The sequence below is a fragment of the Ixodes scapularis genome, unplaced genomic scaffold (genome assembly GCF_016920785.2).
Source record: "Ixodes scapularis isolate PalLabHiFi unplaced genomic scaffold, ASM1692078v2 ptg001361l_1___fragment_2___debris__unscaffolded, whole genome shotgun sequence".
Lineage (NCBI taxonomy): Eukaryota > Metazoa > Arthropoda > Arachnida > Ixodida > Ixodidae > Ixodes > Ixodes scapularis.
This window is the reverse complement of record NW_024610146.1, coordinates 14352-86440: the sequence shown is the minus strand read 5'-3', so window position 1 is coordinate 86440 and position 72089 is coordinate 14352. Positions and strand designations below refer to the sequence as shown.

At 46.9% G+C, this 72089-nt stretch overlaps 1 protein-coding gene across 1 annotated transcript; it reads left to right on the top strand.

The window, feature by feature from the left end:
- Positions 1-40292: 40292 nt before the first annotated feature.
- Positions 40293-67123, top strand: LOC120847520. Its single transcript, XM_040219322.3, has 3 exons — positions 40293-40729; positions 51469-51617; positions 65941-67123. Exons 1-3 carry the CDS (start codon positions 40319-40321, stop codon positions 66605-66607), a joined length of 1227 nt encoding a protein of 408 aa, XP_040075256.1. The 5' UTR covers positions 40293-40318; the 3' UTR covers positions 66608-67123.
- Positions 67124-72089: the final 4966 nt, after the last annotated feature.

Below are 72089 nucleotides of genomic sequence, written 5' to 3'. Positions count from 1 at the left end.
CAACGGTATTTGCATTCGACCTTGTGAAGTCGTTCCCACGCTTCCTTCGCTGGGACGTACCTGCTGATAGAGGTCAGATAAACTTTCCAAGACTTCCTCTTTGCCTGTTTTCTGGTTGAACGAGCTTAAGCTCTATTTCTCTGAAACTCCAACAAATTCACAGATGTTGGATATCTCCGAAATATACCCCAAGCCTTATCCTGTTTTCTCTTAGTGGCGGAACATTCTTTACTCCCCCATGGCTTACATTTTTTTGCAATGTTACATGAAGTCTGAGGGATGGAGCGAAATGCAGCATTTGTGATCTGATCTGTAATGTGTGTGGTGGCTTCATCATGTGTTAATGGCAACAACATGCAAGGTTTGAGCTCCGAGTTTAGGCTAAAAAGACCCCAGTCTGCCTTTTCCAGTTTCCAACGTGGACTGCGTTTCATGAGGCTTGGAATAGATACCTGTCTCTCCAAAACGACTGGAAAGTGGTCGCTCCCAAAGGGGTTATTTAAGACTTTCCAAGTAAATGTAGAAAAAAGTGAGGGAGATAAGATTGAAAGGTCAATAGATGTAAATCAGTTATGAGCAACGCTAAAAAAGGTTGGATCTCTCGTATTCATAAGGCACAGCCCAGAAGATAATAAAAATCGCTCAATTACCCCACCACACGAGTCCTGACGGGCGCTACCCCAGAGGGGGTGCCAAGGGGGGGTAGGAGGGTACGCAGGATTTAACCCCGCAAGCTCCACGCGCCTCCCCAGTATCCACGACACGGGTGCTTTGTCAGTCGTATCTGATCCTTAAAATCTCAAAGCAACCCGCTTTGCTGAGCCGTAAAACACGGCCCATAATTCAGACCAAACCGGACAAGATTACAAATAAATAAAAATAATATTTTTTAGCAAAAAATAAAACCTTAAACCAAATATCCAGCGATTGGTTAAGCAATTACACCTCTTCACGAATAAAAAATCGCGTTGAATTAAAATCTCGAACACCCTATGTCTGAGGTAGGAGGTGACATAAGTTGATGCGCATTTCAATTTGCAAACAAAGGTTATCACGCAACATATAACAGAAGAAGCTGAGGCAATATATGTCTGCTTGCCCAAAAATGACTTCAAAGTGAGTACAAAATACGACGACTGCAGTAATGACCACGGTAGTGACAACGCCCGCAAAAATATAAACTGTAACAAAGTCAGTGCGTTACCAACGTTGGCATTCGATTGGTTTAAGCTGGCCACCATTTGCCTGCCTTAGCCAGTGGCCTACCAACGTTGGGAATTGATTGGCTTCGTCTGACCAGCAGTGGCAGTCTTAGCCAATGGCTCACCATCATTGGTAATCGATTGGCTTAGGCTGACCAAAGTTGGCCTGTATTAGCCAATGGCTTACCAACATTGAAAATATGTTGGCGCAAGATATCAGGGTGCCTCGTTTTCTGGAACCGAGCTTTAAAACGAATGAAGTACTCTAGGCAATGAAACTCACTGTTGTTAGAAGGCGTCTTGATAAAAAGGATGCTAAGAAAACGCTCTAATTTAATAAGTATTTCATTAATTAAATCTAATTGTCAATCTTTATTAAATACTCATTTGAGGGCAAAGGTGTCAATTGGAAAGTCGTATTTTGAGTATGCTTTTGATGAAGAAGTTTACAACGTGGTATACACTAGGCAGCACACTTGCTTAGACTAGCTATGGGGCCAAGATTGGGCCTTGGCCGTAGAAGATCTGGCCTGGACTGCCCAGTGAATTCAAAGAACTACCAGCATGGCGTCTCACTGTATATTCCGGGCACCGGAATTACATGGAACTGCCAGGGAAGGCATTTTCTTGGCGCCTTTTAAACCAACATTTAAGACTTTTGAGGAGCTTCACTGTATTCACTGACCCCAGAGCTCCACGGAACTACAACGGAGTGGTCTTGGGTGTAGTTTATTGGCTTTGCAAGATTCCGTGCGCCAAGGAACGACTGGCGTTGTCACGAAGCTCTCTAGAAAAGCTCAAGTATCGAAAATTAAAAGATCAGTTTAATAGTGTATAGCCGAATGAACGCAATAATAGTGTCAACAAATTGATCCCTCGAGGACATTTACAGCATTCATGTCTCAAATCGCCACATCTGAAACCGGAAAAACATGCGAGATAATTTTTCTATGCTTATTTTTGAACATCACGCATCGTGGCGACGGTTCACGTACTTCGCGGCATCTCTGCTTCAACTTAGAATGAACCGCAGCACATGCTACGGGTTCTGTTGGCCTATCAGGCGCCAAAAGGTTGCGATGCTGCAGGGGAGATGCTCCAAGCACTTGAACGGCCCCTGTCCGCAGGCGTTTGCAAGGTCTCAACGACAAAGCAGCCTCTTGCAACACCAGTGAGCTAACGGTGCTCGGAATTTCCACGCCCACATTGCACAAGAGCGAGCGCGGTCGGCCAAATCGAGGCACAGTCGGTTCTCATGTCGCGATTACTACGGCGTTGCTCTGTCTTGCACCGAAATTTGAAACAGCTCGCTCGAGTCTGCATACGGGCCAAATAGACGAGTCTATAGCACGATATAGTGTCGTTACAACGTGTCAAAAGTAGTGCTCACCTCGACAGGGGCGCCCCGCAGGGGGCACCTGTGAAAGCAGGTGTTTGGAGAGTGGCGTCTCCACGGACCCCGAGCCCCGCAGGGGGCGCCTGCACCTTACGTGCTAGGTGCTTGGTGAGTAGCGTCACCACGGACCCCAGCCACATTAGCGACACACAGACCCTGAGTAAAAAGTGGCTAAAACCCACCCACGTCTGGCTGTGCGTGGCGAGCCCGTGTCCGGGGAAGAGGGCATCCTGGTGGTTGAGCCGAGTCCGGGGTAGGTTTGGACCCTTCGGGGCCCCCCGGGTGAGGCAATACACCACTTCGGCCCCCGCTTCTCGTAGACGGGAGTCCTGGTAAGGCCCGGCCAGGATGATAGTCGCCTTTTCTTCTACTATCCCCTCTTTCTCTTTTCTCCGCTTCCCTCTCCCTTTGTTTCACCTTCTTTGGCGGCAAGGGCCAACCTTGTGTGGTGGCAGATACCCTTATCCTAACCACACTTGGGTATAGCACCTGGGCAAGTGCTAGTAGATCAGCGGTTCCAGCAAAGCCCATTTTGTTATGGGCTGCTGACTACTCCCTAAGTTGGGCTCGATGGTGGGCGGCACACCGCAGGTGCCGAAGTCCTTTTCCCATTCATATGGGTACTAAAGCTAAATCTTTCCTTGATCGGGCCCCGAAAAGGGTCCGGACCGAAGAGACAACATCAACAAGCCTTACCTTGCCAGTCATGAATTTTCCCAAAATTATAGTAATGCACTCGGAGAACGAAGATCAACCACTTGCAAAGCTTTCCCCCTTCTTGGTCGCAAAGACCCTAGAAACTGTGATAGGAAAATCCTTTAAAGCCAAAAAACTTCCATCTGGCGACCTGCTTGTGGAGGTCACAAATGCTGAGCAAAGCAAAGCACTTCTTGCACTCAACCAAGTAAGAGATTACAAAGTGTCAGTGACTCCACATCGCTCACTGAACAGCACGCAGGGTGTCATCTCTGAAGATGATCTCCTTGGAATATCTACCGACGAGATACTCGAGGGACTTCAAGATCAAGAGGTAGTCGCTGTGCGACGTATCACTATCCGTCGCGACGGTGAAGAACGGGACACAAAGCACATTGTGCTAACGTTCAACTCAACAACGCTACCCTCCACTGTTAAAGCCGGGTATCTCAACTGCAAAGTCCGCCCCTACGTCCCCAATCCAAGGCGTTGCTTCCGCTGCCAGCGCTTTGGACATGGGTCACTAACCTGCAGAGGAAAAGCCACCTGTACAAAATGTGCAAGCACTGACCACCCTTCCGACAACTGTGGCAACAATACCCATCTTTGCGTCAACTGCTGAGGAACACACCCAGCGTATTCTCGCAGCTGTCCCCTGTAGAAGAGAGAGAAGGAAATTCTCTCACTAAAGGCCAAAGAAAATATTTCTTACTCAGAAGCACGGAAAAGACATTCTTTTATTTCTCAAGGCTCTTATGCCGAGGCCGCGCGCAGGGGACCGGCGCGGTCGACGGCGTCAACGGGAACGCAGACGTCAACGGACGACCTGCGTCCCCCCCCTGAGTCCCCCTCAACCTCATCTGGAGTGGCGCAAACCACTTCAACCCCAAAGCGAAAGGTAGATCCTATCGCTTCGGGGTCCATTCAAGCGCAGGGATCTTCAATCCCTGCGCCATCCAAAACACAGATGCCTCGAGGTCGGGGACTTCCTTCTCGTCCCTCTGATGGCGCCCGAAAACCTGGTGAGCCGTCGGGGTCGCAGGCCCTTAGGAATCAGCCAGAGGCGGCCCTTGATGAGCCGATGGACGAGAGCGGGCCCAAGTCCAAGGACGACAGGGCATTCTCAAGCTCGGAGTACTTACCTTCGACTTCCTGTGGTAACACAGATAGGCCGAAGAACACATCTAAAAAGAAAAATGCACCCCGCATCAAAATTGATTTTTAGGCCTTGATGAATGGTCTTTCTTCTAATTCATGCATAATGGCAGCATTCCTGCAGTGGAACTGTCGAGGGTTGCTTCGAAACTACGATGACGTGCACTCTCTGTTAGACCAGCATCACCCTATAGCATTTTGTCTTCAGGAAACACACTTAAACAATAGTCACTCTGATATCCTAAGGCGCTTTCAGGTTTTTCGCAAGGACAGACCTCTTTTGTCGCACAGTTCTGGTGGAGTAGCTATAGTTGTCCAGCCGCCTACCCCATGTATTGAGGTTCCTTTGAATACCACTCTGGAAGCCGTGGCAGTTCATGTTCTGCTGGACCGTTTAATAACCGTCTGTTCACTTTACATTCGCCCAAGCTATCCTGTATCCCGCGAAGAGCTTGAATCACTTCACGACCAATTACCCCAACCTGCCCTAATTCTCGGTGACTTTAATGCTCATAATCCTCTTTGGGGTAGTAGAAGTCGAGATACACGTGGCTCGATGATAGAGTGTTTTCTTTCCTCAACACCTATATGCTTATTGAACAAAGCAGAATCTACGTATTTCAGTGCCCCAACTCATTCTTTTACATCTATTGATCTGTCTCTTTGCGATCCGACATTATTTCCTTTGTTTTCCTGGGCTGTCGATCCTAACACCTATGGGAGCGATCACTTTCCTATCATTCTGAACCGACTACATCCACCTGTTACAGTGCCCACACGAACTCCCCGTTGGAAGTTTGAGGAGGCAAACTGGTCTGTCTTCAGCCAAGCAACCCAGCTCGCTTGTACATCGCTTAACAAACTGTCTATCGATGAACTCACCAATTTGCTTAGCGCCCACATCCTCAATGCTGCAATTTTAGCTATCCCTATGACTTCATCTCGCTTACCCCGCCGCCCTAAACCATGGTGGAATGCCGACTGTGAAAAATCAAGAAAAAAGCAGAACAGAGCATGGGGCATATTTAGACGTTACCCAACAGTGACTAATCTCATCAGTTTCAAGCGGATCAAGGCTCATGCGAGACACATCCGCCGCGTCTCACAGCGTCAAAGTTTCCAAGGTTATGCTTCCTCTATTAACAGCACTGCCACCACCAAGGAAGTTTGGGATAGAGTGCATAAAGTCAATGGGCATTACCGGGCTTACTCAGTACCGCTTCTTTCCGAAGACGGACTGTGCCCTGAGAGCCTAGAAGAACTGGCAGATCTCCTTGGGAAACACTTTGAACGTGTTTCTAGCTCTCAGAATTGTTCATCTGCATTTCTGAAACACAAGAGACAAGCAGAACTCCAATCCGTGCGGACATCCGGCGGAGCTCGAGAAGCATACAACTTACCTCTCACACTGAATGAACTAGAACAGGTACTTCATGAAACTAAACCTACATCTGCTGGACCAGATGGAATTCACTACCATATGCTTACTCACCTTCACCCTTCCACACTCGACATAATTTTGTTTTTGCTTAATCGCATTTGGCAGGAGAGTACATTTCCATCGTCTTGGAGAGTAGCAACCGTCATTCCTTTTCTTAAGCCTGGAAAGGATGCATCGTGTGCATCCAGTTACCGCCCAATAGCGCTAACAAGCTGTCTTAGCAAAACTCTGGAGAGAATGCTTAACAAGCGACTCGTGTACTTTTTAGAAAAATAAAATATTCTTGATAAATATCAGTGTGGCTTCCGTTCGTCACGATCTACATTGGATCATCTTGTCCGCTTGGAGTCTACCATCCATGAGGCCTTCGTAAATAAACAGTACTGCCTCTCTGTCTTTTTCGATTTAGAAAAGGCTTACGACACTGCCTGGCGGCATGGCATCCTACAAGATATGTATAGCTATGGCATTCGAGGCAGGATGCTAGCATTCGTAAAGAGCTATTTGGCAATACGTACCTTTCGTGTCAAATTAGGCACTACCTACTCTCGAGAATTCTGCCAGGAAAACGGTGTTCCCCAAGGAGGCGTATTGAGTGTCACCCTTTTTATAATAAAAATAAACTCGATAGCCCGGGCCATCCCATCATCCGTACAGTATTCACTTTATGTTGATGATCTTCAGATATCCGTCTCATCCTGTAACATTGCTCTCTGTGAACGTAGGGTCCAATTAGCAGTAAACAATCTGCTCAAGTGGGCTGATCAAAATGGCTTTAGGTTTTCACCAGAAAAAACAGTTTCTGTTTGCTTTTCTCGCTTTCGAGGAGCTACAGTAGATCCATCGGTGACCATGCACTCCACTCCAATTCCAACAAAACCGGAGCAGAGGTTCCTAGGGCTTATTTTTGATAGTAAACTGTCCTTTCTTTCTCATATTAGGTATCTTAAGGTAAAATGCCAGAAAGCACTAAACATTCTTAAAGTCCTTTCTCATACCTCATGGGGCTCTGATCGTCTCTGTCTTCTCCGAATTTACAGTTCGGTGGTTCGCTCACGCCTCGACTATGGTAGTTGTGTATACGGATCGGCAAGGCCCTCAGCTCTTCGAATGCTTGACCCCATTCATCACCAGGGATTGCGACTGTCTACAGGTGCATTTCGCACGTCGCCTATCCCCAGTCTTTATGCGGAGACAAATGAATGGTCTCTGGAAAAGCGAAGGTTTGCTTTGGGATTTATGTATTCCCTTCGAATACGTTCACTCACCCTGCATCCTACATGCGAGGCTGTAGAAGAAACAAGATATAAGCGCACCTTTGACAACAAGCCCTCTGTAATCCCGCCTCTTAGTATGAGAACTGCAGCTGCAGCTGATTCGGTTGGACTGAGCACTACAATGCCCGTGACCCCCGTACCTCAAGCAATAGCTCCGTGGGAATACAGCCTCATTTTGTGTGACTTTTCACTGACTAACTTCAGAAAGAGAGACACCCCACCAGAATGTATCAAACAGGAATTTTATGAAATCCAAAGTAGATACGCTGGTCACAGCTCGTATTACACAGATGGCACCAAGACAGAAACGTTCATTGGATGTGCTATGGTTGGCCCCTCTGTTCGCTATGTTCAACGAATTGCATATACAGCTACTATTTTAACAGCTGAACTATGTGGTATCCACCTGGCAGTTAATCATATTATAGAAACGAAGAGCATGAAGTCAGTTGTGTATACTGATTCACTCAGTTCATTGAGAGCGCTCTCATCACTAAATACCTCTAAACACCCAATAATCATAGAGTTGCAGAATAATATCATTGATGCTTCCAAAAGGAACATTAAAATAGTCTTTTGCTGGGTCCCTAGCCATGTTGGTATACCGGGTAATGAGGAAGCAGACCTTGCAGCCAGTTCTGCTGGTGACAAAGAAGTCGAACTGCATGACATTCCATATAAAGACTATCACAGACTTTTAAGGCATCGTATAAGAGAGAAGTGGCAGCAAGAATGGGATGAAGAAGTAAATAACAAGCTGCATACTGTAAAGCCACTGCTTAGTGAGTGGGAGAGTGCAAGACACCGTGAACGCTTTTATGAGGTTGTCCTGTGTCGGCTAAGGATAGGGCATACGCACCTCACCCATGGCCACCTTCTGCGCAGGGAGGAAGCCCCAGAGTGCGAGCACTGCAATAATCCTTTAACTGTCGCACACATATTATTAGAATGCCCTGCTTATGAGCTAGACCGACGGAAACATTTTTCTCAGCTATATAAAGAACATACGCCTTTAAACCTTCCTATTTTGCTTGGCAACGAACCATTAGTTACTCATCACAGCGTTTTTAGCTTCTTGAAAGCAATCGGCCTTTTACACCGACTATGATTTTACACCCAACTTCATGTCCATAACTACTTACAAGCCATACACATAATTTTAACCTATCATCAACTACTAAAGTTCTATCCTCTTCGAAACCCTATCTGCAATAGTGTCTGTACATGGCGCATCATAGCCTAGGATGCTTTTGCGCCATAAAACCCCAACCAACCAACCATCGCCAGGGGCGCAAGCAGCGACGCTAGTCCGTCGACGCCGACCTCGAGAACGACGAAATATGCATTAAAAACACTTTTTAATACCCGAAACTAATATTTAATTACTTAATCGTGAATATTTTGCCACCTTAGGGACGTCCTATTACCTCACTGTACAGCAAATTTCTCAAATATGCAGATACTATTCCTGATATTTTTTTTTTTTTACTATTCTGCGAAATGATAAGTCGTTTGCACTTTCGAACCCAGAACCCCTCCATGTGTTGTCATCGTTTTGTTAGATTCTCGTTGTTTTTTTTTGTTTTTTTTTTAACTTCAGCTTTTGGGATCTTTGCATCTGTGTTGGATTAATGATTAAATGGTTTAAAAAATGGTACAGTTTTTGATACATTTACACAACCCTCGCGAAACAAAAATCTGTTATTAGCGTTCTGCGAAATACAAGGCACAGCGTATTTCTAAATAATACTTTTTCTTTGTGATTTCAGTTTATTTGGGGACATCGTCCGCAGAAAGACGACGCAGTTATTTTTACATTTTAGTTTAGAGTGTGGGTTTTAGGGCGTAAAACATGGCATCTTCATACCTCCCGTTCTTGGTTAACATTTGGGAAGGGCAGTTCCTTTGGGACTCCAAAAACCATCTCGGCGAGAACTTTTCTTGGCAATGGAGATGAAAGGAGGAGAGCCCGCGCACAGCTATATTGAGCGCTCAAAATGGGAGAGGGAGCGCTGGCCTGCATCTTCACTGCACTGCCAAGAAAAGTTGTCGTCGAGTAGCCGTCGTGCTGCTGTCCTGTTCACTCGGTATTGACAGCAGAGTAGACGCTATGCGTATTTTAGGCCAAGCGTGTCTCCGCTTACGGTCACGTGACTATAGTCTCCAAGCGGGTCGCAAGGCAGAGCACGGCACCTGCCTGAAGGACACTGCTTGGTAGACCACTCACGTAGCACCCATTGCACTATCAAATTTGAGACGAACTCACAAAAGTATCCACTGACAAATCCTATAGCTGTGTTGATTGTTCGGATGACCCTCGAAGATAAGTATTTTATGGGCGCACCCGCCTGGGGACCGTGAAGAAGCAGGATGCAGGCGAAATGCTGGAGGGAGGGGAATGTTTAAATCCTCACCTCTCCAGCAGCCCATCTGCTTCCCCCTACCAGCATTCCTTTCCATGGCCCTGACTGAACTTTCAGCTGCGGCTTCTGTGGCTCAGTGTTTGAAAAGAACTACGCGTATATCGGCAAGGAGCAATTTCTTCGAAGAAGTCAGAAATTCTCGTGATGTGGTTTGGTTCGGCAAATGACAGCTTGTACCGCGTCGTGTTGAATCTTCACGGAGCCCTACCATCTCGTTCGTGTGTCTACGTGGTTGTTCTCCAGTGACCATATTAATAAATATCTCGGAATACATCTTTCAAGTCCGCTCATTTTTCGGTAAGTGCACGGCAACCTGGTTGTTGTAAACGAGTGATCGCTGTTCTACTGGCACTCTTCCAGATTATATATAGAATTCGGCAGTGTCTATTCCCCGGCAGCCGGGACAATGATTTTTCCGAAATTCTACACAGAGTCCCCTTCCACCAGCTGCATGCATAAAATCATGCAACTCCAGGTAGGATACTGACTTTCTTGTTCTCCCGGCTGTTCGTGGAAACGTTTCATAGACAAATTTTCATGAACACACGTTTCATGGACACGTTTCGTCGACACTAACATATCACCGACACTCGATACGCGAATCGCACGCTGCGGGGAAGTTTTCTCACGGAAGTGGATAATCTTCCGGCAGCCCGAGAAAAGAAAGTCGGCAGTCGTCCCCTTTTGGGTCTGGTATAAAACGAATTGTGACAACGGCTATTTGAAGCTATAGAGTAGCTCACTGGTAAGGTGTCGGTCACATACACAGCGGGACCCTGAGTCAATCCGCCAGTGTGGTCTTATTTTTTTTTCTCGAACATTTTATAAGCATTTGACGATAATTACAACATCTTTTTTTTATGATTACCACTGAAAAAAAAAGAATGTTGTGTACGAAACTTCGCTGAAGTAAATGGTATGGGACTGCGCCCTTCCCGGTGGTGAACGGAGGACATCGCCCGGGTAAAACAAATTCCGCCAGTTTCGGACGGCGCGTGTATCACTCGGACGGCGCGTGTATCACAGTCTGCGGCTGCTCTTTAGAAAAATATTAACCAAGTTGTCCCACCTGTACACGCCGCTTCCCAGCGGCCCGCCGGCGGTCCAAGCTTCGCTGTCCTCCATTCACCCCCCAAAAGGGAGCCTCATACCATTTAACTCAGCGAAGTTTCGTTGACAACATTAATATTTTTACAGTGTTAATTGTAAAAAAGATATGTCGTAGGTATCGCCAAATGCCTAGAAAAAAAAAGTAATTCCACACTGACGATTAAACCTGGGTCCCGCCGCATAAGAGACGGACACCTTACCAGGGAGTTACCCTACAGCCTCAATTAGTTGTTTTCAGAATTCGTTTTATACGAGACCCAATAGAGGGCAACGGCCGGCATTTTTTTCCCCGGGCTATTGTGCCGGCGGCAGAATGTCCACTTGCTTTTTCCGCGGGTATGTCACGGGCCGGCGGACCCGTCCACGCAGCTTTGCGGCGACGTTCTGCGGCGGTTCATGACAAGAATGATAACCCACATGTCCCACCCTACATGCCGTTTGCGGCGACAGTTTGGGGTAACTTGTTACCAGAAAATAAAAAGCTAATCATAATATTTTGTAAAACAATCTGCTGATGATACAGCGTGTCAATAAAAACGATCTGTCAATGAAACGTCATTCGATGAACTGTTGCCACCGCCATTGATAGGCGTCTGTCAAGAGGATTTCGGGGAAAATATCTTTCCAGCTGCCGGGAGAACAGACAATATGGCCTAGAATTACCCCGGTTCTGTTTGCTTTCTAATCTTTTCAGCTGTATAAAAGCTTAGCAGTACCTCTTTACATTTCGCAGATCGCTTGCACGTTTGTACTTCTCTACGGATCATGCTGTGTATAATAAACTTCTAGGGGATTTGAAGAGAATATTTTGTGTCTGTTTTGCTGCCTGTTTACAAACTCATACGCGAGTACTTTTTCTACGCGTTTCCTCCGTGTATTAAAAAGGTTAATTCAGTTCGGGACATTTTAAATGAATTTGACGTATCCAACGTTCCAGACGATACCCATTCAGGGCTAACAAATGATTCGCATGGGTGCCAGATGCTAGCTCGAGAGCGATTCATTTCGGCACGCATTTGTCAGCGGAAGGATGCCGCGGCTAGGCTTCTGCTAGACCAAGTGAGCCAGCACTGCCTTTCGTGGCTTGATCGCGTCTGTTAATTTGCTTGTGCATGGATATATTCAGTTACATAGTTCAGAAAGAGCTAACGGTGGCCAGTCATGCTTGACTGCACGGCGACTTGGTTGAGGTTGCGGAAGAATTTTTTAGTACATTGTGAGCCAAGCTCTTCAGAACATCGCGATGCTACAGAAACAAGTGAACTTATATAGAGCCTTGGCCCATTCACAACGCGCTGGTTGGGAGTGAGCTTCACTAAGACCAATGTGCGTTTGAAAGCGTTGATCTTTACCTTTGGATCTTTTCGTACATGCCATCAGTGCGAAGCTAAAAATTGAAGAATCGGCAGCTTAAAAAATGGCGGTGAACTGGCTGCCAGGGTCTTGCGGCAAGAGAGGCGGCAGGAAGAGGCGTTCGGAAGCCGTAATGGCTCCCCAGCCCCAGGACTTGCCCCAGGATCCTCTCCACGACCACGCATAGGCTCCCCGCTGAGCTTCCTCCCTAGCCCCTTTCAATAAAAGTTCTGAAAAAAGTATTAATTGATCTTGAATTAGTCATTTGAACGCCAGATAAAATAGTGCATAGACAATGCATAGGAGGACCTTGCCACTTGTGCCCAGAATGCTTTTTTGCAGTGGGCTACTAATACAAAACAGGCCAGGGGTTACTAACCCCCAATGTTGTAATAACCAGTATTTAAACGCATTGCCATCATTGCATAGCCATCATTAAAGATGTGGCATTAACATTGGGATATGCCAATGAATTAGTTCGACTGCCAATAACGGCCTATTCAATGAATGAGCTTGTATGCCAATGATGGCATGGCCATTGAATTAGTGTGAAAGCCAAAATTGGCATAGCCAATGACATAGTGTGGATGCCAATGATGGCTGAAATATTGGTTTAACGACGGCCCAACAATGGTGCCAATGATGGCTGGAACATAGGTTGAACGATGGCCAAACGTTGGTGCCAATAATGGCTGAGCCAATATTGGAAGAAGTTGCGCTTGGCCAGAATGCCTTTGTTGGACCAACCTCTGGAGCCAATGTCTGCGATTGTTGGCCCAATGTAGGTACAACATTGGTCTGCTGCCTGGGATTATGATACCCATAACCAAGGTAATGTTTGCAAAAAGAACAAAAAAAAAAGAACACATTTACGTGAAGTTTTGGTTTGTTGACAAAACTTTATTATTTACGGTAGATTTCAATGCTCTTTGCAGCTTGCTTCAAAGGCATGAACACTGCAACTATCATCCGCGAACACCAGTTTTTTTAATGTAAGAATAGGAATTAAAAAACTCAGTGTTTTGAAGCACCCACATTAGAAATGTCCACTACACGAACTGAAGAAAACATGCATAACAATGACTATTTTGCGACTAGGCTGAAATGGAAGGAAATTCGCCTGCTCAAGGAAAACGTTTTCAAAAAATCTATGTCACTGTAATAGGGTGTTCATTTTATTTCTCCCTAATTTATTTTTAAACGTAGCCGTCTGCCGGAACAATAAGGTCTATTACAGGTGACTTGTGGTCACTATAACTTAAATATTTAACTTGTACCTGTATTTAATTTGTTCATTACCTAAAATAAGCAAACGATATCAATTATGAACTTGCTGAGCGTCATCCGAATCCTTTATATAGGTATGTTGTAGAAAGACGGCTTGTGGAAAGTGCGGCATTCCACTCAATTGACCATTAATGCAAGCGGAACAAGGCAGGTGATGTCAAAACAGGTATGGGTCATTCCATGTCAAACCTCCCAGACGTTTCGCTCGATCCCTCCCTATTTCTAATACAAAAAAAAAAAAAAATTCATGACCTTTTGGCGCAATGTTTGTAGCCATGCCCTGAAATAGTTTTGGCGAAAAAAAAGTTTTCATCATGTGAGCGCGGTTTAACTTTTAAAAACAGCGTGAAACTAGGCATCACTCAATAACTCATGAAAAATCAGTTTTTTAGTAAAACATCCAACAATATTTTTTTCCTAATTTAACACGGCTTTTGACTTACAATGTGGTTGGGTTTGTAAAGTTTTGTTTAATTTAATTATATTAAAAAAACTGAAAAACTTTGAAAATTTTAGTATTTTCGTTATTTTAATAAAAATTATGTAATTGCTCCCGGAACTTAATATAACCCCAGGCAGCACACCATTGTTGGACCCCCGTTGGCTCAATGTTGGAAAAAAATGGCTCCAATATTGGTCTGACGTTGGCATTTTCCAAAAAGGCTACCGGATCCATGGGTGGTCCAACATTGGTGCCAATATTGGACCACTGGTTCGCCAACTTTCTAGCCCACGTTGGACCAACGTGGTTTGCGCTTTTTTTCCAATATTGACATAGAGGTTTCACCATTGGCTGAACCAACATTGGCACCCAGCGCCCTATACACTGGCTTTTCCAACATTGGCTTAAATATTGGCATCCAGTTTTATTCACTGGCTATTTTTTGCATCCATTGTCTATGCTATCATAGAATGCCATTTTTCAGCCAGTGGTCTAACCAGCGTCACAAAACAGTGCAGAGAACCAAGCAAGTATCTTGCCCTTTTTCCTCAAGCACTGTTTTTTTTCTGATACTAAAATCTATTAAATGCAGTCATTTTACCGTATTTGGATACTTTAGAAATCATTAAAGCTTGCAAATAAATCGTTCATAACGTTTGACAGTTCATAATTTATTTAAACCGAATAAAAATATTGAAAACATTGTGCAACCAGGGGAACCTAGGCAGACTCGGCTGCAGGCTCGGTAGTGGACAGGGCAGAGGGCTGGGCAAAGGGCTGGGCAAAGGGGTTCCCCGCAGGGGCCTGGCCACAGGATTCTGAAAGAGACAGAAGCGGGGGTTTGCATTCAGGTGAAGGGTTTCAGAGGCTCTCAGTTCTTTCTTACGCTTGTCAATAATGAATATCAAAATAAAACATAGCTTCATTATTAATCGCCATTTAATTAACTATTCGATTAATCGGTTCAGTTGCTCCTCAAGTATAAAATCTCGAAAGGCCTACCGACTTTTTTATGTTTACTTTTCCATATTATAAACTTTGTTTTCGAGCGAATTATTTTTCGTTATTTTGTATGTAAAAAACTGAGTACTGCCTTCTAAAATAAACAGATGCGCAGGAAAGACACCGGGGCCGGCTTGCTGGAATCATTGTCTGAGCTGAGATTGGGTGAAAGAAAGCACTGTAAAGGCTGGGACGTGCGAGCGTCTTGAGTCGAGGTTTGAGTCCCGTTCAACTCGTACGCTGGTTTTGACAGTGCTTTCTTTTCCCCCGTCTCAGCTGAGACGCTGTTTCTAGCAAGACGGCCCAGGCGTTTACTATTGTTTTGTTCGTCCGACTTGTCCTTACTCAGAGCTCGATCGATCTAGAATAAGATATTTATAGTGATTTAAAAAATTAATCAAATAGTACGAAGGTTATTTCATAAATTGCTCAGCTCTACTCTTGTAATGTCATGGAGTCCCTTAACCTTTCATTTAGCTTTAAGAGGCCTTAGGAATTACAGTCTCGCTATTTAAGTTCACACCGATATTTCTACGTTGATTTGAAACAAAAAATATTTTTAAGATTTACGGTTTTCGCGGCACGGAAATATGTAGTTATAAATGTAGACATATTGCCTCCATAATATTTACAATTTATAAATCCAACCGCTGGCACCCTCTTTAGCTCACCAGTGTCAAACGCACTACTAAATTAAGAGTTCAATAATTACCCCGTTATACGTAAGAACTTGAAAGTTGAACAGAACTGGATGCTTGAATCAATCAAGAATTTAAAATAAATCACACACATAAAATAGCTTATCGTGTAAAGACAATTACTGGCAATTACACTCGCAGAGCGCGGTGACATAACCGACACTCCACTCGCACCCAACAAGCCGAACCTTGGCAAATGAGGACTACTCAACGCTCTGTGGTATTCGGCCTTGAACCAACCGGGAGGACTTTTTACTAAAGTACACATCTACCGCCAAGACGACAGCCACATTTTAACAAGAAAAATAAAATAAAAATGACTTCGAACACAGAAATAATCAATCAGAACGTCTCTCGCGGTCTATTAGGATAAAAAGCACTTACAAATAGTGCTGTACAGGGCCTTTCGGGCCGATCGCTGTGAATTACACGCTGAACTCGTCGGAGATTCCTTGCACAGAGGTCGACACGATTCAAACTCATCGGATAGTGACAAAACGTACATTGCGTAGCAAGAATACCTATCCCCATGGTCAGGAGGACCTCTCCTTTTCACTCACATGGAAGAGAGAGCGGTCCGTCGTGTCTTCGGTCCGTCGAAGCTAGTGGTCACACGTATGCCCACAACGAAGGAAGATCACCGATGTGCAGGCGCTGTCGAAAGAATGTCCATGGTCCTGGCAATCCGCATGTTGAAGATCGCACTTGGCACTAAGACGAAATGCGCTGCTGGTGATCGGAACTCTAGAACCATGGCGGAGATGCCGAGCCGCCTCGCTCAAAAAAAACAGTCTGCTAAGCAATCAAATGCCCTCAGACAACTTAGAAACGGACACCACGGTGTCCTGATATCCGCATGATTATCTTGCCGTTCTTGTGCCTTGGAAAAAAAAGCTATTTCTGCCACAAAAAAACACACAAAAAAGCATGCATAAATTGCGAAGCGCGTCTGCCAACTTACAGTTCGCGGATGCGCGTGTTGGAAATTGAGGAGACCGTCCCCACCGTCTTCCAGTCGCTATCTTATCGTGTGGCCTTGATGCACGCGATCCCACATTCTGTGTGCGTGGGTGTGCGTGTGTGCGTGTGTTTCGCGTTCTGGACTCCATCACCCCTAAGCTGAGAGTGCAGAGGAAGCTAAAAAGCTCGGTGAACTATTCGCAGGTCTATTTTAGAGCGCAGCTCTTAGGGGCCCGTTTCCGGCTTGAGCGGCGTCGCCGTCGGCGTCGCCGTCGGCGTAACCGCGCGGTGCATCATGGGAAATGTCCCATAATGCACCGCGCGAGCCCCCCCACCGGGGTCACGTGACCTCGTGGGGGGTCACGTGACCCCCCCCCGAGGTCACGTGACTCCCCTGAGGTCACGTGACCCCCTCCTCAAGGTCACGTGACCCCCTCCTCGAGGTCACGTGACCCCCCGAGGTCACGTGACCCCCGCCGATGTCGCGTGACCCCCCGATGACGTCACCGGCATCCACATCGTCATCGTCATCATCACTGATGACGTCACCAGCATCCACATCGTCATCGTCATCATCACTGATGACGTCACCGGCATCCACATCGTCATCGTCATCATCACTGATGACGTCACCGGCATCCACATCGTCATCGTCATCATCACTGATGACGTCACCGGCATCCGCATCGTCATCGTCATCATCACTGATGACGTCACCGGCATCCCCATCGTCATCGTCATCATCACTGATGTCACCGGCATCCACATCGTCATCGTCATCATCACTGATGACGTCACCGGCATCCACATTGTCATCGTCATCATCACTGATGACGTCACTGGCATCCACATCGTCATCGTCATCATCACTGACGACGTCACCGGCACCCGCATCGTCATCGTCATCATCACTGATGACGTCATTAGTGACGTCACTGATGTCGTCACCGGCATCCGCATCGTCATCGTCATCATCACTGATGACGTCATCAGCGACGTCACTGATGACGTCACCGACATTCGCATCGTCATCGTCATCATCACTGGTGAAGCCATCAGTGACGTCACTAATGATGTCATCGGTACCCGCATCGTCATCGTCACGGATGACGTCATCAGTGACGTCAGTGATGACATCATCGGCATTGGGGGTCACGTGACCCGCAAGGTCACGTGACCCCCCCCTGGTTAGTTTACCCTCCCCCCGTGCCCTTCCCTCCTCCTCCTCAAGAGCTGCGCTCTAATTCGGCGTTACAGGGAGTTGTAAGCGGCTTTCATTTTTTTTAATCACGTGATCACGCTCTTTCCCGTAACCACGCGCAGAGAGCGGTGCAGGTGATGACTGGTCCGGCCGGCGCGTAGCTTCCCGGGCACTGTCAGCTTAGGAATGCGCAGTGTCCTCCTCCCTCAAGGTCGCCGAGTCCTCTTCACTCACAAAGAAGAGATTAGTGACGGCGTGGGGAAAATGGGAGGGGAAGCCGTTCCGAGGCCGTCGACGCGACCCCTTCCGCGCATACTTCTCTCTCTCGAATTCTTTCGTTTGTTTCTGCTGTTATTTGCTATTCGGGTTTCCAAAAACCAAGGTAGTAGAGATTGCTTAGACACGATAACCCTACAGCAAGAGGACGAAACGGGACGGATAGACACGAAACTCCGAAATCAGCTCGGAGCTTAATGTCAAAATTAAGAAGAGACAATGATAAATCAAATGCGGAAAAAAAGGCTCTAAATCAAGACCAACATCCGGCTAGACAATCCGGCTAGACTCTAAATCAAGACAAACATTGTCGTCTGCTATCAGTGCCTTGGCGCCGTGTAGGAGGCATTCGGGCTCTTATTGTGGCTGTCAAGATCATAGAGTCAACATGATAATCTATTACGGTGACTATAACCCGGACATCGTTTTTCTTTCTTTTTTTCCAGTTGGCGGTCCTGATGAGCCCACATCGCTGGCGACTGCTTAATATGCACAGTGAAGGAGCAAATCTTCGCTATTAGGTTCTGTACCTTGTTATTGTCTTGTTTACTTTCCAGAAAAGCACCTGAATCGCGTTTTGAAGAAATAACATAAAATTGACAAGCGCTAGAGCAATTTCAACTTGTTGAGGTGAAACGAACGCGCCTAAACCAGCGTATTCAAACATGCTTCCACTATTAAGCCAATGGTATTGTCAGAGTAACACACACCGACCATTCTATGCCGCTGTGTTCTTGAAATGACAATGAGCCAATGGTACAAACAGGACAACAGTAACCATTATAAGCTTGTGTTTATCCAACATTGCCAAGCCAACAGTGTCCATTTTATGCCAGTCCCCATCAAATATTGGAATGCCAACGGCACGGACAGACCAACGTTGACCATTTTATTCCAGTATTCATCCAATGTTAGCAAGCCAACGGTACTCAAAGGCCGACATTGTCCGGTTTACGCAACTATTTGTCCAATATTCGCAAGCCAATGGAACGGACAGGCCAAGATTGCCCATTTTATACCAGTGTTCATACAATACTTGCAAGCCAATGGAACTGACAGGCCAACATTGTCCGGTTTACGCCAGTATCATCCAATATTCGCAAGCCAATGGAACTTGCAGGCCAAGATGGCCCATTTTATACCAGTGTTCATTCAATATTCGCAAGCCAATGGAACTGACAGGCCAATATTGACCATTTTATGTCAGTGTTCATCCAATATTCGCAACCCAATGGAACTTACAGGCCAAGATGGCCCATTTTATACCAGTGTTCTTTCAATATTCGCAAGCCAATGGAAATGACAGTCCAAGATTGCCCATTTTATGCCATTGTGCTTCCAATATTGGTTGGTCATTTGAGAAGCTGGGCAATCACTGAAGATTCCATATAAAAATACAGCCAATATTGGAAGCAGATTGGCTAAAGTGGACCATCATTGGACCTTTTTTTGCCAATGCTCTTCCAATATTCGCCCAACCCCTGTGCTGCCTGGGAAGCTATTTGCAAAAAGGAAGGCAAACAGACACAAGGGATTGTTTTGAAATCTCCTAGAAATTTATTACACACAGTTTATTCTGTAGACAAGTACAAACTAGGGAATTTGAAATATGTGAAGAGGTACAACTCAGCTGTTATACAACTGAGAAGATGGCAAAGCAGACAATAACCGATGTAACTCTTGGGTAGTGTCCAGTCTCCCGGCAGTTGGCAGAATTTTTTTCCCGAAGCTCTAACGGTGTAGTCGCCCCTCATTGGCGGCACCATTGGTTCGTCGAACGACGTTTCATCGACAAATCGTTTCATCAACACGCGAGGTTTCATAAAAAAAGTCAAAATAGCTTCTTTTATTTTTTTGCAGAGTCAGCAACTTACGTAGCACGAGAACGTTCTTAGAACATTCCGGAAATGTTCAAAAGAACAAAGGCAACAATCTTGGAATGTTGAAAATTTACACTAGGATATTCTATCAACGTTGTCAGAATGTGGCACAGGCACTTATCGCTACATTTGGGGAATGTTTTTTAGGGGACATTCTTAGAACGTTCTGAGAACGACATCCCTACTGAAGAAAAAAAAAACATTTGGCGCCTATATGAAAATAAACGGGTTCATACCGGTAACAGTTTAACCATACCGGTCACCAGTTTGTCAAAGGGGTCGCCCGTATGGCTCAAAGGGGTCCCCCGTATGAGCCATAACGGTCACCTATTTGGACAAACAGGTCACTCCTTCGGCAAACGAGTCGCTCGTCTGGGCAAATGGGTCGCTCGCTCGGGCAAATGGGTGACTCGTTTGGGCAAAGTTGTCGCAGGTTTGCTCAAACCGGTGACCATGTTGCAAACTGCACCGGTTTAATCAAAGGGCTCTCCGGAGCCCGTTTGATACTGAACGTACAGATCGGCGGCGTGGGCACGCGTAGCGTTTCAGCCGTGGCAGCCAATGTTTCCGGAAGGCTGGGAGCGCCGGTTCATCGATTTCAGATCGTCCGCGTAATGCAAGTAATTATATTTGTATTTCAATTGCGCTGATGTTCGCTTATACTGCAACTAAAGCTAACATCTTTTTTTTTGTTGTTGTTTTGCGTAAACGTGCGACGCTGGTAAGCCGTTATTTTTGACAGAACTTTAAAACCTTGTCCATCCTCGTTGCCTCAATTTACTTATTCAGCTCGAATCTCTCTCGCAGAACACGCGACCGCGTGAAAAAATGTACGTCTAGACTCCGTTTCACTTTAATTCAAGATGCAGCGAAGGTAGCACGCGTACACGCGGCTGCAAGAACATCGAGCATTGCGAGAGCACGCACGCCGTTGCAGCAGTCAAACTACGAGCTCGCGCTGAGTACTTTCTTCGCTCGGGCGGAAGCCGAGCTTCTGGCCGCCCCGCCGCCATTTCCAAGGTTCAAACGTGCTAAAATGCGCGCGCGCCTTTTTTTTTCGAGATTACAAAAACACATCTTTCTGGAATGCCTGGGGAGAGGGAGAGGGGCTGTCCCTGTGGTCCTCGCCCCCTCCCTCCTCTCTTGTCACCCGTCACGTGACCCGCACCCGCGCGCGAGCTACACGCTGATAAGCATCGAGATCCGGAAGGGTGCGCCTAGCAGCCGCTTTTTTCTTTGTCTGCTTGTTGTCAGTTCCAGCTCGAACTTAGCGCGTCCACCTGCTTCGATCTGTCCCCTAAAGCGCGATCCAAACCAACGCTTCTTTTTGCGGCTGTAGGTCGTGCGGCTGCGGATGTGACGTATTTTCGTGACGTCGCGCCGCTTCTTCGCTCCTTCCGGGCGCGCACAAGAAAGTTGGTTGATTTCAACTTCTTTCTCAACGCGCACAAAAACGCGCGGTGACGTAGTAGGGCGCTCCTGTGTCCCGGCCAATCGGTGGAGGGCATGCTAGTTCCGGCTCCGCGTTTCCTCCTCTCCCCCCCCCCCCTTTTTATTCTCTTCCAACATAACGCGACCTCTCTCTCTCTCTTTCTCTCGCCGTCTGGCCGGCCAGTCTGTCGCAGTTGCACTTTGCTTGTGCGCTCGTGCCGAAGTTTCGCCCGTCCAAACCAAAGCGCACGGTTCTGACTCAGAAAGCGCGCCCGGAAACAGCAAAAACGCCACGAAATACGTCACATCCGCAGCCGCACGACCTACAGGCGCAAAAAGAAGCGTTGGTTTGGATCGCGCTTAAAGCGCTATCCAAACCAACGCTTCTTTTTGCGCCTGTAGGTCGTGCGGCTGCGGATGTGACGTATTTTCGTGACGTCGCGCCGCCTTTTCGCTCCTTCCGGGCGCGCACAAGAAAGTTGGATAATTTCAACTTCTCAACGCGCACAAAAACGCGCGGTGACGTAGTAGGGCGCTCCTGTGTCCCGGCCAATCGGGGGAGGGCAAGCTAGTTCCGGCTCCGCGTTTCTCGCCGTCTGGCTGCCCTCTCCTCCCCCCCCTTTTATTCTCTTCCAACATGACAACGCGATCTCTCTCTCTCTCTCTTTCTCTCGCCGTCTGGCCGGCCAGTCTGTCGCAGTTGCACTTTGCTTGTGCGCTCGTGCCGAAGTTTCGCCCCTCCAAACCAAAGCGCACGGTTCTGACTCAGAAAGCGCGCCCGGAAACAGCAAAAACGCCACGAAATGCGTCACATCCGCAGCCGCACGACCTACAGACGCAAAAAAGAAGCGTTGGTTTGGATCGCGCTTAACCCTGCGGTCTTATTAGGATGTCTCTCCACAACGTATTGGATGTGCACCAAAGCTATCAGTGTTCGAAAAGTCCTACGTCTATATCGGCAACAAGCGATTCTTCGAAGTCAGGGATTCTTGCGGTTTGGTTGGGTTCGGCAACTGACAGCTTGTGCGCCACATCGTGTTGAAACTTCCAAGAAGCCGTTCCCTCTCATTTGTGTTTGTGTGGTTGTCCTGCTTTGACCGTGTCGACAACTATCACGGATTACATCTTTCAAGTCCGCTATTTTTATGGTAAGTGCACTGCAACCTACTTCTTGGCAACGATTGACCGTACTTCTACTCGTACTCTTCCAGATAATCTATATAATTATGTAGCCACTATTCTTGCGGCAGCCGGGCGAATAATTTCCCGAAAGTCTACCTTCATAGTCTAGATTTACCTCGGTTCTTGTTTGGTTTGCTATCTTCTCAGTTGTATAAAAGCTTAGAGTGCCTCTCACATTTCACAGATCGCTTGCACGTTTGTACTTGTCTACAGAAGACGTAATAAACTTTGAGGAGAATTAAAAACAATCTTTTGTGTCAGTTTTCCTCTTTATTTGCAAGCACCTACGTGAGCACATTTGTTCTACGTGTTTCCTCCATGTTATAAATAGGTTTATGAGTTTCGGAATGTCTTAAATAAGTTTAAGATAACCAACCTACCAGACGATCCCCGTTTAGGGCTAGCGCATAATTTCCCGATTCTAATGGCACGTTCAAACGTGTGGTCACGTGCAAGGTCGAACGGGCACCTGTATCAAATGGGTACCGTTTCGAGCGGGTACCGTTTCAAACGGCTACCCGTATCCCATAATCACGTTTGATCCAAACGGGTCGACAAGTTTGCACCCGTTTGATTTACCAGTTTGCCACCCGTTTGAATTTCAAATGGTTTTTTTCAGTAGGGATAGAACATAACCAGGGCATTCAATCAACATTAATATATCCTAAGAAGGTTCTAAGAATGTTCTCAGAACAACCTAAAAACTTCTGCAGCTTCCTTGGTGATGAATCCAAGAATGACCAACAACAAATGCAAAAAGGAGCACAGCACGCGCTACACGGAATGCGCATCCGGTGTTATCTATGAAATTCCGCTTTCTTGCGGGCGAGTATACATGGGTGAGACTGGACATTGTTTCAACCTGAGGGCACGTGAACACTTTCTGTCGATAAAAAACAACACAGGCGGAAATCTGCCAGTTCATTGTTTGAAATGCAGTTGTCATCCTGATTTGCAAAGGACACGTGTTCTCGCAAGACCAAATGAGGCAACGGAGAGAAAACTCCTAGAAGCCTACTTCATTAAAAAGAAAGGTCACGACTGCATAAGCATGCAATCTCTTTCGCTATCACACAAGGAATTTTCTTTTTTGGATGGTCATGTTTAAGCCCTATTTCGCTGCAAACTGATTGCTGCTGTTATATATACTGGTGTGTCTGCGCCAAATAAGCAGCTGGAAGTCTGCGTTCCGTGTGTCGTACTCGTTTCTACCTCTGTCCTCGTCCTTTGCGCAGTTCATTTACTTCTACAAATGCTATTATTGCTAGTTGGACTATTTCTCCCGAAGAAAATTGTGATTTCGCGATTCAATAACAGTCTTTCCCGCTCTCTTTGCTGGTACGCAATATCTCTGTCGCCTGTCGAGTTTTCAGTTACATTTGTTGACCACGAAGATATTTATTTCAAAGGCTGAATACACATGACATATACCATAAACGAATTCACATTTCATGGAAGTTAACTTTTTACTCTTCTTAGTCTGCGAGGAGGCGGCCGTTACTCTAGAAAAAACCTGTAGTACGAACATATATATTACGCGAAAGAAATGGCAAGGCCGTGGTCATTTCGATATGTGATTATATTGTCGAAATTCAACTAATTTTATGTAGTTCGCCCTCTTACTGCAATATTTTCGAGTTGTATTTACTAATGATTATTACTCCGAACAAGAAAACAAAATATCGATACAATCACTCTTCAGTGTGCCGTTGTTAGAACGACCAATTTTTAGCTCTCTGAGTAGAGCTCAAAGTTCAGAAAAATACCCACCTATTTTTTTGCCCACTGCTGTGATGTTCAAGTTCCGTTCACTCGAGATAAATATGCGGTGTTGTAACGTTGTGTTCACATGCGGAAGTATTTGAGTGTATTTTAGAGCTGCAGAAAAAACGTACAAAAAAGAAGAAAAAGAAAAGCGAGCCAGTCTATAGACCGACACACTGTTTACAAACACGTCCGCGTTTGCCCAGACCAGGTGTGGGCACTGCACGTGCGCAGAAACCGAATTCGCGTGAAGTGAAGCGTCTGCGCATGCGCAGTGCCGTCTACAGCGCCACCGCAGCTGCGTGACGTCAGGGCCGCGTGTTGGTCTATAGCCCGCCCCCTTCCGAGCTCATATCCAGCGTGCCAGACTAATCCCTGTTGTTTGGGAATGAAGCAGAGAACCTTGAAAAGTTCCAAAGATTGTGTCCGGGTGCCGGTAAGCGCATTAGCACTCGTGCGAGAAGGACGCGAAAAGCAAGGTGGAAAAAAGGAGCAGGAAAGGGGAGGAAAAAATGAGAGGAGGCAGAATCTTCTGCCACGCTGAGAAACTTTTCGATCGCCCTTCTTTAAACATTAGCGGAAGTTAATCGGCTCCAGATCACGTGGCCGCTGGTGGCTGCGAGTTGAGAGGGTGAGCGCTGTTGTGTTGATGTTCTAGTCGTTAATGTTCTAGTTGGCGTTGTAAAGGCCCTGTCACACTGAAGCAACACGACGGAAACAGCAACACAACACGTTGTCCAACAGACGGGCAACTTGTTGCTGGCTCCCCATGTTGTCCGACAAACCTGTCATATTGCGGCAACAGCACGACAACATGGACGACGACTAAAATGTTGCCTCGGTATGACAGCTTTCGGCAACAAAAACAGCAGCAACTTCTGTCGGACAACGTGTGTTGCCCTCATCGCTGGCTGAGGGAATTTTAGGCCGGCAACACGACAAGATAGATAGCTTCGATGGCAGAGATAGTCCCCTATCAATAACGTCTTAGTTAAATAAAGGCTTGGAAAATGTTATTTAACAATAATTACGGCTGGCGTGCAGCTAAAATATTTTCGAGTAATGTTTTTGCTGCGTAGTTACGGAAAGCGATTTTCGAAATGGTCACAGCTAAACGTTCAGACTAGTTTTGAAATTAGTATTGCCGAGAGACCAGCTCACATTAGTGATAGTAAAATAAACTGACATGCTTACTCACCCGCTGATGAAGTATGATAAAAAGAATCAAGAAAACCAAAGATTAAAAAACCTAAGCATTAAAACGACCATTCTGATCATGATTGTTGATGCTTGGAACTCTGAAACAGCCGCTACCAGAGGCCTGATTTGTTTTCAAAATACCCACGACATTTTGGGGGAATGAAGCGATCATATTGCAGGCGGTAGGCAAGTAGACAGCGTTGAAAAATATTTATTCCACCGATTGTTATGAAGGCCGAATATGTCGGTGTCGCAGTTTTGAAGCACTGTCAGTTCAGCTCAACACCACACTACAAAAGACGCTTTGGGGTACTGCCGGTCCTACCTCAATTTTCCAGTAGGCAAAGAACCGGACAGAAACACTTCATATGCTGGCGTAAACCCCGAAAACACATCAGCGATGTCACTTTCCTCAATTAGGGCTATCTGCTTTGTCAGCGAATGAAGAACATTTCGATAAAAAAAAGAGCGGAAAATAATCTCCGTGTCAAGTTTTCTAATCGCAGTCACTGGTTGATGTCGTACCGTGGTAATTCCTGGAACTTCGAACGCACTTGCACTTTGTAGAGTCATATTTCCAGCGATTCCGCGTCGCACACGAACGTAGGTAAACAATCAAGATGGCGGAGTGTTCCCCGTGTTGTCCTCGCGTCAGCGCGGTGTGGCAGGGTTGTCGGACAACAAATCTGGCAACACGGTGGCCGGGCGGTAGCAACATGTTGCCCGACTGTTGTTGTTGCCGCGATGTGACAGGGTCGCCAGCAACACGACTTTCCCGTTTTGCCGGATAGAGTTGTCCAGCTGTTGCCTCAGTGTGACAGGGCCTTAAAGGGCAACTCCACTTAATTTCAAAAATTTTGAGATAGTGGCCGATTTTGCTTTTTGAAGCACTCAAAAACAATCCCCAATCTTTTGTTTCGCGAAAAATAAAATATTTTTCGTGTAATTTTAGTCTAGCCATGATCACAAACTGAAACCGAAACCGCGGCAAAGCCGGACAACATTGTATATTCGGCATCACTAAGCATGTACACCCACGTGATATACAAGGGGAAGAAGGAGCTCTTCTCTTATCAGGATCCTCCTTTGTGCCTCCTGGATTAGCACAGGCGTCGCTATTCTCCTCCCAGAAGATTATAGAAGATTAACCTGTCACTCAAAATTCTTACAAAAGCAGCTTCCCTCTCCTCCTTTTACTTGGTGTTCATAAGTATGCGATGTAACACAAGCCGCGCTCAACGAGGCGATCGGCTTATCAGTAGAATCAATCGTCGAGCGCCGGGCCGGCCGAGCGCGTCACTCATGTCTTTCACGGCGCTAGCGCCACCCGTGCTCTCCCCGAGAAAGGAAACAAAATTGAAAAAAAAAAAAAAGAAGCTGTACATGCTTGATGACGTCGCGGACGTGCCGGGAGAAGGAATTTGGAGGAAGCGGAAATGCAGCCCGGCAGTGTTGTCTGGCCCGCACGTCTCATCCAAAACCAGCGGATTCGTGCTTGTCAAACTTTGACAGCGATTTTAATGAACTTCTAGGCGGAATTCCGTCGTAATATTTGCCATGGGGTTTTTGTAGATGATAACAAAGAGAACTGTATAGTTTTGCACTACTGGAAAAGGAGCGGAGTTGCCCTTCAAGGCGCCCGTCGTCGACGTTGCGAAATCATCGAAAAAGATCGCCAGCTGCTCGCATGGGCCAGCTGCGTGCGAAACACAGACGTTACTGAGCCCCAGCTAGGCCACACAGTTAGCAACCCGTTTAATATATGGGGTTTTTGTAGTACGCGATGCCCATTGCAAGCGTCCTCTGGAAGACGAATTGCCTATAACGAAATGTCGTTGTAGCACTGTGAATGCCAAAAGCTCGTGCAGAAAGAAGCGCTTTTACACGCTCTGGAGCAGAAAAGAAACACAATCCTTCGAAACTAGAAGGTCAGTTGTCTATTTTGTTCCAAAAAGCTTTTGTTCGTACACCCTACGTTGCATGAACGCGACGCTGATACCCAACGGTTTCGCCGTGACATCGCCGCTATCGCTTTGTATACTGTGGATTTGCACAGAAGTGCGAATTTTTTTTTTTGCGTATTTTTTTCTGCGACTGCTATTATGTGGAGAAAGAAAATACCACGAGAGCTTTGTAGGTTGTGACTGTCGGGGGACAATTCTAAGCGGTATCTACTTAAAGTACAAAAATTGTTGCATCTCCCCTTTAAACTGCAGCTACACTGTTAGCAAAAATAACACGCCCAGACGTGTAAACCGTTGTCCCATAGCGGACACGTCGAAACGTGTTCGTTTTACACGGAGCCATCTGTGTTTTTCGTCTACACATGAGGTGCTGTGTAAAGTTAACACGCTACACCGTGTTTGCCTTCCGAGAAGCACGGTTCAACGTGTTCCTTATGAAACATGGCGGCCAGCAGCCTAGAACAGGCGAGGGACGAGCCCAGCCAGCCGCGCCTTTCAGCCGAACTGAAAGCATACAGGACGCGTTCGTTCTCGTTCGATGTCTTTTATGCACAGTAAACAGTCTCCGAGCGGCGGACGTAGCTACGTGCAAAAGTACCTACGTGCATCGTCGGCGGTCGGTGGCGTCGGCAGCTACGACAAAACCGCTAGACAAAAACAAAAACAAAAAAACGAATATTGAACTTGCATGGATAAATAGCTCAAGCAAACTCTTGTAATCGGGCGGTAACTTGCGCCACCTAGTGCGATTTCTAGCAACCAATGAAAAAAAAAGCAGGAGTCGGTTAATACGCTGGGAACTATCACGAGTAGACTGCTACTCTACATACATCACAGACAACACGAGCACCACGTAGGACACAGCAGCGACACATACACAAACACAACACCGACACTACGCCCCAGGTAGCACGCCAGAGGAATGCCCAACTTGGGCAAAGGTCTGGCAAACATAAGGGCCCAACTTTGGCGCAGTTAGGTTTTTGCACCATGGCACTCATCAGTGCCAAAGTACGGTGCCTAACTATAGCCTAAGTTGGGCGATCCTAGGGCATGCCAAAGTTTGGCTCTTCTCTGGTACGCCAGAGGAGTGCCAAAGTTGGTGCCATACTTGAGCCATAACTGCCATAGTAAATCCTAATCTGGGAATGCGAGGCATGCCAAGGTTTGGCGTTTCTCTGGTCCGCCAGAGGAGCGCCAAAGTTGGTGCCATACTTCAGCCATAACTGCCAGAGTAACGCCTAATTTCGGTATTTGGGACGAGCCAAGGTTTGGCGTTTCTCTGGTCCGCCAGAGGAGCGCCAAAGTTGGTGCCATACTTCAGCCATAGCTGCCAGAGTAACGCCTAATTTCGGTATTTGGGACGTGCCAAAGTTTGGCTTTTCTCGGGTCCGCCAGAGGAGCGCCAAAGTTGGTGCCAGACTTGAGCCATAACTGCCAGAGCAACGCCTAACTTTGGTATTTGGGACGTGCCAAGATTTGGCGTTTCTCTGGTCCGCCAGAGGAGCGCCAAAGTTGGTGCCATACTTCAGCCATAGCTGCCAGGGTAACGCCTAATTTCGGTATTTGGGACGTGCCAAAGTTTGGCTTTTCTTGGGTCCGCCAGAGGAGCGCCAAAGTTGGTGCCATACTTCAGCCATAGCTGCCAGAGTAACGCCTAATTTCGGTATTTGGGACGTGCCAAGGTTTGGCTTTTCTCGGGTCCGCCAGAGGAGCGCCAAAGTTGGTGCCATACTTCAGCCATAGCTGCCAGAGCAACGCCTAATTTCGGTATTTGGGACGTGCCAAGGTTTGGCTTTTCTCGGGTCCGCCAGAGGAGCGCCAAAGTTGGTGCCATACTTCAGCCATAGCTGCCAGAGTAACGCCTAATTTCGGTATTTGGGACGTGCCAAGGTTTGGCTTTTCTCGGGTCCGCCAGAGGAGCGCCAAAGTTGGTGCCATACTTCAGCCATAGCTGCCAGAGTAACGCCTAATTTCGGTATTTGGGACGTGCCAAGGTTTGGCTTTTCTCGGGTCCGCCAGAGGAGCGCCAAAGTTGGTGCCATACTTCAGCCATAGCTGCCAGAGCAACGCCTAATTTCGGTATTTGAGACGTGCCAAGGTTTGGCGTTTCTCTGGTCCGCCAGAGGAGCGCCAAAGTAAGTGCCAGACTTGAGCCATAACTGCCGCAGTAAATCTTAATTTGTCGATTCGGGGCATGCCGAAGTTTGGCTTTTCTCTGGCTACCCACTGAAGTGCCAAATAAGTGCCTGGCAAAGAAAGCCGAGAGGCCATCCCAAGTTTCGAATATCTCTGGTGTGTCACAGAAGTGCTCTTTCACGCGTCCCAGAAGAGAAATAAATTAAACAAGCGTTGGAAACACGATGGTAAGATGTCATCACCTCCGTTCCCAAGCAGCACGGCAATACTTTGCAGTATCGTGCCAGTGCCGGCCGAAAGTCGGTTCCAATATCGCTCAACTGTCCAGTTTTGTACCACCGTTTGATACCCGGCGGGTGTTGCCGTACAGCTGTTTCGCCCCGACCTAGCGTTCGCGCAATATTGTGCGAAAACTCTACGATGCGTCTGCTTCGTATTGGCCGAACGTCGTGCAAGTATATGTACGTTGCATGTCATTTTTTGCATATCCAATCATTTATACGGACAAACAAATTTTTTTCGATCGCTCCCAGAAGTTTATTAAACAACTATCATTGCACACAGTGTATTCTCAACATATTTACAAAGGTCACACTTCTCTGTAAAACGAAAAGCAAATTATAAAATACAATTAACACTGTCCTCATGCCAAGCAAAACTCATCACACAAAAACCGCGGAGATTGAGAGGAAAGCAGGACGAATATCAGAATCATGCTTGCAGTGCACTTACTAATAAAAGAGCGATATCATGTAATCCTTGATAGATGCATAATCCAACTCAGGCACCCCACAAACACATTCGAGGATTCGAGGACTGACGTCTCGTCGTCGGCGAAGAGCAGTTTTTGTCGAAGCGTGTCCAACAAACACATCACAAGTATTCCACGAACTCCGGTGCAAAAAATGGCTGTTACCGAAAAATTGGCATGGACGTATTCCGACCGTTTACGACGAAAAAACACAGTCGCGTCTTCAGCGCACGAAAGAAACAGAACACTGAGGAGCAGTTCGAAAACCGGACCTACGTGGCCCGCTTATTTCTATAACTAGGCAAACGGCGAAAACGACAGCCCCAGAGATCCCATCAACGTGACAGAGAAAGTCACGTGAAAAATTTTCGTCCAAACGTTTTTGTCCTACGCGTCTTACGTAGAGAGGTCACGCTGGGTCACGCGTTTCGCTTCACCCTTTTGATTTGCTTAAAGCGGCTGTCGCGCTCGCTGACAGCCACACGAAGACACAAAAGCAGGTGGGGAGGATTTGCAAAAGGCGAGGTCGAAGGGGAATCAACAACGCATAAAAGGAAAGGCCGCTTCAGCCGGTGACCTTGTCGCCTTGCCTAGTCTGTCAGCGTTCGGCTTCCATTGAGGGCCTCAGAAAGATAATCTCCTTTCTTGAGAGCGAAATGGACGGGGTGGTTATGTTTTTCGGGCTTGTCGCCATGCGATAAGCCTCATTATTTCTGTCAGACATGTACAAATTACTCAAAAAAGGTAGTTAAGTTAAGTTAGTGAGTATCGGCGCCAAAAGTAATTGGAGTAGAGTAGAAATTACGCATTCGTAATAGTAATTGAGTAACCTACTAACTATTGTAAAACGTAGCGAGTTACTTTGAGGTTACTTTCGAAGTTACCTTTTTATATATTTGTGGTAGCAAAATGAACAGCAGTTTTGATCAATGAAAAACCCTGCGAGCCTAAAATAAATGCAGTCTATTTATGGCTTGCGTTTTCGCCAAAATAGTTTACTCGCTCGCAGAAGCAATTGACTTTCAAAGTTCTTGATAGGAGAGTTTTCCCCTTTTCCTTCTCAAGACGTCCCCAGCCCAGCTAAATAGACGTTCCGCCGACGGGCTGGATGGAACGGCAGCGTTGAATTTGTGAAACAGGCCGTGCGGGGTCGGGTAAGCGAGTGTCGGCATCTTAGGAGTCCATGACGAAACTTGTGAGGTTTGCCTCGGGTAGAGGGTCTTTAATAACAAACTTTCCTCCTTTTTTTTTCTTCGTCAAGTTGAGATTGTTATGACTGGCCCCTCTTCATTCCGACGTCGTTCTGAGAGTACGCTGGGCGAGTGCACCAGACCGTCAACGGTTCAAGTCTCGCGCCACGACGATGAGATCATCCGGACGACTGCGCGTCACGTCGTAGTGCAAGTGCTACGCTACTGAAAAAAAAATTGGGTCCAACAAAAGGATCTCCCAAGGGTAACTCGCAATCCTCGCCGGCGACTACAACATTCTGACTCGCCTGAATCATTGTTAACAAAGAGGAGGTCTCCCAGGCATGGATGGTCGGAAGGACGCGAAGGATTACGTGAACAAGCATCGTCGCTCGTATACAGTTGGAGCTGTAAGCGGGAACGTGCTCCCATGAACGGATTATCCGTACCAGGGTTTGTGCGCGGGAGAGTCCGGCTTTGCAAAGGCGTATGCGCTGACGACAAGGCGCCCAGCTGCGAGGTCATTCCAGTGGCGCCTCCCGTGGAACCTACCGCTTGAGTCAGAACTCACTAAAGACAGACAGCACGAAAACAACTACTCTCAGAGTGTCCCCGTCTTTCACGGTTGCAGCTGGAAACGCAGCGCTTGCGTGCATTACCGGATTAGGTCAATACCCGACCAAGGCTTGTTCAGCAAGCAACTCTTCCTGCGTTCGTGCGTGCCGGTGTTATGTTTTGGCTGCTCGTCGCCACCTTGGCCCAAGGACGCCTTCCCGAACAAGGGGGCCCCTTGTTCGAGAATGCCACTTCATCTGCCGGCGTCTTATTCATTTCTGCGCTCAAACTTTCGTGATGGGCAAAATTAGCATTATATAATTTCGAAAGTAGTTAGTAATTTGAGTAGAAGTTACCTGAAAAAAGTAGTTAAATTAAACTACTAATTACCCAAATCAAGTTGTGATTGAAAGTTACCAAGTTACTCGAAAAAGTAGTTAAACTGATGTAGTTTGAGTAGAGTAGTTGAACTACGTCCAAGTCTGATTTCTGTCCCCACTCGCTCGCAGTGGCCTCCCATGGCTGTCGTACCGGTGAAATTAGGAGCGCAAAAATACTCCAGAAGCCGGGCGAAGACATGATAAATGTAATAACAAAAACGGCTTGACACCACAAAAATAACAATTTAATTAAACGTTTCGCCTCCCATGCGGGAGGCATCTTCAGTAGAGCGCAGAGCGAGAGTCGCACAAAAAAGTTCGGCTATTTAGGCATAAAGTTTGTGTACACGTCCGGCAGGGGGCCACGGTTCTTGTTTACCAGCGATGAATCACTTCCGCGTTTGTCGTTCTGGATGAACCAAGATTCCAGCAGCTTCCTCGGTCCCCACCTTTTATCCCTCGCCTTGTCAAAGTCAAATTGGTGTCCCGACGTCCATGCATGGTCGACGAGTTCGGACTTGAAGCGGGTGGCGTTCGTGGAATTGGCGACATCCTGTGCGTGTTCTTTTAGTCTTGTTTTTCTTTTTCGTTCCGTCTCTCCAATGTAGGAAGCGTCACATTCCTTGCACTGCACCTGGTAGATCACGTCCCTTTCTGCCTCTGGCGGGTTCGGGTCTTTTGGCTTGGAGTTAACATTGGCAATTGTTCTGTAGGGTTTGTATACAGTTCGTACCCCCAACGGCCTAAGGGCGCGTCCCAATGCCTCCGAAACCCCCTTAACGTACGGGATGCACACGACGTCACGTGTTCGTTCGGCTCGATCCGGGCGCCGACGGGACATTTGTTTCTTAACGCGATTGATAAACCGGTCGGGGTAGTTACGTTTCTTCAAAGCCTCCCGCACATGGCTAAGTTCTTGATCGCTAAGTGTTCAGTTAGATGGGACTGTTTCTGAACGATGAAGGCAACGATCTTACAACTGAGCTTTTGTGTTGAGTAGGGTGATGAGAGTGGTAGTCGAGAAAGTTTTGTCTGTCACATGGTTTATCATATACGGATGTCTCCATCTTAAAGAAAGATTCACTAGTTCTATGGACACGTACATATAAAAACGGCAAGGTACTATCGGTTTTATGTTCGCAGGTGAACTGAATTGAGGGGTGGACACTATTCGAATTGCGGTGAAAATCGGTTACGTTCTCTCTGTTAACTATTACAAAAGTGTCATCGACATAGCGACGGTAGAACTTCACGGGGAAATCAATGCCAGACATTACCTTTTCCTCAACGTATTCCATGACGAGATTCGAGACGGTTACGGAAACTGGACTCCCCATAGGGCATCCGCTGACCTGATGATATATGTCCCCATTAAAACTAAAATTACACTGGTTGAGACAAAAACGCAAAAGGAGTATAACGTCATCAACAAGGAGGGTTGTGCGAGTGGACAACGACTGGTCTGCCAACAACCGGTCACGGGCCACATCAACCGCCAGGGCGTTGGGGACATTCGTAAATAATGAAATCACATCAAAGGATACCATAGCCTCGTGCGGTAGCAGGGTCTGAGCGCGTATAAGTTCAGCAAAGTCATGGGAATTCCGGACGCTAAACTCATTGTTTCCCGTAAGAGGGCTCAGAATCATAACCAGATATTTGGAAAAGCTGTAAGTGGATGAACCAAAAACATATACAATCGGGCGTAGGGGGCAACCCGGTTTGTGAATTTTGGGGAGTCCATACATCTTGGGTGTACCGGCGTCAAAGGAGAATAGACGACGGTATAGGTCGTCACTGATGCGTCCTTTCTTTTTCAGCTCCCGAAGGTGGTCAGCTAACTCTCTTCCGGACTTAGCAGCGGGACCTCTTGATAGCCTCACGAAATAGCGACTGTCATTTATAACTTCATACATCTTCTTCATGTAGTCATCCCTACCAAGCACAACGGTTCCTTTTCCTTTGTCGGCCTTTAAAATCATGATGGAGCTGTCTGACTTCAACTCATTAAGAGCAATGCGTTCTTGTTGATCTAAATTTGACCCGGCCGGTTTCACATTGTTCGAAACACTGACAACGCGGCTTCTCGCGACATTTACCCCTGTGACATCGTGCACATGTCTGAGTTTCTCTTCAATTTCAATTATGAAGTCAGGTTTTGGGACGTACCGTGGAGCAAGGGCATAGTCCAGTCCTTTGGAGAGCAGAAATTGCAAGCCAGGGTTGGTAATAGTAACATAAGGTACGTACGGCAGAATTCCCTGCCATAAATAAAATGATTTGGCTAACGCCAATTTAACGCGAAATAGGTGCAAAGAGTTTTGCGATAGGAAGCGTGAACCAAAAAAAAGGAAAAAAAAGAAAGAAAGACTGAAGGAAAGGAGAAATAAGAAAAAAATCTGGTGACGTGGCCAAAAAAAAAATTCTGTTCTGGTGATTTTTCTTGTTACGTGACCAAACAAAAAAAAAATAAAAAAATAAACGAAATAAAAAAAAGAACACGAGAAAAAAAACCATCCCGGTTTCGAAGCTAGGCCCGCTTGATCGTGAAACTAGCGCGCTGTCCGTTGCGCCAACATAACTTTTTTTTTTCTTTCTTTATTGTAAGTTGCGCCAACATAACTCTGCCTGTAATGCTCACGCATTCTCCCATCATAGGAGAAAGCTTAGTTGCCTTCGTAGTTTTTCATGCATGTGTTATTTTTATTTGTGGCAAGAGTTCACGTCCAGAATGCTTTTAGAGTTTTCGAGCAAAACGAGTTTTCTTCATCCGAGTCACCTTCTAGAACCAGTAGACCGCACTGGGTCGTCCGGCTAATCAAGCAGCTTTTTTCAAATTCTCTAACGTGCCCGTCCTCGGATCTGAGGTCGCCGTTTGACAAGCTTAACTTTCTTCCACCTTTTAGCCGGAATTCCCACGGCAGCTTTGTTCCGTCCCCACTCCCTCTCGAGAGGATGGCTCGCCCCGAGGCTAATCCCATTCTCTAGACGCTCTTTCCACCCAACAATGGCCCTTTCCCTCCCCGTCCCCTAGCTTCGGAAGAGAAGGTTCTTCTCTGTAGAACGTCCCGTTTGTACAGCGGCCTTTAAAGTTCAGATTGTCCTGTCTGTATCGTCCCTTTTGTGTCTCCACTTTTTAATGTTGAAAAGGTATCAACACGCTAAACTAGTACAATTTCCGGGATTTCATTTTCATTCCCCAAGTGTGATGCGGGAGCCGCGCCACGGAGCCCCGGTCGTTTCCGCTCTTTGTTATCGCTAGGATTTGACAGCGCTCAATCACAATGCAAGACACGCACAGAGACACGCTCGCTTTTGGAATGCGCCGCCTAATAATGATACCTCTTGTGGAAACGTGCGTACATCCGTCTTGCGCAGTGTTAGCTCAATGGCAGCACTTTCTGTAAAGGCGGATTCACACCGGGGATGTAAGCAGTCGCGCGATCCAACTATATCGCATCGCAAAAAAAAAAAAGAAAATAAATAAAAGTAATTGGTTGGTCAATTTGGCGTGCGCGATGAGCGAGTCCAACGCCTTCGTTGGCGAGTCGCTTCTCAAAAACTCTCGCTCCGAACGCCGTTGGTTGGCTCGGCCTTTCCGCGACTAGAGTGCATTGTAAAAAGTCGGGTCAGCAAGCGACTGCTCAAAACCCGTCACTTTTTGCCCGCGATGGTCGCTTTTGCGATGAAAGTTATGGCGCGACTAGATCGCATCGCCGGTGTGAACGCGCCATAATGTCGAACCAGTCTCACGACGCGCCCCGATATTGGCTTGTGTACCTACGCGCGAGTGCAACCTCTGGCACAATTTATTTGCGTTTGCAAAGCCTGCTCCAGCCGCGTCAAAACATTCAGCCAACCTTTGGACTGCAGAAATCAAGAGACACCCAAAATAGGATAAAGTTGCCAGCCGAATAAAACTTGATTTCTATTTAATTAAGATGAAGACCACCCGCGTACATAAAATATTTCATCAGCCGAACTCCAAGGCAGTAAGCCTAGTTCTGGCACTTGTTTGGCAACTTTGGCCCGCAGCTGCCAGATCACAGCCAAACTATCGGGAAGCGAAGCCTAACTTGGGCTCTCGTTTGGCGACTTGGGCCCAAAGATGCCAGATCTCAACCGAACTACAAGGTAGTAAGCCTAACTCTGGCACATTTGTGGCGATTTTGGCCCGAATGTGCCAGGTGACAGCCGAACTGTCAAAAAGTGAAGCCTAACTTTGGCATAGGTTTGGCGATTTTGGCCCGAAAATGCCAAAGCTCTGCCGAACTACAAGGTAGTAAGCCTAACTCTGGCACATCTCTGGCGATTTTGGCCCGAATGTGCCAGGTGACAGCCGAACTGTCAAAAAGTGAAGCCTAACTTTGGCATTAGTTCGGCGATTTTGGTCCAAAAATGCCAAAGCTCTGCCGAACTACAAGGTAGTAAGCCTAACTCTGGCACATCTGTGGCGATTTTGGCCCGAATGTGCCAGGTGATAGCCGAACTATCAAAAAGTGAAGCCTAACTTTGGCATTAGTTTGGCGATTTTGGCCCAAAAATGCCAAAGATCTGCCGAACTACCGGGCAGTAAGCCTAAATCTGGCATTTTTTAGGCGATTTAGGCCCGAAGATGCCAGACGACAGCCGAACTACCCGGCAGCGAAGCCTAAGTTTGGCACTTGTTTGGCGAATTAGGGCCAAGATACCCAGACTGTTGCCAAGGGAGGTCAGGTTTGGCACTACCTTGGCTTCTTCGGGCTTTTTAATGCCCTAAACTGCCAGACGCAAGCCAAGTTTTGGCCCAGAACTCGGTGCTGCCTGGGGCCCGACACTTCCTACTAACAACGGACTTTCCCCGCGGCGTATATATACTTGACATGTACGGGTGAGCTCTTTGGTCGCTGACCGTTACCGATTTATAGAAGAAGACACAAAACACGGCAAAATGGACAGCCGTATGTAAGAACTGTTTGCATTTAAAAAGTATGGAGGCAAAATCTGTAAAATTAGTCCTTTGCGAAAAACAACGATGTACTAACAATAAATCTTAAACCGGCCATGAAAAAGTTCAAATTTTTGTTATTTTCATGCTCGACCAGTGTTATGAGCAGTCCGACTCGCTTGAATCAGATAGAAAAACAAATGATTGGGATTTTATCAGTACGTATTCAATAATCAATGGAAATTATACTTGCGCAAGGCATTTTTTATATATATTATTGTGAAGTACATCCGCCCAACACTTCACTTCCGCTAGTTGTAGTACGCGTACGGGAGCAGACGCCTTGGGGCGTTTTGATGCAGATTGTTGTCGTATGTCGTGTTAGTGTCGAGCGAAGCGGTGAGGCTTGGGAGTTTGTGACCGGTGTTATTCGTGATCATTAATGTGGCGCTGATGCGTTTTTTTTTTTTTTTATTTCTATATAGCCACATTGAAAATTCCCGAGCCCGTGGCACTGCATTATGCTAAAATCGCGAGCTCCTTCTCTGTTGACGTCGTTTTTCTGGTAGCACTCGTGGATACTGCAAGCGTTTAAACAGTGCACAGTCTCGCCTACATCCGCGGTGACGTACTCGACCTGTTGAAACTTATTGCTTGCGTCATTTTGGAGTACGCAAGGCAATTATCTCGCTGCTCTGGTTTCGGTCATAAAAGCAAGGCAAAACGCTCGTAGTTCCCGCCCTCAGTACACGTTGGACATCTTCCACACTTTGACACTGGATAACTGGATGAACGAGGATTTACATTTACTTCAGAGGTCACACTCGCCGCTTCCTCACCGTCGAGCAGCAGGATCAGCTGGCGACAAGCCGCGTATGAAAGGCTCGAGCATCAACAGCCCAAGTGCACTCGGTGCCGATGCGGGCGATGCGGGTTTCTGTCAACCGCTAGCCCAGCACAGACCGTGACCGTTCCAGCTCTTCGTCATGACGCGGTGTTGCAGAAAGCAGCGTATAATACCACTACACGGACCACCGAAGCGAACGCACTGTTATCGTAAATCTTGGCTTGTGATTGCGCCTAAATTTGTAAATAATCTTATTCTTTTTTCTGGAGACGGAAACGAAGGGCATAACAAAATCGTTTGCATATTCCGCATACCTCGCAAAAGCATCAGTCACCTTGCGAGAAGCGCAAAACACGGTGTCCGCACCGTCCTGGCTTCCCAGTCTTTTACCTGCTTTAGAGCAGTTGGTACCTGTTAGTAGGTATGTCTACTGAAACTGCAACTTGAAACTTGGCGCAGTGCCAGAGGGAAAAGAGACACATTCGGGCCTCTTCCCAATGTAAAGAAAAACCACTATGTTCTCTACGTAAAAAATTGGTCTCAGTTCATGCATCTGTGGGCAGGTAGAAAATCTTGCCCTAGTTTATTCACACCGCATGATGAGCGCAACAAACTCACACGAGTCACACGAGGTTTACAGGAAAACATCGGTGGTGACTTAAGTTTCCCTGAAATTCTGTATAACCGGTCGTTTGCGGGACCGAATCATCTACTCGAGCGGTGTGCGTCGCTGTGCGAACACGTCGCTGTGCAAATGCAGTCTAACGACACGAAGCATAGAAACGGCAGATTTAGGGAAACAATCCGAAGTCCCTTGTTCAATTCAAACGACGTAATTTTGTTGAAAACGTCCGCAGCATTTTACTCACGGTATGCGTCGGGAATCTTCCACATTTTGAAAAGAAACGAAGGAAGATTTACTTTTAAGAACGCTCGCTGCGTGCTCCCCGACCAGCTGGACCGGATCAGCTGACGACGACGGGGCTAAACCCATCAAACGTAACCCCACAACAACCAATATGAGCTCCGCGTTAGTGCGGGTTTCTACCTACAAGCACCGCACCACACACCACGAACGTTTCGGCCCTTTCTCGCATCGCCGTGTTGCCCCAAACAGAACGAGATCGCCGAAGAACGCAGCGCTGTCGTGAACCTTGGCTTGTGGTTGCGCACTCGTGGACCCTGTGACTCCCCTCGCTTTCAAAGCACACACGACGAATGGTACTTTCCGTCTTCCGGGAACGACACAGGGGCACTTCTCCGGTCACGTCTTCACTATGTGCTCGCAAACTGCGAAGCTCTATGCGAAGCTTCTCGCGTCCCGTCAAACCAAAACAACAGCGGCTGCCAGAAATTTCTCCGGTCAAACAAAAAGAACGAAAGCCAACCGGCTCTTGCTTCCACCGTACATCGACGTTAGATCGGCCAGATCGCTTGCAGTTGAAGCAGTTGAAGGTTGAAGCAAAAACGAAACCAACTGCAATGTCACGTGTTCACATCGAAGACACGCTTTTTATATCCATTTTAACTGTTTTGAACGAATAATTGGACCCATGACTTTATTTGTGGTGTGTAAGAAACTATTATCAAGAGCCCTAAACTAAATGCAAACATGGGCGACATGAGGGAAGCCGCATTGCCATCGACCAGAAAATGGCGGCGAGCCACGGTAAGCGCGGGTTTCGCCAACGTCCCGCGACATGGCGTAATTGCTTTTGGTGCATATCTGTTTCCGAGACATGTTTCTTTCCGCGGCATTTGTCTCGACGGTCCTTTCTAAGTGTGTCCCCAAGCATTCCGGTGCTTCGATAGCCGGCAATGCCGCGGTCGTCGCCGGAGGCGATGCGTGTTATCGAGGTCGGCTACACGGTTATGCGTGTATGATCGAACCAAAACACGTTTTTTACAACCTCGCATGATATCTGAACGTATTATCCGTTACTCATCGTGTAAATTTATGGTAATTTGTGTAAATAGCGTGTTTTTCACCCCAAATATTCACCAAATACACGGCACTTGCTAACAGTGTACTATACTAAATCCTCGCTTATCTTTTCGCAGCTCTGGTTTTCTAGCTTTTCCAGTGAATCTCACAGCGTTGTTTTTACAGGACGCATATCCGGGTGTGACCACTAGATCACGTGGAACTCGGAGCGCGCATCCGGAGCAATCTGGTTGACGACACTGCAATGGCGTCCTCTGCGTCCACTTCGACGGCGTCCATCGAGCCTGCTGTGCACACCAACTCGACTGGCGGCAACATGGATAAGTGTTCCGCGGCCACTTCGCGGTCCCTAACCAATCCAACGGTGAACATCATAAAAATGAGTAATGGCGTCGTCAAGACGACGCATGAAGGATATGGGTTCTCGCGTTCCACATATGGTTGCAATGTGGCCACTTTTCGATGCGACCTTCTCGAGTGCGGTGCAACCTTGAAAACATATTACACCAATGGCCGATACCACGTGAAGAATGCCGAGCCTCACGACGAAGAGTTGCACGTGCGGGGTTTTCGTCATCCTCCTGGAGGCGGTGCTCGGACCCCGTCCATTCCGGGAGAAGGTGGAAAACGCAAGGCGGCCTCCTGCGCGGACAAGGTAAAGAGGTGGCGCCTTTCCTGAATGCTCCGTGCAATATACAGGGTGTTTCACGAAAATTGGGCAAATTGGATACTGCGAAAACTACGCCTTGCAAAAAAAAAAAAAAAAAAAAGGCTTCTGTCGTTTTGTTTCTGGGGCAGGGGCTTACTTAGGAAAAGTATTAAAGTCCGGGATAATTAGGGTGTTAATTGGTTTTGCGCAATTTATTTTTTTAATATTGTGTTTAAGGACACGATTTCAATTAAAAAATTGCTCAGCATCATCAAAAAACACTAAATCAACAAATCGCAGAACGATAGAGGGAAGCGAAGCATTTTGGGGCTCTCTGAAAAACCGCACCAATTCGACAGGTTCTTAAGTTTCGGTTTGCAATCGGACCGCATCTCGACTCTGACAGCATCGCGCCCCATGGAGAGATTGTGCAACCTGCCTTTAATGCTCTGCGTGAGGCCCGTCGAATTTGTGCGGTTTTTCAGAAAGCCGTAAAATGCTTCGCGTGCCTTCTATCGTTCTGCAATTTGTTGATTTAGTGTTTTTCAATGATATGGAGCAGTTTTCTTAATCAAAACCATGTCCTTAATCACAATATTAAAAAGTTATTACGCAAAGATAATTAAGAATCTGTTTATTCTAGACTTTAATAGTTTTCTTAAATAGGCTTCTGGGCCAGGACCAAAACGACACAACCTTTTTTTTGCGACGTGTAGTTTTCGCTATATCAAATTTGTCCATTTTTTGTGAAACACCCTGTAGATCATTTTTAAGATTCCACGAGGCAGCATTGGCGGTCTCCATTGCTTGGACACGATGCGCGCGATTGGACCCGAGTTGACGCCGAACTCTGACGTCACCCTCGTGTCCAATCTATGCTCAGAGTATGTCAGCAAGCAATGGCAGACAGGCGTTGTCGCCAACTTTGGAAGAGGGTCTAGCGTGGAACAGAAAACATCGCAAAACGAACATTTCTTTTTCCACATACATATGGTTGAAAATTAATATTGTACGGATTATAGACTTTTGCGTACGCTCCTGCGCAGCACGTTTATATCACTAGAAGAATGTCTACGAGGGTCTACGAGCGTCTACGAGCGGAATCCTAAAACAATTTCTTCACTTCGGTTGTTTGGTCAAAGGAACCCATACAAACATGGTCTATGGTCGTCTATGAAAAATGTTATGGCAGCTATCTCCCCCTATGGCCCTCTATGGTCGGCCATAGAAATTCATAAATGCAGCTACAGCCAACTATAGAAAAACCTATCACCCTGTGTCTAAAGACTGGGAATGGTTAATGTTTCTTTACCCGCCTTAAGAAAGTTCTATGGCCCCGTGAACTGTGAACCATTAAAGTTTCTTTACCCCCTGTAGAAAATGCTATGGCCCCGAGTCTAAAAACTGGGCCCCAATAAATGTTCTTTACCCGCCTATAGAAAGTTCTATGGCCCCGGGTCGAAAGGCTGGGAACCAATAAATTATTTTTAGCCGTCTATACAAAATTTTATGGCCCTTAATCTAAAGACTAGGAATTAATCAATTTTCTTTACACGCCTATAGAAAATTATTACGTGGCGTGTGTCTAGCGAGAATCACGCCGTATGTGCCCACTTCGCTTCGAGATCGCGGATTTTATGTTGGATGAAACCTTGCTGCTGCGATAAGTACAGGTGGCGATTTATCACTGGCAGGGCAGGTACGACCACTTTCTTCGCGTTGCTTGCTGCATGACAAGCAGACATTGTAATCCTCAAGCGAGGGAACAAAAAAAGGACGGACAGACACCAAAATATATCTATTCTTAACCAGCTCGCCTGCTTACTTGCTTTAACTTTAATGACAAGTAAGGCGCACGGAAAATGCATCGTCGTAATCTTGTTTTTTTTTTTTTTTTTTGCGTGTTTACTTAGCTGTTAAGATCGCGGCTTTCTTCGGGTCGACCCTTTCTTTAGGTTCCTGCCTCCGTCACCTCCGCGAGCAACCTATACTCTTAAATTAAAGAGCACGTACTATGAAACGAAAGATAATCCGTGCGGCGTTTATTTAAGTTCTGAGTAAAGCAGAACAGCATATCCAGTCGGGGAAAAGAGAGCACTGACTGGCGACGAGCGACTGCTTCCGGCACACGTTTTCGTCCGTCAACATCGAGACTCCTACCGGCTTGCGGGAACACGCGTTTATCAAGAAACATGGCCCCCCGCAAGAAATGACACCGAAATGACGATTCAGCGAAGGAACCAAGGAGCCAATCTGGAAAACAAGGTCAACTGTTCATTCCGGGAGAGTCCACTTTGAAGAAAGAGTCGTACAGACATTCCATTCTGGATTGAACCATGGTTAAAAGCGCTAAAAAGACGTACGCAAGATGGAAGACAAACACGGGCGCTTCTATCTTGCGTACGTCTTTTTAGCGCTTTTAACCATGGTTCAATACAGTCAACACCAACTAGCCCAACAACAAGCTCTTTTACATTCCATTCTGGTTGCGGGGCGAAGTGGGGGAGGGAGGGCGGATCCGAGGGCTTCAAGGAACCGATGATTCACTACAGCCGACGGTTCACCGCTGCTTTTTTAACGTGTGCTGCGCTGCATCTCCTGCCACATATCAAATAGTGCGATCCCTCCTCCCCCCCCCCAAAAAAAAAAAAACTGGCATTTTTTTGGCGGCCGAGTTGCTCTTTTATCGCGCAGTACCTCTTGCGTCGCGAAACGAGCGCGGCTGTAGTGCGTGACCAAGCCAACCCGACGTGAACAACGTGGATCTCAAGTCTACTCGTCGCAAACGTACTGGACATACTGCTGCAACGGAAAAAAAGTAGCACACGTGGCCGATGACCGGAGCGGCAAAATCGAGACGCGCGGCGCTATTGTTCTTGAGCTCGCCGATACCGAGAGTGCCGGTCACGTTGCATGTTTCAACGCGGTGGTGGTCGCCAGAAAATTGAGGGATAAGATAGCTGTTAAAATGCGGGCTTAGGATGGGCTGCTTTCTGCCCCGCGTTGAAACATTCAACGTGACTGACACTCTCGGTATCGGCGAGCTCAGGAACAACAGCGCCGCTTGTCGCAGTTTTGCCGCTCCGGTCGCCGGTCACTTCTGCTACTGTTTCCCCCTTGCAGCTCTGCTTATAAAAGAAGCAAAGATGAACATAAGCACTGGATAATAAATTTAAATTTTATCTATAGAGCGGCATGAGTAGAAGATCAATAACAACTGCTATGCAAACCTTTAAATTTAGCTTGAAAGTGTCGCGTTGGGTAAGCTCTCGCAGCGCTATATTCTAGACCGGGTTGCAAACATTCTACTAAAACATAAAAACGTAGTTCCCCTACAGTATATAGTTTTTTTTTTACTTAACTGATTTGTTTAAAAAGAAGCCGTGAAAGTTACACGGATGCCGATTGTAGAGGTGAGTTATACCGCCAGGGGGACATAGTATAGGGGGTTACTCGTAACGATCAGTCGGCGAATAATTTATAATTCGTTAATCAACTTTTATATTATTACAAATAGATATATGGTTCCAAATATAAACTTGCTCAGCGTCATCAAAAACCATTAAATCAACTCTTTTTAGACAGATATAGCGCAGGGGCAGCATATTACGACGTTCCGTAAAAACACTGAATTTGAACGCGTTTCTAGGTTTCGATTTCTTATCAGAGCGCATCTCTGCGCCCGCGGTCCTGCTCCCCAGTGGCTGAGACGCGCAACACACGTGCGCCTAACTTTCCTCCATGCTACGAGGGAGTCGAGGGGGTGGCTTCGCGCCGCGACCACCGGGGGGCAGGAGCGCGGGAGCGAAGATGCGCTCCGATAAGAAAGCGAAGCCTAGAAACACGTCAAAACTGAGCGCCTTTTAGAACGCCGTAAAATGCTACCCCCGCGTTATATCCTCCTAAAAATAGTTGATTTAGTGGTTTTATGATGAAGCTGAGCAAGTTTCTAATTGGAACGATATGTCTATTTTTATTATTGAAAAACCTAATTAACGATTTTTAATCAATTAGTTGACGGATGGTTACGATTAGCCCCCTATACTTTGTGCCCCCAGCCGTATAACTCAACTGCAGAAACCGCTTTAGTATAACTTCACCGCGTTTTTTAAACAAATCTGTGAATTAAAAAAAAACTGTATAGCGGAGGCCATAGCGGATTGCGTATGGAGTTGCGGGAGTGACTACACGATCTACTAAGCGAGTGGGACAAGATGGTCCCGGTGAGAATCGTCCCAGTCAAAATGGTCCCGTACAAAATGGTCCGGGACATAATGGTCCCAAGCGCCAACCCGGACAAAATGGTCCAATGTGAATTAATCGAGACTTTTGAGCGCTCATAATAGGACAAAATGGTTTGGTACTTTGAAATTTATTTCGACAAATGTTCGAGGATAATATCAACATTTTCAATATAATGATTTGAACAAAGTTTGAACCCCTTTTATTTATACCATGTAGCTCCGTTTCTCAAAGGTTCTTGATTCCTACCGATACATTACACGTGTGTAATCAAAATAATTCTATCGTCAGAGCCTGTTTTCAAATTAGCGCTATCGAGCTTCAAAACGATATCCGGAAGGAAAATCATTATCATACAAGTACTACAGGTTCTTGACGTGGTTTTCTAAAAATGAACCTGTCGTACCACCGCGATCTATTTTTCAGAAACAACATAGCTCTGTTGGAACAATGTATATTAAAGAAATCAAAAATTTATTTCACAAGTAGGAGCGTATTTATTGCATAGACCACTTAAGAGACAAGAAGATGACGCTGCTGAAGCGGAGGCGTAAGAGAAAATTGTATTCACATAACCCACACCCCTAAAAACGTCGTTCAAGGGACGGAGCCCATGCACCTACTGTATGCACAGAGTTACAAGCCGCTGCTGCATCTCTTTGTAGATTCTTTTTATCCTCTTCTTTGGTGGATGTCCGGCCATTTCCTGTGTCACAACCGTAGCGACAGAGGCTTGTTGAGACTGCAGAGCGTCGATCGCCCTCCAAATGGTGGGACGGCAGTACCCAGCCATGCTTGAAAACTTCCTGTTCCACGCTTCCGCTAGGTTGTTTGTCCTGGGGTCGCCGGTCATCGTTGCAACGTGCATGTTCCAAATCCTCGGAGGAAATATAGGTGCACATCTTCGGAGTCTCACAGTTCCATTCCTAGTGAGAACTCTGCGAAACGTACCGGTGACATAGGTACTATCGAAGTAATTAAGCGAATCTCCCGCTTCTGGAGGAGCTGTATTTCGCAAAAAACCAATGCCACGCGCGCTGTCGTCCAAAGGGAGGAATGCCATTCCATTCATCATGCCAACGAACAGGCGAAAGACGTCGCTCTCCTTATTAAGGAACTCTAGAGACAGCTCTTGAATTTTTCGCCATGTGCTTTGGCGAAAATGAAAATAGCACCCTCTTGTGGTGACGTCTTCTCCGAACACAGCACTTGCAAAGTTCATAGCAGCAGTTTCGAAGTCGGCGATGACATGACCTGGATTTGGTAATGATCCAGTAGGGGCTTTTGAAGCGGCAACCACGGCGTTCAGTAGTTCCTCGTATGAGTCTTGGGTTTTGTCGTTCATAAAAGCGTAAATCACTGGCACTGCGGTTTCTCCCAAAGCGACGTGTCGAACTTAGAGCTGCAGGCACAACCTCGGAGCCATGGCGAAATTCCTATTCATAAGCAAAGTATTGCTTTGACAAAACAACCGTAAGCACTCCGCTGTGGCAAAAGCGACGATCCTCGAACGAGCTTGGGGTCCGTTATCGTAGATCAGGAATGGCTCAGGTGGCAATCCTGATGTTGTCTTGCACACACCATCAAGGACTAGGTCGTTGAGGCTGGCTGGTGTTGACGGATACACAGAACTCCTCTGGCGACGGATGTCTCTCTTCAGGATTTCTTCGGATGGCTCTTGCGGACTCTTGAAGGTTTTCCGATGCCTGGGCGCAGATTGGACTTCGAGGCCCGTTCGTCTCTATTGCAGTTTTTCTCAAGGCTGCCCGAAACTCCGCTATTTCCGTCAGCGCTTGATCTGGAGGGTGCGCATGAGGAACAGAGAGTCGTGGATCTTGATTGCTTCCGTCTGTGATGCAGCCTTTCGTTCGTTCCACGCAGCGCCATGGAATGCCGGAGGAGACCGCCTTTTGTCTCGTGTACTCAAATCCCTCTAAACGCAGCTTCGTGCCCTTCTTATAGGTGTCGCCGAGCTCCCTACCTAGGGAGAAAAAAAGAGAATATTTAAAGCGCAATTAAAAACCAGACTCATAACCACCTCTGTGTCAAAATTATTAGGGCGGGCAGGACGACGTTTCAAAACCAGGAATGATAAAGCACAAAGTGCACCTTGAAAACAACGAAAGCGTTCATTGAAACAATCTTAATGAACATCCATTGTGTTACTTTGTCTATCAAGTTTAAAAACACTGGACACAAAAAGCCAAAACTTTTTGTGTCCAGTGTTTAAGGCTTTATAAATGTTTAGCAAATTCACTAACGTTTTACTGTTTTTTACTGTTGATAGTATTTTCTGCATTAAGCCCGGAATGTTCGTCGAAATCGAAAAAGTAAATATTTTGCGATTTTTGTGGCGCAATTAAAAAAAATATATATAATCATTCTCGATTTTCTTTGAATTTCACCCGATCGGCCCTTGATGCAGCAGGTAATTAAAAATCTGCAAGAACATATTGCCTTATTTTGTTAAGAAAAAAAAAAGTGTAACCAGGTTGTGGCCGCATCAGTTACCGCTGGGGCGTTTCTGTCTTAACGACTAGTGGTGCACGAACGACGCATACGACGGTATCCGTACTTGGTCATATTAATGCTCAGGTGCCATGAAGCACTCTAGAAATAACACACGAGCTTGTTTTCATCGCTAATGTGGCTGATACTTTACGGCGCGTCCGATACTTATTAGGGTGTTATACTTGGCTGGTTAGATACTCATCTTGCTACCTTTTCAGATTAGTACTTTAATGTGAGTACTTGACTGACAAAATTAATATGATTCGTCGCTCTATGAACCGCTAGTACCGAGCGATTTTACGGAAGTCTTTGGTCCGACTGATATAGGGCGCGGCTTGAACGGAAGGTTAAGCTGGTGGTATAATATTGCATTGTAACGCATTGCGTAGCTGGACTCCAAGCCGGAGCATAATTGAAGACGGCGGAGGAAAACGGGTGTTCCTTGATGCAGACTTACCGACAAAAAAAGCTCGAGGTACACCTAAGCACTTCTTATGAGTTGTGAATGCGAAAGGATGCAAGCCGCTCATCCGCTCGCTTTTTCGCCTGCTGCGTCCTTTCGTCACCGGTCAGCGCGCATGCTCCCGTGGGCACGCTGACCTTGGATGCTCCGTGTTAACGGCGCGCTGATGGATACGCAGTGCCATGAGGTGAGCGGTCGTGGAAACTGTCGAGCTCAGCAGCCAATGGGAGTCCCCGTCGACGCGCGCCAGCCAATGGAACCGAAGGCGAAATCCATCAGCTTAACTCTGCTCCTATTGGCATCGCTGAAACTAGGTGCCGTTTTCGCGCATCAAACTGATGATGTCGGCTCACTCCGTGGGACAGTTAATGCTCTCGCATTCATAAGTGGTAGCGCCCCCCCCCCCTCCCCCCCCTCACCCCAAGTGAGGCCGAAGGTTATATCCCAGCGCGCAACTGCGATCGTATCTCACTGACTCGAGGCGGCGATGCGCGACACCGGCGGTCCCCTTCGTGGTGTAAACATCACCGGCAGGGCGTATGGCGTTGGTAAACAAACACCAGAGTCAATCCTCCTGCGGCGGTGCAACAGCCCCACCCCACAGAAGAACAAATACGGAGAACGGAGGAGGCGAGGCGTGGTAGATGCAAGGATTGTGAAGAGGATGTTAGTGCAGTGCTTGCATACTCCAAAACGGGCAAGCTGGATTGCTCTAGGCAAAGCCCGAATGAGGAAGATGTGCGCGTGAAATTCAATGGAGAGACCAAACGGGTTCCAACACGCTTCATGACCCGGTCCCTGCGCGAAACCAAGTTCTACGGCCTTGACTTGAGGTGGTGCTGGCCCTCCCCCTCCATCTCCCCTCTCTCTCAACCTACCTCTAACTCCTTACATTTTCCTCTCTCCCTCTTCCCATTCCCTTCCATTCTTCTACGGAGTCCTCCCTCCCTCTTCCTCCTTGGTCATGTGACACAGCAATTCAGTTTCCTCGCAAAATTGAGCGGCGAATTATACTCCCTGTAACATCGATTCCCTCTCCCATTTTTTTCTCTTTTCTTAACCCTCCCCCTTTACGAATTCTCCTCGCCCTTCTATAGTGTCCTCTCCACCTCTTCATCTGCCTCCCATTCCCATCCATCCCTCTCCCCTCCACTATACCTTTTCCCCCTATAGTGCCCTTCCTCCCCCTGTCTCCCCACTTGCCGTTCTTCCCCACCCCTGGTCACCTGACACATTAATTCAGTTTCCTCAAACTTTTAGAAAGTAAGTTCTTTACTACCGTAACGACTTTCCAAACATATGAGACAGTCGCTCCTAGAAACAGCATTCCATGGAGTATAGGACTTTAAATGTAAATCGCTGCCGATTTCTTGTTCGTCTTAACATTGCGTAAAGTCAATGCTTTGCCTAACGGCACGAGATTCCAGCTTGGCGAGAGATAATTTCCGCAGTCGGACTTTTCGGGAATTGGAGACGGACGGGTTGCCAGCCTCGGGAGGTAGCAATAAATGTAAATGACAGCCATCCGCGTAAAGCTGAGGATCTAGCACCAGAACTTCGTAAGGAGTGAACGCTATGGCCGCCTCGGGATATCCACAGCATAGCCTTTGGTATTGGAGGCAGTTACCAAAATCACGAAAGAAAGGCAGCCATGCAGATATGCGTTCTGCTCAAAACAAGCACCATATTGCAGGATTCTTTGGTGTCAAATCTATCACTAAAGAAAAAACGTCCCACAGGACGAACATTGTCGGTACCTATCCTTGCGTGCATTTTGTCTTAACGACTTGTTTTAGTAACGAAAATATTGAGTACAAAAAGTAAAAAGAAAAAAAAAAGAACACGATAAATTTGCACGATGTCAAATGTTCCGACTGGTGGACGCATGTTTGGTTGCCCTTAATTTCTAGTTCGCAGACAACTTCCCAGACGGTGCTCGTTACTGGAAAATTGACAAACTCTTGATTAGAAAGAGATGGGAACGGGAATTAGATTCTTCGGTATAAAGCCTTGAAAAATGCCCGTAGAACAGGGACACATAGGGCTGTCCTTTCAGAAAACGATTCACTATAACTTCTGTTGTGAACGATCCCGCATTGCGTGCGTGCCTATATTGAAAGAATTGAAAAAGAAACGCCGGAAATGATGTGTACAGACCACCGTGGTACAGACAGAACCGGTTGTAGCAGACGACGGAGAATGTCCAGAGCGCTACTTTGCCTCTTTCGAAAACTTCACTGTCAAGGCTCGCTCACACTTGCGGAAAGCTCTCTTGCGGTCGACCGACGTAGTTCGAGGAAAAAGTGACCGCCTTTTACACTTGTTGCCGCCCGCCGTTTTCCCGCGGAACCGGTGTCTTGTGGATACCAGAGAAGGAAGCCTCGAGCGGCGTGCGAAAAACCGCTTTCGCAGCCAGCATTTCATCGCTGCGCGTTATAATATAGCTAACAACCCACAGTGCCCAGAGGGAAGTGCCCAACATTCTCTCGGCGATACGAGAATGCCATAATAAAATATTGCGCAAACCGGAGATAGCGCGGGTACGTACCGCTAGCGCCAATTTTACTTTACAGAAATCCCTTGTGGGCACTGGTTTCGTTCTTCAGATGCGTTCTCTCGAAGAGCGTTGAATAATTCTGTAATACTGCTTAGTATTTCTTCCGACACAACCTTAAAACGAGATGGCGCCACTTGCACGACTTGGGAACTCCGACAATTTTTGCGGCAACCCGGACAACTAGGGCAATTCTGCTAGGATGTGACGTCAGTAAACGTAATTTTCTTCTCGCGCTCCGATTGGCTGCAGTGGCACGGAAACCAGTTCCGCGCGGGAAAAATCGGTCCCGTACCAATAGAGCCGTCGAATATTCCATCAGCGGCGAGCCTATTTCGCCGCCCGGCGTCTAATTCCCCGTGGGTTCGCCCGCGGATCCGCAAGTGTGAACGAGCCATCACGCGGTCGATGCCACGGTGACAGGGAGGAGCGTAGAAGACATTGCGCGTAGCCTTTTATACACCATATAAAAAAAGAGGTGCCATCTAGCGTGCGTGTGATTAATTATAGAGTTTGCGCCATATTAGGGGTTCCCGGAAGAGCCCTTCGCAAGGCGTCTTCGATAAATGCCGTGCGATTACCTGGATAGCCCGTTTGTTTGCTTCAGGAACGGGTCTTGGCAACAGCGTTGCTGGCAATTCCTTTTCTACAATCTTGTCACCATCTTTCTTTTCTCCGTTGTACCAAAGCTAAATAGAAATTCATTGAATGCACAAATACATTGTCCTAAAATCGTGAAAACAGAGTTGATTGCAGATTTTCTACGTCCACAGATGGCAGAATTCCTCCAATATGGCGACTCCGTATGGCACGATGATGGTAGCTTGCAGGAATATTACGTACAGCCTATTACGTTGGGCTTCGTGGCATAGCGCGGAGATCGCATTAGTGGCCCTCCGTTAACCTTTAATTAAAATTCGGTGTGTTTTTGTGTGCCAACTGGCCTTCATTTTTGCCGCGTATCCTCCTGTCCAGCCCCGGAAGACCATCAAGGGCGGCGCACAGGTCCCGGCGAAGAAGTCCACAGGCCGCCCCCTATGCGTAGGCAGCGCGTTCAGCCACAGGCCGCACAAGCAAGGCACGCCGCCAGGGAAGGCTGAAGGCGCAGCGGGCGACAACAGCAAGTGAGCCGCCCCTTCGTTTCGCTCTGACTGTTGTTGCTGTCTCTAATCCTCCCGAGAATATTACTCGCCGGGGAGTAAAACTCGTGGCAGCTCCAAATATGTGAACCGACCTCGCTCACTCAGCTGAAATATGTCCCAGTTGACGCTGCGATCCGATGTAGCGAATCAAGCAGCGACAAAAGTGCATCGGCACGGCACTCCTACTCCCTGGGGGGGGGGGGGGGGAGGGGGGGGGGGAGGGGGGGGGAATATACTGTCATCGGCTAAAAGGGAATGCGTCGTCTGATCGCTGCCCACGTCGGAAGGTGGCGCCACAAGCTAATGGCGTCGCTACCTTGTCTGCGAATACGCCCAAAGTTGACTTGGCAAGACTTTTGCTCTTATTTTCGTTTTGCAGGAGTACACACCTTGAAGTTTTACGAGGGAAAACTGGCTTGCTCGGTGCACTTTCATTGTTACTTTGGGGTTTCTATGTGCATTTGCTAAATTTTCCGTGACGTTTTTATACGTCGGCTCGGATGTAGCCACCCTATAGTAACAGTGAGGTTCAGTAGATCGTTTTGCCATTTACGCAAAGCTATCCGCACTCTCCTAGGACCTTTGCTATTTCTACCTTAGCGGAGCAACATTTTCATTTTAGTAGCGCGTTTGCAATCTTCGCAACTCGCTACCGTACCATAACGTTTCGAGAGCTGAAGCAACGCCACTCGCGACTTTTTGAGACACTAAAGCTTTCGTAAAGTAACATTTTGTTGAGAAATTTGTAGTAGTCGCCTACTAATATGTCACCATCTACATACCCCGTGTCCCAAATAGCGGGCAGGCTATTTAAATCGACCGCAAAAATCGCTTTCTTAACCCATCGTGTTACGATTTTTTACACCGTTGGCCACAGGTGGAGCATTTTTTTTATAAAATTCGCAAGGAGCGAGCTTACCCGAGGAAAAAGTAAAAGAAGAAAAAGTCTTAATTCCTATGGAAACGCAGCGAAGGCACCGGTCTTTAAACCGTAGGGCGCCCTATGGTTTGAAGACCGGTGGCTTCGCTGCGTTTCCATAGGAGTTAAGACTTTTTCTTCTTTTACTTTTTCCCCGGGTAAGCTCGCTCTTTGCGAATTTTATAGACAAAAAGCACCACCTGTGGCCAACGCTGTACAAAATCGGAACGCGATAGGTTAAGAAAACGATTTTTGCGGTCGATTTAAAAAGCCTGGCCGCTATTTGGGGCTCAGTGTAATATTTAATTTTTGGTTGATTAAAGTGGTAATCTTTGCTTCTTTTAGAATTAGACCTAACTGATAGTCTAGCTGGTCAAGGCAATTCTTTATTTATTTTTTATTCCGAGATTACCCCGTAGTGCCTGAGGGCGTTACAGCAGGGGGGGGGGGGGGGGGGGTTACAATGCTGGAAAAAAAAAACACATCTTAATTTTCACTGCACACTTGCAGCTCCGACAGCCCATTCTACTCTCGTATCGTTTTAACAAAAAAAGGGTTGGCGTACATGCTCGTCCTGGCGTAGTAGTCTCTAATTTTGAAAGCATGATCGTTCCGTTTAGAAATATAATATGGTTCTTTTCAGTAACTTTCACTGCGAATTCCAGTTTATTTTTAAATATGAAAAACAGAAACTTTAAACACAATTTTTTACGGCGGGCTGAGAGAGGTTCCCAACTCAGTTCGGTCTTCATTTGAGTACAGCTGTCTCGCCGCCCGTACCGTCCCAAAACAAACCTTGCAGCTCTATGTTGTATTTTTTCAAGTTTGTCTATTAATGTTTTTCGTTCCGGGTCCCAGACGGTTGCAGGGCATATTGAAAAACCGGCCTAACATATGTTAAATACGCGGTTTCCTTTAAGTTAGGGAGTGATCATTTTAGGCTTCGTTGAATAAAAGCTTCGATGAATAAATCCAAGTCAAGACAGTCGCGTGAAGTAGCCATCTCTCAGACGCCCCCGGCGTGTTGTGTTCGTGCTTCTCGCTTAATCACGATGTGACAACTGTCGGAGGGATGGCTGCTCTGACTCGCCGCACTCGACAGTTCGACACTCAGGCTTCCGACGCGTCGTTCCGGGGAAGGCTGAAGGCGCAGCGGGCGACGACAGCAAGTGAGGTATCCTTCTACTGGATGGACGTATGAATTCTAATGGCGGTATACATAACGGGCGATAGCTTGCTCCACCTAGACTATAAACAAAAAAAATATTATTCTATCCCTCGTCCTTTGTGACTTTTCTGACCTAAAAAAAATAAAATATATTGCATTAAAGTATGCATGTCTGAAGATTTTACGTGACGTTACTTCTTTGCTCAACATGTGTTAATCATGATGGACCGCATCGGACCCTAGGAGCCATCCCAGCGAGTCGAAACACTGCGTACAAATCACGGGACTACGCACCCTGCGGAAGGCTGCGTTTCTTCAGAATTTCACGTGACATTCACACGGCATTAAGATGGCTCGAAGCGTCCGCTGATGTCCATCGTGAGGTGAAACGGAGTATATTCGTGTCTCAACGGTCTCGATATGTCCCAGAAGGCGTAGTTGCTATGGACGCGTGAAATCAGCATCTCGTTTTGTGCTCTCGGAAAAACTCGATGGCGTCCGTTTCCTTCACAACGACGTGCGGCGTGACGAGTGGAACACCGCCACATCCGCTTTCCCAGGCCACGTAGCACCTCCTCTCCCGATCGCTCCGAAAGGCACGTGACAACGGGACGTTCGCGCCATCTATGCTGCCATTGGCTGCAGTTCTCTGAAAATCGGACAGCAGTGTGGCGAATATCTGGCAGGTTCGTCGCATGCCGTTGCCGGACAGAAGCAACACCACCTGAACAGAAGGCCTACGCACCGTTATCAAAGTCAGATCGGTCGAGGGATGAGATAGGGCACGAGTATTGTGTCAGTGTTCGTCTGGGGCTCGTGTTCAATCAGCGCGTCGAAGGTCGGGCTCGGGCCCAAAAGTCGAGTTAGCGCCATCCGACTCTGATTCTAGGTGGGGCTGACAAAGCCCCATCCGACGCTCCGCTGCTACTACGGAAACTCGCCTCCAAACGTCGTTTCGACAGTTCGCACGTCGGATCGGACAGTTCTGACACGGGACTTGCCGACATCGTTTCCTACTTGGGAGTCTCCAGATGGCGCTTTAAACGAGAGGTGCCATGTTTAAACAGACACTCACAGGGTATATATGCTCGTAGAAGATTTTAATTCGAGAGCAAAAGCTGTCCCACGGAGCGAAGCCCACATTGTCTGTAACCGTTGTCTGTTACCGTCTGTAGCAGAAAAACGGCACCTAAATTCCCATTCCCAATAAAACACAAATAAAAACACAGCAACACTATGCTTCGTCACGGAAGCCGTCATGAAGCCGGCAGAGTTCGCCGCGCCTGCGCATTGGAGGAGCGTAACGTCAACGCCGGAGCTCCGTGTGGGAAAGGAAGACGTCGTGCGCTCGTTGTAGAAATGCACTACATGTAGGAATGTTTTTGGATTCCCACGCATGTAAACTGTCTTAAATGTCCCTGCTAATGTTTTTTTTTTTTTGTTATTTATTAAAGCCCAACTACAAAGAACAAAATTTGCGGCTCAAAGGACGTTTTCTTTCCGCCCGAGGACAGCCGGTTGAGAATTGGCCGTGTTCAGTCGTGCTTTCTTTTTCTTCCATGTTACGTGCCACTTAAACTATCTGTACAAAATATATTTAAAGTTGTGGATCATCTGTGTACAATAAATGACCCACGAAATTAATAAAAACGAATTAGAACCCCGTTTTGTGGCCTCCAAGAAACTGCAAATACAGTGATCGAAATAAAAAAAAAACACGCAGAGATGACAGGAAGTAGATGTACTGCTTCATTCTCTACATGGCGAACTACCGCGAGTCGGACGGTGCGATGGCGGCGCACGACGTGCAGACGTTGCCACGAAGTTGGGCCATTACTACGGCACTGTCGTTCGTGGCACCAGCCATTCGATCTTCGAGCTTAGAACATCGAACGGAAAGCATATTGGTGCAAAACAATTGACGATTTGCAAAAAAGTGCGCGCCACCTATCGCGCAACGCCGGAAACTTGGGTGCGAGGATAGAAGGTGGTTGGAAAACAACTCGTGCTGCATGGTTTTGGTTTGCCTTGGAGCTTGTGCACGCATGCTGTCCTCCGTGCTTCCTCTTCTCCATTTCCCGGTGCTTCGAAATGATGGAAGATGACAGTGTCCCGTTTCGGGCCACGGGGTGGGTGTCGGACGTGTCGCCCTGTAGCATCTCAAGTGATAGCGTCTGGAGCTACCTGAACTCGGTCACACATGCAGTCCGTCAGGCACATCGTGGTTGGGCGTTCAAGGAAGAGGGATACGTTCAGAACGTCATGCTCAACCTCGACACCGCAGACAAGGAGCTCGGTCTTGTGCGAGCGACGTGTGCGCCGTCCATGAAGAGCGGTGTGTACGTCGTGTCGGCGCAACACAGTGGGCTGGCATGGCGTCAAACAAATCGAACCCGCTTTCGCGCCTGTTGCCGCCTAGGAATAGCAGTCACGCCCATTTGTTTTCCAACCGAGCAGGGGGCGCTGGCAACAACACACTCTGCTCGCGCATGTGCAGCAGCTTTTTTTGCAAATCGTCAATTGTATGATAAACGGTGCACGCAACTTCGTCGTCGTCTGCTTCACACGCCGGACTAGCGGAGAAAAAGAAAACGCCCTCAGGTGTAACCACGTGACTTCCGGCAACCAACTCATCGGCTGGTCACTTTCGAGCGCTCCAATCATCCGAGTCAGAGCTACCAGATTCCGGAGCGCCTCCGCATCGGAGCGAGATAATCGGCGCGCCCAGCCAAACGCTCCTCAACTTTTCGCAGCGGCAAGCCGAGCGGATAGAGGGTGGCCTGCGCCACTAAAGGACGTCGCGAGCCGCCCTCTAGCGGACATTTTGCTTCTCGGATTCAAGGGGTTCAGCAGTATTCAGTCATCCATTCATCCGTCAATCCTTGAAAAATGGCAGCCGTCAACGCGGACGCTGATAAGGACATCGCAAGCCAGCCGTGCCAAGCGGAAGTTCCTGCGAAACTATAAAAAAAAAGACAACATTACAGCTTGAAAACTCTCGTACTTTTGTTTTTACCGCTTTGTCCGAGTAGGTTCGCACTATATAAACATAGGCCTTGACCTTGGGCATCCCCGAAGGAAAAATCCATCAATGTAACCCTGTTTGGCAGTCAACGTTTTCTAGTGGACCGCTGACTGTGCCTGACTGTACGTCAAGCATGTCTGATTGGCCAACAAGTTACTCTGACCGACAGTCAAACTCCAGTCAGACCCCGCTTGTCGGCTTTCTGATGGTTTCCTGGTGGCAGTCGGCCGCCGCGAAATGCCATCAGGATGTCTTGGTGGTGATTCTGACTGTACATCGATTGTCTCTGACTGTACGTCAGAAAGCTTTGACGTGCAGACAGGCGTACGGTGAAAGGACGTAAAGTTCGTTCGGATACCACTATTTTGTCAAATATAATAATACGAAAAGTAATCAATGCACGAGAAAACGATTTTGGGACGTGAGCCCATAAAACCGCTGACGTTAGAGATATGACACGCAACCGACCGACAACCTTGATCAGAAGTCCGCCGAAGCGCCGAACACGACACTTCGCACTTCGCTTCGCCCATACCCAAGCAGCACATTAGGACCGGCTCAAGTTTGAGCCAGATTGGGTTGCCGAGGAAGTTTCACTGTGCCTAGATTGTTTTGCCCCATTGCGCTAGGCAGCCCCATCCTGGTATGCCAGTTTGGCGACCACCCGCAGTTCCCTGTCTAGCCATGAACTGGCTCACCGCTGGAATTATGGCCTGGGCCAGGCGGGAAGCTCAGTGATACCCCAAGCTTGGCTCTTTATTGTATATACAGGATGGGCCAGGTTAGTGGCCGGGTGGTCAGCCAAGCTTGGCTAGACAATAGAAATTCACCATGCAGTTAAACTAGTTTAACTGGTGATATGACAACACACGTCGTAAATTAATCAAATTCAATTTATTTCCAGAAAGAAATACATACTGCAGGCCGCAAAAATAAACATAAAAACATATGTACAATGCAAAAAAAGATTGCCATGATATTATGCGTGTGTCCCGGGCGATTTGCGAGATTCTCCACATCTCCTGGAGTGTCGGGGTTCCGGTGGTGGCTAACATAGTACCCCAGGGCATCTGAAATACGAATAAACATCAGTAATTAGAACCATTGCAGATTTATTTGCACCTGTTTGTTCTAAAACGGTATGTAACTAATGCCACGAATAAAAAATATGTACCATCATAAACAGATTGAGAGGGAATATGGAAGAGTGTACCGATCGTACATGTGGTGCCAGTCTCGCGGCAATTAAGTATAAACCGCATTTAAACGATTTGACGAGCGAAGAGACGAGCGACGACGACCCGCTTCACTGTCGTTCGGTCAGTCGCGCGACGCGGCAAACCGCATTAAAGCGACGGGAGCAAGCGACCAAGGCGATGAGCGACGATTTTAAGAAATCCAAAAACCGAGCTACGCGACAAGCGACTGTGGGAAATCTCCGCCGCTCGTTACTGACTCTCGTCGCTCGCTTAGTCGTTTACATGCGTTTCAGCCTTTACGCAAAGCAACTCCTAGGAATGAAAAGATCCTGCTGTTGTTACCTCCTTCCTAGCCTCTCCAGTCTGTCGTCCGCTACGCAACTCGCAATTGCGAGTTGCATAGCGGACGACAGACTGGGAAGGCAGGAAGGGGGTAACAAAAGCAGGATCCTCCACCACGGTGGCTAACCACTGTGGCAGAGGATCTCTGAAGCTGAATGTACACACTGGCGGTTGTATTAAAAAAGTTCAGTTTCAGATGCACCTGTATATGCAAATGAATCCAAATGGTCGAGCCTGCTTACCTGGCTCACTGGCGCAGAGATAGAGACAGCCATTGCCCGCGCTGCCATGAGGACGGAGCGAATTCCGAACACGCCGTACTGGGATGCAGCCATTTCGCCCACGAGCGAGTGGAACTCAGGCGGAGGACGTCATCAGCCACAGGAACCATCGGCAGAGGCAGCACTCAAGGCAACGGCGAACTATCTTATTCAAACACAGCAACTTGTAACTTTCGCAAGCAGAACAGCTCCGCGAAGAAAGAAGCAAGTTCGCGCCACTAACGCCAGATCCGGTTTTCTTTTTCTTTTTTTTTCCATTTTCGGAACTGCGCCGCCGCCGACTGAAAACTGGCGCTTCGAGCGGACGCGAGGGCCGCGCTGATTGGCCCGCGTGCTCCCTCTCCTGGCACGTGAGCAGCTCTCCTCTTTCAAGGGATCCGCGCTCCGCGCGGGGACACTGCATCATCTCCGGTCCCGGGGCATTGGCGCATTCCAGGCGCTTGATTCATCTGGGGTTGCGGGAGTTTTCCCGCGCTTTTCCAACATCACGTGGGAGGCTCCCCGCCTCGGTCACTTGCGCTGGAAGCAGCTTCTACGTGCAAGCCAGGGTAGATAAAGGCCACGGTAAAAAGCGGGAAAGTTATAAAGTTCTAGTTCGACCAATTTCGACAGTTTGATTTCCAATGTGTCCGGTACGATTCCACTCCAACCAGTTCATTTCGGGTTTGGCCTGTTCATATCCAAACTGTTTTCAAATAGTTTTTTTTTCTTTTTCAATGGGGTGAACGTGTTCTTCTTTATGTCTCTAGCTAAAACAGACTTCTTTCACTGAAACGTCGCTTTCTAGTGCGAGTGCTCGTGCCACAACGCACCAAAAATATGTTAACAGAACGCTCATACGAATTTTAAAAAAAAGTAAAAAGTTGAACGAACTATAGAGTAACAGTGGCTTTCAGCGGGCATTCTGGGTCCGATGAAATACGAGCTTGAGCCAAGGAACATTGCATAGCGGCAATTCCCTGCCATTTCTTGTCTCACCATATCTTCGATATGGCAACATGCCCGAACAATGGCTGTTGCTTGTATTGAGTGGACCAGGAAATTTTTATGAACCACCATGGAACCTCAAAGCTTTACAGAGGCATTGCTACCTTGGCCATCTCTGACCGAGGAAAATCAATAGACAGCCAGGGTACATCGAATACTGGCAGCGGCCTGTTTACACTGGCCATCAATGACCAAGGAAATTGAATGGTCAACGAGGAAAGACGTTCCCTGGTAGTTCCGGGGCTTTCTGGGGCAAGGAAAGACTGTAAGACGCCAGGCTGGCATACAGACGTAAATGGCTGGGCAGTCCTGGCCAAGCAATCACAGCTAAGTGCCAATCCTGGCCCCAGCTAAAACAAGCAAGTGTGCTACCTGGGTAGACGCTTCGCCGAGCTTTCATGAACGATCGCTCTCGACTCGTTTTGTTTGCCCCCTCGCTCCAACCTGTCGATCCTGCCCGGGCTCTACAATGTCTTATGTTTTAGTAGAATTTCTACTCGACAAGACCCAGCTTGTTGTGAGTTCCGACGATGTAAGGGACTTTAGCGGTGTAGTTGAAGACGACAGGGTGTACCAGGTCTACTGGGCCGGTGATGCGCGAACAAAAGGATCGTTCTACGACGCGAAAGTACTCTACATGGCAGGCGAGTAGAACTGAAGTACGGCGAGTGATGTACGAGTGCTTTGCATAACATGCTGACGGCTTAACTGCATTTGCAGCCAAAGCATGTCGTATAAAACCAATAGTCAAATCGTTTTTCTCTAACGGTGGCGTAGCATAGCGGTTAAGGTGTCCGATTTGTATGATGTGGTCGCGAGTTCAATGCGTGGTGGTGCTGCTTTTTTTTTTTTTCTCTCTAACATTTTGTTTTATCGAGGCATTTGGCGATATTTATGAGTGCGTATAGCTTTACTCTTATATAAATGCTGCCCTTGTTGATGAAATTCCCTTGGCAGTGGCAGTCAGACGTCATCTGATGGACCATCAGATGACGTCTGATGGTCCATCAGGTTCCACCAACGCTGCTGACTGGCACTCAGTGGCCCAAATTACGTAGCTTGATGGAATTTTCAATAGGGTCGTACAAGGTTCGGAAAACAACTCGGCAAACTTCGCTTCGTAAACACGGCCCTCGTCGTCGTCGCCTGAGCTCCTGGTGTTTTCCCTGTCTGCTAGCTTCGCTAGCAGCACTGACGGTGCCGCCACTAACATTAAACGTCTTCGTTTCAACGACATTTCACCTGAAATCAGGGAGCACAACACAACGGTGACGGTGTCGAGGCTGAAGCCTAGTTCACATGCAGCGGTTTTGGCCCTAGAGCGGGGCGATTTCTGCCGTCGCGGCGCTCTGGCCAGCACCAGTGGTTGAGCGGCACGAGCGCCGCGACGGCAGAAATCGCGCCGCTCCAGGGCCAAAATAGCTGCATGTGAAACCCGCTTGACAACTGTTTTTCGCAGACCTTTTTCTGCGGAGTGGCTGCGTTCTCGCCGTCCGCTTCCGACACAAAAACAAAATGGCGGAATGGCTGAAGTCACGTGACCGGTCGGCAGCCAGATCTCTCGCGCGCTCCCACTTCCATGCCAGAGCGCCTCGAACCGCTCCGATTCGGAGGACGGCGAGATTCGGAGCTTCGAGAGCGCTCCGAAAGAACCCGGCGAATATACTTGGAGCGTCTGGCATCGACCTGCCGAATGCACACTGGCTTTTCAGAGGGCTCCAAGAGGCTGAAAAGCGACCAGCTGAATAAACCACACCTCTACAGCCCTCCCTCCTTGGTACACATCGTCCACGTGATGCGGCCATGTGCCTCGGTGCTCAGGTTTCAGTTTAGGTTTCGAGCAGTTGAAGTATTTGGCTTTATTAAAAATATACGTGACTCTGTAGCCTCCTCGCGACATATTAAATCACCTGGCAAAACTTTTTTTAAAAACATAGGAGGCGTGTCAGTGCCTCTTTAGGGGAAAAATGGAAAAAAAAGTATACCCCTTCCTCTCCCCTCAGGGTGTTTTACAGCTGAGTTTATCCTATTACATTGTCTGTGGCATACCGTTCACACCGTGTAATTTGTTTTGCCCCTGCAGGATGCAAACGTCGTCTTTGTTGTTTTGCGATGGGCGCCAACAGGAGGCGATGAGGTTGTCTCGTGCAACCTGTCTATTCGCAACTCCATTTCACTATAGGTGGCGCCACTCGTTTTTCAAAATGGCGGTTGTAGTAAGGATTGGAGGTGCGTAAAGGTATACCAGTTGCTGAGGCTGTTTAGTGTGCTGGCTGCACTTAGCGACAGAAAATATTCCTGTTTGTACGAGGAAGCGGGGGTGTTATAAGAGAAGGTTACCACTTTACAATTAAAACAACAACTGTGTTCAATGTTTTTTTGTTTGTTTGTTTTACGCCAGGAGGCACGTTTTACCTCTGGAACAAGACCGAAACTAACCTCGATTTTGGACTTAATTTCTCCGTATAAGTGTTAATTTCGGAATCTTTCATAGCTCAAAATCTGTCTCACAGAGTAATTATTGAGCTAAAGTAATTGTTCGCGGAATTTTTTTTTTTTGACATAAGTGTGTAATCTAGGCGCATAAAATATTTTGGAGTTCAGTGTCCTTTTAAAGACAACGTCTTTCGCACACCTTACAGGTAACATGCAATATTATATTTGTTGATTAAATCTGTGCTGGTATTTGTATGCCCTTGCTGCCTTTTTCACTCAGATAACTTGCATGTGAACTATTAAACTGCGGGCCTTTTAGTGGATATTGGGGGTACTTAGATAATTAATTGCTTTCTCATTTTTCCCAGCACAAGAGGAACAAAATCATTCCAAATTTTACACAATATCGCCACCGGTCATGAGTTTAGAATATGTTCTCAAAACGTATAAGTTAGGAAACGCTGGTCTCAATATAAAAACCCAAACACGGAATCCGAGTCAGACTGCAGGAGTGAGTGTGTGTGTGTGTGTGAGTGTCTGTGTTTTTAAAGCAACGCGTGACGCTTCGATCTTTATGTTACATCCAGTGTCTGACTGTTTGTGTATCTTGATAACGATGTCAAAGTTATGGAGATGCTAAAAGGAACACAAAATGTGTCCTTTCTGGGAATACTAATATGGTTTAATGACGTATGTCTGTTATCGTGGCATTTATTGGGGGTCTGCTTCGCCGTTGTTTGTATGAATAATAATACATAAATTTAGTAGAGCTTCAAGAATGCAGTTTCTTAAACTCTAATATAATTTGTTGGTGAGTACCTAATTTCAAACGCGCGAACAAGTATGGCTATCAAAAGTGTCTGCAAACTATCATCACTGGTGCTAATTGCAGCATTTTTAATTCAAAAGTTACAGAGTAAAAATAGTCTAAAATCAATAAAACATTTGAGATAATTCGAGAAATTCATGTAAAATTGTATTATTTGTGGGAAAAGCAGATGATGCTATCAAAGTCGCCATTATGGACAATCGGCAAAACTTACGAAATCACCGCCCATCCTTGCAAACCAACCACACCCCCTTCCCCCCGAAAAAAAAAGGGTTTTCGTGGTTTTGTTTATTGCAAAACTTTGCAGAACATTTCGTCTCTTTCATTTTTTACGCGGGGTCCTTTGGAAAAGCTGAGCCTTTGCAGTTCAAAGAAACGCCTTCGCGCTTGCACGTCTCCTCACTGCAGCACGTTTCGTTAGTGTTGGAAACCGTTGGAACAAAAGTGAGTTTTAGTACTGCGTATACGAGCGAACACAAACACATTGTGTTTGCGGTAGCGTTACGTGTTTCGCATTGCGCGTGCGCGGAGCCCAACACTGCAGTCTCAGATTGGCGCTTGGCGACGGCACGCATGCGGAACACTCAAGTCTAACGTAACCGTACAGCGATTGCCTTTGCTTATACACGGAATACTAAAACTCTAGGAAATTACAATACCCTACCGGCTGCAGCACTACATTGGGACAATGCAAACTGCCGCATGCATTCGGAAATGTAATTTTGCGAGCCCGTGCCCGCTGAGCAGGAGAACAGCGCGACCCTCACTAGAGCGCTTCCCGTTTCTGCCGCGGGAGGGTGCGCAACGAGCTGAAGACGCGAATACTGCAATACACTAAAGGAGAGGAGGATAGAGCGTGCAGTACGTCAAATTGGAGCCGATCTCTGATTGAAAGGATAATGAATGCACGCAAAGTCTAGCTACCTTTCTCTCCACCCCCTGTCTCCTTCCTATCAGAGTGTCGTCTGCTCGTCGCTCAGGGTTGAATGTTGGAATTCAGGACGTCGGCGTGCGGCGTTCGAAAGCCAGACCTTGCGCAAGGAGCAGACGACGCTCTTGCTCCATCTGATTGGAGGGAAATCGGGGGTTGAGACAAAGGCAGTTAGCCTTTTCGTCTACCCACTATACTCGCAATCAGAGCTCGGCACTCCGACGTGTTCACACGCTCTCATCTCCTCCTCTCCTACTGTTTCTCTCCGTATAGCCGACGTTATGAGATCATCTCTGTCGTGGAACTCTCGGGGAAAGGAGTACCAACTCTTTCTCCTGCTCAAGTCCGCCACCCGTCGTTTGAAGCACTATCTATGGGCAGGCGTCTCAAACACGCGGCCCACATGCATCCCGCGGCTACAAGCCCCGTTCACATGGGCGAGTACAGCAAATGGATTATACCACAACAGCCTCATGTTGTCGATTCCTTCATTTCCTCTAATTGTTGGTTTGTTTTCAGTTTTCTTTCCACCTGTTTCTTATGTTAATCTTCTGTACGATGACCTCACTACTAGGCTACAAGCACGTGTGTCTTGCGAAGGGACACACCTCGGATGCATAAACTTTTACGCAGCAGTAGTAACTGTCAAACCTCATGAGCTTCAGCATTTAACCTTCGCTGGTCCCTGCCGTAAGTCAAAATGACGGTTCCATAGTAAAAATAGTCTAAAGTCAATGAAACCAATTTTGGCTAATGTAAGAAATTAATGTAAAATTTCATTAATTGTGGGTAAAGCGTATGATACTATCAAAGTCGCGACTCTGGACGATGGGCAAAACTTCCAAAGCCGCCGCCAATCCTTCCGGACTTAACCCCCCCCCCCCCCCTCCCCGGCCCCCCTCGCCGCCCATTAAAAAAGTGTTTCTTTTTATTTTTATTTATTTTCAGAACGTTTTAGAACATTTGGTTTGTTCGATTTTTACACGCCGTCGTTGTGCCAAGCTCAGCCTTTCCAGTTCGAAGGAACGCCTGCCCGCTTGTACTCCTCAGTGCAGCACACTTCGAGCGTTCGAAACTCGAGGAATTATTTTTGGTCATGAATAAGAGGCCAGAAAATAATTTAATTGCGGGCTTTAATTCTTATAATGATCCAAAAAATTGACAAAATAACAAATACTTTCTCATAAAGATTTTTATTCTTTTATGACGTTGAACTTGAATAATTTCCTAATGAGGTGAACGACAGGGCAACTCCTCTCGTTCAATTAAAAATACCAGCACGTTCTCAGAGCAGCGCCATTTTACCTTTCCTTGCCTCATCATATATTATCAAAAAGGATCACATAAACTATTCAAAGCTAAATATGTCACTTGCGAAAGTGCGAGTTCACGAGCAGCACACAGTACGAAATCAATTTATGATCCCTGGTGGACAGAAGTTGCTACGCAAGGTGGACCTTCAGGGCTATTACTCTTTCCTTAAGAATTGCCACCCCAGTCTGTTGTCCCTTTACTTTTCGGGAGTCAGAAATTTGGCCCAAAAGCTCCGAAGAGATTAAGACCCTAGATCTAGAGGCTGCTTTTCAAAACAATACTCTTTGGAAACGCTGCGGCGAAGTGCCATCTAGACGCTGTTCTTCAAACCCTGTGTAATATGTAGTTACCATAGTGGCCATCCCACCAAAAACGGTGGCGCGTCAAATGACGGGAGGGGGACAGAGAGGGAGGAGTGCTCCTCGCAGCAGCAGCATCTGTGGGTAGTTTCGCAACTATGTTGACCTAATAACCGATCATGATGTAGAAAACCCGAGACTGCGGTAAAAGCAGAGAAACTTAATCGAAGAGGAAAGACAGAGAAAAAGTACGTCTGAAACTAAGCTACTGTGTTTATTTCCTCAATGTCTTATATATCCAGAACCTAACCACCGACCACCGACGTCACAACGGTGGTTAGGTTGTGGATATATAAGACATTGAGGAAATAAACACAGTAGCTAAGTTTGAGACGTGCTTTTCCGCTATCTTCTTCGACCAAGTTTCCCTGCTTTTACCACAGTCTCGGGTTTTCTACATCATGATCAATATCCACCAGCTCGCCTGTGCACTCGCTGTTTTTTATTGACCTAATAACGTTGATATAACCCTGATATTGTTTCTTATTTTGCCTTCGTGATTTTTGTTGTTCCAGGATAAAAAGTGCCAAAGGGAGCGGCGCAGGCAACCTGGTCGATAGTCGGGCTGCGGCGGTTCGGCAAAGTCCGGTCCACTTCCAGCATTCCAGGGGCTTGAACGAACCAGGGACTTCTGCTTGGTTATCCGATGACGAATGGGCCGAAGAAAACAAGATTCCCCCGCCAGCTACTCCACCTGCGATGCCTGACCACGCCGACACTGTCCAAAATGACGCCGATGACGGAGCCTACAGTTATTGTATTTCGTCCGACAACTCCATGAACGGGGACGTCGGAGAGAAGCCCATTGCCGCCAAACACGAACCAGGCGACGTGAATTCTTGGGACGCGAAGGAAGGCGGCAAGGAATCACTCGATCCTCCAATACGAATCGCTTCGTACGAGAGCATAAGGAACGGTTGGAACACCGCCGACGATTCAGCCGGAATAGGTTTGGGCCGCACGCAAATCGTCTTGAATATGAAGCTGGAAACTGGGGATCTGCCCGACAAAGAACTGAAGGAAAGCGTGTGTCTTCTGCTACAGGCCGAGGCCAAATTGGTGGCTTTGCAACAACAGAGTGAAGCATTGCGAACTGAGCTTTTAAGAAAGGAGCTAAATTTTAACACGGCCGAGAACAAAATCAGTGAGCGTGCAGCCTTCGGTGATTTTAGTAGTACTTAGTAGGTTTGTACTGTTCCCTTTGCGGAGGCTTTTTTCGAACAGCCCTTGCAAACGGAAGTAACGCTTTCTCCTCTCAGCATCTCTCAGTGGTTGCACGGTATCACTTTTGAGCCAAGGGTTTTCCACGAGCCAGCAGCCGCCGGTGTGCGCGAGCACACACAACGAAATTGAAGTCAAGATCGAGCATTTAAAGATGACAATGAAATGTATCGGCTCCGTAGAACAGAATAATAAAGAAAGGCTTTTCATCTCCACAACAGAGATCTATGTACTTGTTGGACAAATTAATCGCCTACCTTTTACTCTAGACCCCAGTGTGAAGATGAAAAGCCTTTCTTTATTTTCCTTTTAGACGAAGCCCTCACATTTTGCTGCCATCTTAAGCGTGAATGGTGGACCATGGCGTCAATTTCGTTGCGTGTGTTCGTACACACCGGCGGCTCCTGTCTCGCACAAAAACCGTGTTGCACCTAAAATGGACACTGAAATATTTAGTTCAGCATCCCTTTGATAAGCGATGCTTCAAAATATCGACACTTGAGCCATATTGCTGCTTAAATAATTGTTGTCAGTTAACAGGGGGTCAGTTGCCTTTACACGTGGCGAATTGTTGTTGCCGTCCTAACTTTAGCAACGTTCAAATCAATAGACCGATCTCACCAGCCAGTTTGACTACGCTACCGCTGCCGCAATGCATCGAGGGAACTTTAGTCTTTCTGCGCGTGCGACAACCTCGCTGGAGCTCTGCGCGTACAGGGCACGAGCAGCCTCGTGCACTGCCGATTGCCCCCTGTGAACTAAAGTTATGGCTGCCTCGCGCATGCGTGGAACGCTTGGTGAGATCGGTCTATTGGGGGAACCGATAAAACAGCACGCGAATCGCTCTAGGGTTTTGAAATAAATTTCTCGAGCACATCATCTACAAGCATCTTATCAGTTTCCTGGATTCTTGTGATTATTTTAACCACACACAGCACGCCTTCCGCAAGCAACTGTCATGTGAGACCCAGCTGCTGTTTCTTACTAATGACCTTTTTCAAAATCTCGACTCCGGCTTTCTTACTAATGCTGTTTTCCCTGATTTCGCCAAGGCTTTCGACAAAGTCCCTCACAATCGCCTTCTGTTCAAACTCTCTTCCTTAATATTAGATCCCCTCGTTCTAAGATGGATCGAACCTTTTCTTAGCTGCCATTCTTCATTTGTTTTCGCTAACGACTCGCCCTCCTCCTCAGCTCCAGTCTCCTCCGGCGTTCTGCAAGCCTCTGTACTTGGCCCTTTACTTTTTCTAATATATTAATGACCTTCCACTTCAACTTTCTTCTTCAGTTCGCCTTTTTGCGGATGATTGCGTTATATATAGACTAATAAAATCTCCCGGCGACAAACTGCCACTCCAGTGCGACATTAACAAAATTGCCGACTGGTGCCGTACTTGGCAAATGTCCCTAAATATTAATAAATGCATGCATGTTTCACGCGCTCGTCCTCCCCCCACGTAACAACATTAACACTAAATGACACTGTCCTCCAGGCCACTACCAAATATAAATATCTTGGTGTTTATTTAACTAATAATTTATCCTAGAATAATCATGTTAATAAGATCATATACTCAGCTAATCGCTCTCTTGGTTATATTCGGCGTAATTTCACGACGGCTATTTCTAACCTCAAAAGACTTCTCTATATTACTCTAGCTCGCCTTAAACAAGAATACGCCGCATCTATCTGGCATCCCCACCTTTCATTTCTCACCAATACAATAAAATCAGTTTAAAACACCTCAGCTCGTTTCATTCATTCCGATTACTACCGTTTTTCCACTGTCACTGAAATGTAATCTCAATTAACCCTCCCTAACCTTTCTCTGCGCCGCAAAATTTCCAGGCTTTTGCTCCTGCATAAAGTGTATTACTCTCCCTCTTTAAATCAGTCTCTTTTAGCCCACCTAACTATGTTTCTTCAAGACTGGACCACACATGCAAGATTGCCCGACCAAAGACCAAATCTACAACCCACCAGCATTAATTTCTACCCAAAACTATTGTGGTCTGGAATGGCCTTCCCGATAACATCGTCACCATCACAGATAACACCAAGTGTCGCCTCGCACTAAGTTCCAGACTTGTACCGTACGCATTACAAGTAATCAAATTACTGGTAATCGATTACTTTTTGGAGTAATTTTGTAATCAGTTGATTACTTTTATTAGGCAGTAATCACCGAAGTAATCTGATTAATTTTTAAGTAATAAAATGACTTGTAATTGTTACAATTTGTTCACGAGACCCCCCCCTCCGGCACACGCCTTTTTTTTTTATGAAATGACAAAAATAAAATTTGCTTTTTTTTGGGGGCGGAAAAAAGAAAGATTTTTGCGGAGCTGTAGGAAACGAGATCAATCTCTTTCTACGTACAGTTTCTGTGGAATGTCCGTTTTTTTTTTTTTTTGAGCTGGGGACTGGGAGTGGGAAGCCCCAGGGAAGCCACAGTGCGCGACAAAGGCCATCCAGGGCGAAGTTTGAGGGAGCAGAATGTAGCTTTGTTAGTCCTTCGTTCAAACTAGCTTCCTCACGGACACACACACACAAATAAAAAAATAAAAAAAATCCTGCTTAGGGTACCTACTCGCAGCCCGTAGGAGAACCAGAACCGCAGAATGCCTAAAGCGGATGCAAAATATAACAAAGGCAGTTCAAATATTTCCCCATTTCCCCTACGTGGTCTTTGTGACAAGCAACGTTTCGAGTTGAGAACTGGTCGGGGCCATCTCTTCCGCTAATGGATACTACACATGATCCGTTTCAAATCCTGGAGCTGCTGCTCTTTTGTATAACATGCGAGCTCATACACATGTGAAAAATAAAATGAGCGACGCAAACTTTGAGCGACAACCCTTGCTCAAGCTTAACAAGATCTAGAACCCATCCCGCTCTCCCCCTTCCTTTCCCTCCCACACACACACACACACTGGCGAACGCCCAAATAATTAAACGTCTTCAAACGAATTCTATGCTTGTGTCCGCATTGTGAAGGTGCAACGACCACGAAGAGGGGGCCAGTTTTTCTTTTTCAATACTTGTGCAAATGTGAAAGATAGGTTGGAAGTAGTTCATTGTTATGAGCGCTAAAGATGTGTCTTCACACAATAAAGTAATCGGAAAAGTAACGATTACTTCTTTAAGTAATGACTAATTACTTTTGCCGTCGAGTAATCAAGTAATCTAATCGAATACTTTTTAGCCAAGAGTAATAGTAATTGTAATCGATTACTTTTTTTTAGTAACGTGTACAAGACTGGCACTAACCCACCACTCCCCTATGTAATGCCCCCGGGCTCTGAGGATATTTGTAAATAAATAAGTAAATAAAAGGATGCACAGATAGATGCATCACTCAGACGACTGTTTATCTGCATTCAAAAGAAATAGAGTTTCTTAAGCCCGGGCCACACTGCTTATGCATCATACCTAAGACAGGCTTTATACAGATTCGGACGCGAGTTACCACGAGATCCGTGCTTCGAATGCCTCAGTGTAATGAGTTAAAGAAGAAAACTTGGCACGTGGCATTCGAACCGCGGATATTGCGGTAACTCGTGTTTGCAGACTCTTTTGTAGGATGCATGATGATGAGTGTGACCCCGGCCTTAGTTTTCAGTGACTTTAGGCTAATGTGCAACTCCTTTCTCTTTTAGCTTGCCATTCCCGCGTGTTGCCTTGTGGCTTTTATTTTGTTGTTCATACGTGTTTTGTTTATTTTTTGTTTTCGGGTGGTAGTCGCTGTGGTGGTTGTTTTTGTTCTTCAATAAAATTTCAGTTGTCAGTCAGCTCTCGTCCGGTCCACTGCTTCTAGCCGTCGTGTTTTTTTTTTGTTTTTTTTAATCGTTGAAATTAGTGAACATTTATGGACAACCAACAGCTGCTCTTCTGGGCACTGGTCTGCACATCAGCCTGATGAAGACGAAACTTGCCACCCAGCTAGGCTTAAAAGTAGTAGTTCATAGCCGAAAGGAACAAGTATATGGCGTAGGTGGAACGTGCAAAAGCTTAGGGCAGATCCAAGCCGACCTCGAAGCAGACAGCAACCTCTTCAAGGATGTGAGTATGGAGGTGGTTCTAGACAACATTTTCACAGGCTCCGACATAATCGTGGGAACAGACGTCATTGACCCATCGAACGTTGAGCTTCTGCGGAAAGAGGGAACGACTATGCTGCTAGACGAACTAGACTTTGCATTTTTTTCAAATAAATTAATCTTGACCATGATAATGTGCGTGTTGCATTGTCCACCAGAGACAGGTTCAAGTTCGAGAAACACCGCACAATGGGTCACACTTGTTTTAGATTATGAAAAACAAAACAGTTAATTGCTTATAGCTCGGAGGGACGAGATGAACTACCTGTGTGGGTCAAAAGACGGGGAAAAGTCTCCCTATCGGGAACGTCATCAACTCTGACATTATTCTCAAGAAGGGCCAGACAGTTAAGCGCCTGGAGGCCTGGTCGAACTTCATGATACCGATGAGCTGATTAAACGCGTAGTCCACTACGTTTGAGTAAGGAAAAGAGGGCCTGTCTACAATAAACATGGAAGAGATCAAGGTCGGACCATCTGTGACCAAGGGACGGAAGGAAGAAATTTGTTAGATGTTGAACAAAAAGCGTGAATGCTTTGCAATGAGCACCCAGGAAGTGGGATGAATGACAGTTGCGACCATGACTATACAGGGGAAACCAGGGAGTTCACCCGTGGGTCGACCGATTCTTACCGCACATCATGGACAGCGCGGCAAGTACATCAGCAAATTACCGACGAGCTTAAGACCAATGGACTCTTAAAGGACAGTGGGTCGGAGTACAGCAGTTCAGTGATGATAGTTACGAAGCCGAGAAAAAAAATACTAGTCGGAAAGTGAGCTAGAAAACCGCCAGAGCGCTTCCAAGACAACGTGACTAACTCTAACTGACTGAGGATAGCCAGCAAATCAGATTTGGCCGAGGGTTGTGTCGCGTATGCAGTGCGTCGACAATCATCACCATGGTGCTTTTAGAAGACCACGCTAAGCCAGAACGAGACTGAACGAACCTGTGTGTCTGGTGGTGTTGAACGGGTCCCATGATGTAGTACCCAGGTAGCACCGAGTTCTGGGCCAAAACTTGGCTTGCGTCTGGAAGTTTAGGGCATTGAAAAGCCCGAAGAAGCCAAGGTAGAGCCACACCTGACCTCCCTTGGCAACAGTCTGGGTATTTTGGCCCTAATTGGCCAAACAAGTGCCATACTTAGGCTTCACTGCCTGGTAGTTCGGCTGTCATCTGGCATCTTTGGGACTAAATCGCCTAACAAATGCCAGATTTAAGCTTAATGTCCGGTAGTTTCTCAGATCTTTGGCATTTTTGGGCCAAAATCGCCAAACTAATGCCAAAGTTAGGCTTCACTTTTTGATAGTTCGGCTCTCATCTGGCAGATTCGGGCCAAA

What these genes read in the sequence shown, in the direction of transcription:
- LOC120847520 (XM_040219322.3), top strand. Translation starts at nt 40,319, where the DNA reads ATGGCGTCCTCTGCGTCCACTTCGACGGCGTCCATCGAGCCTGCTGTG. An exon ending in CGGCCTCCTGCGCGGACAAG is followed by an intron (nt 40,730 to 51,468) that starts GTAAAGAGGTGG and finishes CCTCCTGTCCAG; the next exon opens with CCCCGGAAGACCATCAAGGG. An exon ending in GCAGCGGGCGACAACAGCAA is followed by an intron (nt 51,618 to 65,940) that starts GTGAGCCGCCCC and finishes TTGTTGTTCCAG; the next exon opens with GATAAAAAGTGCCAAAGGGA.